Genomic DNA, 72,089 nt, shown 5'->3' on the forward strand with positions numbered 1-72,089 from the left:
CTTCCACTAGAGTCTCTTATCTTTGGAAGGGTTGGGAGAGGTAACTTTTAGTGGTCGATCAAGGTTCTTTGTCTGCTTCAGGAGGAAGCAAAAGGAGTTGGGTTCTCTGACTTGCCGGGGGTGGCAAAAAGGAGGTTTTTCTAAGGGCTTCTCCGCCTTGCTGTGGAAGCAAAAGGAGAGTCACTTTGGTAGTGCAATAATCAGAGGGCACCTCCAGGAAGTGGATGTAGATCAAGTTGACCGAACCACTATAAACCCTTGTGTTCTTTTTACTACTTTCGCATTTAATTTTTTCATACTTATTTTCTGTGGTGATTTTTGTTTGAGCTTTGTTTTCTTTGGTTTAAAGTTTTTTAAAATACCAATTCACCCCCCCCCCCCCCCCCGCGTTCCCCCCCCCCCCCTTGGTTAGCCTTAGGCTAGTTCATAAGGGCCTAACATCCCTAAAAAACTTTCAATATGGTCTGCCAGAAATGTCACTACTCACAAATATAAGTAGAATTCAAAATATTTAATGAAGAATAATAAAATTCAATCAATATTATTTGTAATCATCAAAATCTCAGAGTAGAGGTAATAGATTGTAACAATCTCTTCTTTTTTAATGATGTCAAATAATTTTATTGATAGGCATGATAATATATATATATATATATATATAAGATAAATAAAGACATGAATAGAAAAATATGAAAAGAAATATGCATTTCATTTTACGTTAGAAAATAAAATAGAAAACATGATTTGTAATAGAAAAGCATACTAACTAAGGATAAAAAAACTTCTCCCCCTTTTGACATCAACAAAAAAGAGGAGTACCAACAAAAAGTACATAAAACATATTAGATAGTGACTTAGTCAAAAGAAGGTACTTGATTAGTTGGTGGTGGAGGTGGTTGAATGCAGTGATGGATGGACGCAAACTAATGATCGATTGAAGCAAATCTTTACCCAAATAATCACATCTCCTCCTTGTGCTATTGGTGTTGTTCTTGGATATGAGAGTTAAGCCAAATTACTAGTAGGTTAAGCGATTGAATGATGTCTTTATGAGGCTATGCAGGTGCCTGTCCTCTTTGTGGAGCAGGTCTTTTAGTGGAGCAGGTTCTCCTACTGAAGTAGCCTCCCCTTCTTCATCAAAATCTTTCTCATCATGCACTTGGCCCTAGTGAAATAAGATATGGAAGGAGGCATTTATGTAGGAAATAGGGACATTATCAGGTTCACAAGGATAGGTGACTGTTATTTATTATGAAGAATGTACCCTACGAGATGTCTGAGGACTAGATTGAGTTTTCTATGGGTGCTAGGAAGTTAAATTTGGGTCATGTTCCAGATATATTAAATAATTAAATTGACTTCATAAAATCTAGTATTAGACATGATTAGATAAGTGATAACATATAGGATTAGGGTCATACATATCCTATCTCGTGCTTTGGGTATTATGGATGTCTTAAAAACGTGTTGGATGATACAAGCATTTTGGGTTAAGGACTGGACAAGAGGTTGGTGTTGGTTCAAAGGAACAATTTTAATAACCAATTGATGGAACTCCTATCAAACTCATTTGTTATGAAAGAGTGGGCTCGAGGTCCTTCAATAGAAACTCGATATATTGAGCGAGGTCTACTTTAGTGATTTTAATATTCTAATGGAAGACAATTGAAGTGAGGTTTATGTTGTCTATATTTGTCCTCAGGTTGGCAAGGAACTCATAGAGGATCTCAGAATTGAATGGAAAAGCTAGTGTGAGAAGAAATTGGAAGGAAGTGGAAGAAAAGAGGAACATCACCTCAAAGTTAAGGGCTACTTGATTTAGCATGTGAGGAATGATCCTGCATGCATCCAATTTATGGTAGGAATCTTCATCTTTTGCAGACAGAAAACATCATCACGATCATTAGAGGAAGAGGAGCTTCTTGGGATGATTCAACCTCATTTGCTAGAGCTAGCCATTGAGTAGAAATAAGTTAAGATAAGTGTAGTGAGGAGAGATTGAGTGAAATGAGCTTGTTTTCCCTCTCATTTTTAAAAATCTTTACTATTTGTATAGCACGATCGAGGATTGTACAATACGATCAAGCAATTATTTTGTCTATATGATCAGTTGAGAAAAAGTGGTCAAATCATATAGTATGATCAATATCGTACATTATGATATGAAGGAAATATATTCATCTTGAGTAGTCACTATTATGACCTTTAATGAAAAGTATCCTATAGTACGAATGGGTGTTCATATAGTATGAAGGGCAATAATATCATATCGACCGAGTTTAATTCATCCAAATTCATTCGTACACGTGGATTGTATAGTACCAAATGGAGTTATCATATAGTATGAAGGAAAATTATATCATACTAAATTATTATATCATATTAAATTATTTGAATGTTTTCCAAAGCCCTTATTCTCTTGTTCCTATGAGTATTCTTTTGAATTTGGATAGATTATGCATAGACTTTATTTGTCATAAACCAAATGGAAAAAATGCTTTATACTATGTGAATTGGGATGTTATTTATCTTCCTTATAATTTGGGTGGTAGAGGTATTCATTCTAGCGAAGATATGGTTGGTCCTTTAAGAGCTAAATTGTCTTGGAATCTTCTTAGTGGTTCGTCATCTCTTGTGTATAAAATTCTGGAAGCTAAGTATGGTTCGTGTAATTGGAATGCTCATACTAAGAAGGGCACTTTTTTGGTTTGGAAAATTATGTGTAGTGGAGCTAAAGCCATTGCTCTGGTGGTTAAGTGGAAGGTGAAAGATGGTAAAAGTATCAATATTCTTATTGATGTATGGATAATGCATAAATGCATCAACAAGTGGCCTACTTTTATTTCAGTTCAGGTGTTTGAAGATATGAATGTTGAGAAGCTAATTACATAAGGTTGCTAGAATGTACAGGTCTTAAACAATTGGTTTGGGTATGAATTTGTCAAGCTAATCAGTCAAATTCATATTTTCTCTAATCTTCCTCAAGATTAATTGTACTTTATCCATTTGCAAATGGGTAAAACTATTTCATCCATGATTTCTTACATTAATATCTCAGGAAATCCAATGATAAATGGAACTTATTGGAAGTGGATTAAGAGGCTAAAGCTTATCCCAAAGATTGAAAACATTTGGTGGAGAGTTTATAATAGAGCTATTCCTAAAGTTGATTTTCTATTGAGGAGAAGATTGGAAAAGAATAATATTTGTCCAATGGGCTGCACAGAGATAGAAGATTTAAATCATATGATGGATTCTTGTCCTAAACAGTCTCAAATTATTCAAGTTATCAATTAGTGGGGGTTCAAAATTCTAGTTTTTGAATCATTACAAGTTTATTGTAATTGGATGGAAGTAAATGCTGTGAAAAAATATTTACTGGTTAAAATTTATTGCACTATTATTTATTTAAATTGGAAGTCAAGATGTAAATATGTTTATGATGGAAAAGAAAGCTCTATTTTTTTTATAGCAACTCAAACAACCTCTTTAGCTTCATTTGCTGGGAATGCACTTCAAAATTTTGGGCAGCTGGGTGGCTAATTAGCCTCATAAGCTGTTCTTAAAGAATTGGCACCCTCCTCCACCCGATTGGCTTAAAATTAATGTTGATGCTTCTCTATTTCAATCATAAGAAGCCACTATTGAAGGGTATTCAGATATTACAAAGGAAGGTTTCTCATGGCTTTTGGTTTTAAAGGAGTGCATTGAGATGTATCTCGGTTGGAGTTTTTGTCAATACAAGCTTTAAAGGTAATTTTGCAAGAATGGATGCTAGATATTGAAGGTATTATTATTGAAGGCTATAATGCAAATATCATCAATTTTATTCGCATGTTAAAGAAAGAACCAATCAAAGGGTTAATTTCAAGTGGAGGTGATGAGATGGATTTCCTAAAGAGGTTCAAACATGTTATTTTTAGGTGTGTTAATAGAATTTGTAATAAGTTAGCAAACAAATGTGCTAACATTGCTCATTGTAATAATTTCCTTTGGGATAGTCTTTGTTGGATTCCATTCCTTCATCTTTTATTAAATTTGTGAAGAAAAAATATGATACTTTTATTAGGTTGTAATCTCTATTCTTTTTAATAATATTTCTTTAGCTTTTCCTAAAAAAAATGATTTGAATGTGTAGACACGTGTATCATACATTACAATGAGGATTGTATAGTATGATACGAAGATCAAAAATTGAATCTGGAATATTGGTTAAATAGAGGGCTGTGATATGTGCATTTATAATGATCGTATAGTATGAAGCTGAATCGTATAGTATAATGGGGACAACAAATTAGCCATTTTGGAAATTCAGTGAGATGAGTGTGTGAAGATCAGGAAACACGTTACACTAGTTTTTTTTTTTGTCCTTTTGTTTTTTTACCTTTTTTTTTTGTTTTTTAATTTTTGAGTCAAACATGAATGTCTATGACACCTAGTTTTATCCTGAAGGTGCTAAAGTTGTCATAAGCTAGTGGTTTCATGAATATATCTTCCACTTGATCTTCTATAGCTATATGGTGAAATTCTATGTTTCCATTGGCAACATGATCTCTTATGAAGTGATATCTAATGTCTATATGTTTTGTTCGAGAGTGTTGAATTAAATTTTTGGATATGCAATTTGTACTGGTGTTGTTACACATTATTGGGATGGTTCCTACAGTTAATTTAAGATCTAGAAGTTGTTGTTTCAACCATAGCACTTGTGCAACACAACTTCCTACTGCTATATATTCTTCCTAGGCCGTGGAAAGAGCTTCTGAATTTTACTTTTTACTGGACTAAAAAAGCAAGGATTATCCTATAAATTGACATGTTCCAGAGGTGCTTTTCCTATTTATCCTAAATCAAGAAAAATAAAAATTTGAATAACCTAATATTTCAAAGGAGGTGTTGTGTTTATGATACCAAATTCCTAGGTTTGTAGTGTCTAGAAGATATCTAAGGATTATCTTGATCGCAGTCAAGTCACAATTTTAAGGGTTAGCTTGGAATCGGGCTCAAAGGCATACACTAAATATTATATTCAGTCTCATGGTAGTTAAAAAGATACGAGATCTAATTATTCCTCTATATTTTTTTTGGTCTACCGATTTTCCATTTTGGTCATTATCTAGTTAAATTGTAGAGCTCATGGGAGTGTTCATGGTCTTAGCATTGCCCATTTCATATTTTTTTAGAATCTCCTAGATGTATTTAGTTTGGCTAAGGAATGTTCCATCTTGCATCTATTTTATACTAAACCCAAGAAAATAAATTTGCTCTCCCATCATACTCATTTCAAACTTGTTACTCATTATTTTTGAGAATTCATCACATAAGGTTTTATCTAAAGATCCAAATAGGATGTCATCTACATTAATCTGAATAATGAGAATTTCATATTTTACCCATTTTCAAAAGAGTGTGGTCTCTACACTACTCTTAACAAATCTTCTCACTAGTATGAATAAGTTAAGTCTTTCATACCAGGCTCTAAGTGCTTGCTTTAACCCATATAGTGACTTTTTGGGTGATGTGGTGAAACTACACTCTTGAATGGAATTGGAGAATTCAAACAAACTAAGCAAATCCTTGGAAATAAAAGTCTTTGGAGACAATACTCCATTCCAAATGATTAGTATAGAGCTAAGGAGGCAATGGGCTCAATATGATAAACTCCCTATAACTATGCTTGGTTTGGGATGGGTGCTTTATGCATTCGATGAACAAGAAGCATTAGAATTAGTCTATTCAAATGGACCATGGTATGTAAGAGATAACAAAATAAGGATGGATAGAGTGTCCCCATCATTCTCCCCATTATCATTGAAAGGCATCTAGGCACTGGTTTGGATTAAAATGCCAAATCTGCCTCTACAATGTTGGGATGAAATAAACAATTGTAGGATAACTTCTAAGGTCGGTAAACTATACATGATTGATGGAAATATGTTCCAATAGAGTAGAAGGGAATTTGCTAGAATTTGCATTCGTATACACTTAGATGAAAAGATGCCTTTGGGTGTTTGGGTTGAAGGTTGTGTGAGAAAATTCTTCCAAATGATTGAATATGAAGAAATCCCAAACTTTTGTTTCAAATTTGGTAAAATTGGGCATATGAAGAGCAATTGCCCTGACTTAAAGGTAGATTAAGCAACTAAAGAAGCTGACTCACTGTTATCAAGAGGCAACACTAGCCAAGGAAATGTTTTAGAAGTTCCAGCTAAGAAAAATAATGTTGAATATGGTCCTTGAATCCACATGAATTTTAGGAGGAAAAAATCTAACATTCAAAGATCAAGGATAATAAATAATCTACAGAAGTTAGATAAAGCTGGAAGAAGCATTATACCAATAAAGATCTACAAAAAAGTTGATAAAGAAATGACTGAATGCGATGAAAATACAGAACTAGGAGGCAATGCTAAAAATCTGGATGTCACGTCCAAAGAACCTGCAATTATCCAAGATGATTCTATTCAACAAGATGTTGAAACCAATAATACTATTATGTTACTTCAGAAAATTTTAATTCCCTGTGACACAAATAAGTTTAAAGTGCTAGATGAAGAAATTGCAGAAGAACAAAAAACCTTTTTGAAAGGAAGATCCATGTCATATCATATTCTTGTAGACCATAAAATTTTTCATAAATTCAGGTTCTCAAAATCTTCCAAAGGATTAGTTTCTTTCAAATTTGATTTGAAGCAAGCATTTGACTCAATCGATTGGCCTAGTTTGGAAAGGCATTAGAATATTTTGGATTTCCTTATACCATTTCCAAACTGATTTTGGAATGTGTAAGGCATCCTAAATTTTTAGTGGTAGTTAATGGAAATTACTCAAGATGGATTGAGGCTAAATGTGGATTCCTCCAAGGGTGTCCCCTATCTCCATTTATGTTCATCTTATGTGCCCAACTTCTATCTAGTGCATTCAAACAAGGTGGAGTAGAGTTTGGTGTTTGGCTAAGTAGAGATAGCCCAAAGATATCACACTTATTATATGTGAATGACATCATAGTGTTTTCAGAAGCAAAGGTATTCATGATAAAGAAGATTAAATGCATCATGGTGGAATTTTGTTCTTGGACTGGATAGAAAATAAATGCCAATAAATCATGTATCTTGTTTGGGAAAAAGGTAAGAGGGAGAAAGAAAAAAGTGATTTCTCATATTATGGGTTTCAAATGAGTCAATGAATTTCATTACCTTGGATCCAAAATAGCTCTAAGAAGTCTAGTTGGAGAAGATTTTCAATGTATTATTAAAAAAACTTTGAAAATGATTAACATTTGAGGATCCAAAATAATCTCATTGGTTGAAAGAATCAACTTGGTGAAGATGGAATTGCTGTCCTATATGATATTTCACTTCACTCATTCTATGGTTCCTAAAAGTATTATTAGAGATTTAGAAAAAAATTGTTGAAACTTTATTTGGAAAAAATCAAATGGGAATTTTGGTATTCACTATGTGAATTGGAAGACCATGTGTTTACCCGTTGAGCAGGGTGGGAGAGGACTTCATTCTTTCCATGAGAAAGTTGGACCACTTAGAGCTAAACTTGCTTGGAGATATAATCAAGAGGAAGACTCTCTGTTAAAAAAAGATCTATTCCCAAAATTTGGTCAGCTATATAGGATCATCTTCTCAAAGAAATCTGGATCAAAAGCCTGGAAGATAATTAATGATGGAGGGGATTTTCTAAAGCCTATTGTTTGATGGGAGATTACAAATGGTAATCTAATTAATGCAAATAGAGACATTTGGATATTGGATAAAAGCATAAACAACTGGCCTACATTTGTAAACCCTCAACACATAGATGAAATCAGTGTGGACAGATTCATTATAGGAGGAACCTGGAACATTGATGAACTTAGAAAGGATTTTGGAAATGAACTAGTGGAATTGATTTGTCAAACAACCATCAATTCAGATCTATCTACTGATAGTATGGATTTATTATCCAAATACTCAAGAAAATCAATTTCAAAGCTGGCATTTGAAGCTGCAGTTCAAAATTCAAATCAAGTTACTTATTGGAAATGGATAAAAAAGGCAAAGCTAATCCCTCAGGTTGAAGGTTTTTGGTATAGATTATTCAATAAAGCTATCCCAACGTCTGATTTCCTTTGTTATAGAGGATTGCAAATGCAAAATGGTTGTCAATGGAATTTTAATATGCAATAAGAAGTTGAGCATGTGGTAATAAAATGTGAAAAGCTGGAATGAATATTTCAATAGCTGAAAAAGTGGGGTTATGAATTTCCCATATTCAGCTCGATGGAAGATTGCTTGAATTGGATCTCTCTACAGAATTATTGGATGATCAACTTGTTTTGTAACATAATATATTTTTCGTAAAAGGAAAGAAACAAGCTATTTCATGAAGGAAAAGTTGAATCTCCTCTATTCATTGCTTCTGAAGCTCTCAGCTATGGTTCAATTTTAACAAACAAATTTTTTTATAAATCGGGTAAATGGGTTGCTAATCAGCATCACAAGTTATTGGATAATAATTGGCATCCCCCTCCACTCAACTGGATAAAGGTAAATGTTGATGAAGCATTACTTAAATCTTATAAAGGAGGATTCGATGGTGTATTCTGGGACTACAAAGGTAGATTCCTTTTGGCTTTAGGGTACTCTTGTGTACATTAGGATATATCTTGACTTGAACTACTTGGTATTCGATCAATCAAAAGTGTAGTCAAAGATTGGATGTTTAACTACAAGGGGATTATAGTCGAAAGTGATAACTTCAACATCATTAATCTCTTAAATACGGTCTTCTACAAAGGTATAAATGATTTGGAATCTCCATTCAAAGGTTTTAATAAAGTAATTTTCAACTGTATAGATAGGAAGTGCAATAAATTAGCAAATTTACTTGCAAATTATGCAATTTTTAGCTCTTTCATTTGGGAAGACTTAGTTCAAAATAAGGTTCCTCCTTTTTTTATTTCCATGTTAAAGGAGGAATCTAATGGTATTAGCTAGTTCTTTGTTTAGTTCTTCTTAATAAAATCAAATGCAATTTGTTGCATTTTTTCTATAAAAAAAAACTGGCATTGCCCTAACAGCTTCTATAAAGGTTCTATTCTTTCTCTCAACTCTCCCATTTTACTGAGGGCTTCAAGGGGCAAAGAAGTTTTTCTCTATTCCTATCTCTTAAGAAAAGGATTTAAATCTTTCATTTTGAAACTCTCCACCATAATCACTATGGATTCTTGGGATCACACATCCTAAATTTTTTTGTATCAAAGTAGAGAATGTTTTAAATTCCTCAAACAACTCATTCTTATGTGCTAGGAATCTTACCTAAGTGAATTTAGAGAAGTCATCCATAATCACAAATTCATAATTTTTTCCACCTAGTCTAGTTATACTAGCAAGACCAAATAGGTTTATGTGAAGGATTTCTAGTGGCCTAGATGTATTCACATCCTTGATTGAATGAAATAATGATTTAACTTATTTTCCTAGTTGGTAGACATCACATAGATTGTCCTTAGTGAAGACTAACTTAGGTACACCTCTAACTAGATTTTTTTTAGTGATATTCCTAAGTGTTTTCATACTAGCATGACATAGCCTCCTATGCCATATCCAAGTGTCATCCATTATTATTATCAAACACAGTGAATTTGAATTTTCAATATAGTTAAAATCTAATATATAAACATTATTTATCAGTTTTCCTTTTAGTACAAAGTTGTCATTTAAGTTAATCATGCATTTGTCAGAAAGAAATTTTATGTCAAATCCTTTATCACACAATTGACTAATACTTAACAGATTATGCCTTAAATCATAAATTAATAAAATATTTTCAATTAAAAAATTTTTAGAATTTCAAATAATATATGAACCCACCACTTTCCTGTAGGTGTTGTCTCCTAAAGTCACCTTGCCTCCAGTTCTAGTTTCTAGTGTAATGAACTTTATCATGTCTACAGTCATATGTCTTGAGTAGCCACTGTCCAAGTACCATATGCTCTCACTAGGTCTTTCATAAGAGCACCCCTACAAATTTATTCAAAGATTGTATTTGGGAACCAGAGTTTGGATTCCTCTTTATGCTTGTATGAATGAAATGGATACATGATATGCTGTGAAGAATGTACTTTAGGTCTCCACACTAGGTGTGTACGACAATGAATAGTGTAAGTGCAATTTATGTGACCTAGCATGCCATAAGAAAAGTGCCTAACACTGGCAAATGGGTTCACTAACCTATGTTGCTGGTGATGCCTTTTCTTAAAATTATGTGATGCATGCAATGCCGGGGGTTTGCTCATTTTCATAAAATTTTCCCTTTGGTGCAATGATTTTCAATCATTGCTAGAAAGATAGCTTTCCTATGCGGTGGTAGGGACACACATCACACATTGGCACCATAGGTTATCCATGTCAAAATGAAAGATTTAAATCCCCGCACAGGAAAGCTATCTTTCTATCTGTTGTGGGGTGATAAAATCCTAGGTCCACGATGTAACCAAGTTGTTGCATGTAATATTTGAGGGGCTTGAGTTCAAAACCTATTAGTTAGGGTTAATAAGCAATGGATCCAGAGTTGTTTTATTGTAATGCATGTGAGTTCGTACAACTCTTATTGAGCCGATTCTTCTTACTCAAAAATGAACTAACAATTTAAATACTAAAAATATTATGTAAAATACTTCAAATAAATTGAAATTTCAGGTGGACGATTTAGTTACACTAAAGCCCTACTCCATGAAGTTTGGGGGCTCTATGCATTAAGATCTTAAAGAGATTTTAATTTTATTTATAAACACTTTAATTTAAAAATACCTCTATCTAGTGGATGGATTATCTTTTTTTTTACACTATATGGAATCCTAGAGATGCCCTTTACAACTTCTTTGAACACCTCAAGCCTTGATTTCCATTGGACCAAATTTTATTTGAGTTTGAAAGATTTCTCTCTCTATTCTTTTCTTCCTCTCAAATGAATATTTCTAGACCTAGGGAAAGGTTGGGGATGGCTATGTTGAGGCTTAGAGAGTCTCTTGGAGCTTAAGCAAACAAAATTGAGATCTTATGAGGTTGCAAATTTAGAATCATGCTTTTATTAACTATTTTGGCTTCTTCTCCTTAGTTCAAGCCCTAGAGCCTTTACCAAGAAACGAGACTTAATTGGAGGCTTCCCCTGGTGTTTTACACATGGTTAGGGTTAATAAGTGACCACCATTTTGGTCAAGTGAAGAAAAATGTAACGATAAGTGATGCGAAAAGAGGAATCTTTGAGTTCTATGCTCTTGGAGTTGATCAAAAGAAGCTATTATATTTTATTTAAATTTTTTATAATAACAATTTTTTCCTAGGTTGACATTATATCTAAAAATTTAGGTCTTAGAGGGTTTAGGAAAGACTAACTTGTTTTTCCTAGGTTGAATAAATTTATACGTTTAAGGGGAACATGACCTCTGACCCATAGACTAAATTAATGGAGTGGATTATGTTGGAGTTCTATAAGTGTTTTGATAGGCATCACAAAGCTTCCACAACACTCTCATGCCATGGGTGTTTTTTTTTTTTTTTTTTTTTTGATATCTTGTTTTGTTTATAATTAACACATAAGATTTATTGAAGGCCTCCGTGAACCCATTAGTTAGGGGTAATAAGCATCTCCAACCATTTTCAAGGTGTCTGAAAAAAAAATATATTTTTTAGTTGACTCTATATAAACCCATTATTGGATATGATTCCGTGTAGTACGTTGAAAAATTGAATACTTTTTTTGATGAGGTTAATCCCCTCTATCCCAAGTAAAAATATTTAAATCAAAATCCAAATGATATCTTTAAATCCATCAGTTGACATTCCCTAGTAATAGTCAGTAGATTATTTGTTCAATTATTTATGATCATCCATCATTTTTAATTATATAAACATTTCAAAACTCTAAATCTTCCAAAGAAATTTACTAATTCAAATCAAAATAAAATGCATTGAATAGATCTTTTACAAACCTAAAACTCCAAAATTTTGTGTTAGATAACATCCATAATATTGAAAGCCATCATTATGTTACTCATGGGTTTAGCCCATTATTGTAAAGTAGACCAACTCAAACCCCTACAACTTAAAGAAACCTTCCCTAAACCTTCTAATTCTTACCTCACCCAACTTAGTGGATGAAGAGGGTCTAAAAGATGGTATCCCATAAATATTCCTTTTAAATGGTCTATAAATAGCTCAAAATTTCTCTAAATAAGTGTTTAGTTTAATATTTCAAAAACTTACAGTAGTGTTAAAGCTTCCCTCCCTTAGCTTCCCGATTTTATTTGTGATGTCCTTAAGTTACTTCGAAAGGGCTCCATTGATCGTTATATTATGAAAGTAAAGCTTTCGTTCCAATCTTCTATGTGTCGAGACTTTATAAGAAAAAAAGGTTCATGGAACTTTATTAATTATGCTTAAAGAAGGGAAAATGAAATTTGATCTGTGAGTTAGGTAACCCTCACATCTCGAGCAACATCTTAAATATTTTTTAACAAGTGTGAAAGAAATGTTCAGTCCACATGAATCAAGCTATTGGATTGAATATTCTTGATCCACTAATGCTCTATGTGAATTTTTATTAAATTCTTTCCAGTCTATCTTTGAAATCTAGCCAAAATTTGCATATGATCATGAAAATGAATGGAAGGTTAAAGATGAAATAAAAACCATTAATTTAAAATAATATCATGATTTCATTGTGTCCCTCTTTGTTTGAATGTCCCATTATTTTAAGAATTTAATTGGAGTCATTTGATCTTAATCTAATATTTTGGATTGAGAATATGTGGATATCGTTAGTGCGCTAATCATTTCTTACAAATCATATTGCACCAAGTGGAAAGTAATGTTTGATTGAGTAATTAACAATTAATTTCATTAGAAAATTAATGGATCTTTAAGAAATCATAACCCTTCCTCCAATTATCCAAATTACATGATTTTTGTATTTATAGATTTTGCTTAAAGAGTACTATTAAAGCCCTATGATGTTAGGTCATGACATACAATGTATTTACCATGACCATTGAAAAACTCCTAGTGGTATTTCTTGAATTATTCACAAAATATAATTCACCATGTGATACAATTATAGGGAATGTTTTTGGGAGATTCTAAGTACATATCCAAACATTTTCAAATCAATTGAAGATATTTAAGGAGTCAAAATGGATTTTTCAAATTTATGAGTCATCATTTGACTCATGAATTTGAAAATTGATAACTATAAATCCATAAGCAATTAGGTGTTTATTTTTGGTGTGATTGTAATGCTTTGTGTAAGGGTTAGATAGCCACAAATTTAACTCAAATCCCTTGAGTCTAGATCATAAAAATATTCATCAAAATTATTGATGCATTTAGGTTTAGTGATAAATACCCTTGGAGACTTTAATAAGCCTAAATTTAGTAGGTTTGAAGCACATTTATGCATATATATATTTATATTTATATTTCAATTTTCACTGCATTTAGAGGTAATTTTGTCTCTTATTTAGTGAACCCAAGAATTCATTCAGGAGGGAAAACATGTATTGGATTGAGAAAGATTTAAGGATAAAAATACTTAATTAAAATGAAGGACTCTAAGCTATCCCTCTACCATAGCTTTAGAGGATTGGTAGCATTATAAATATGAGCCTAGGATTTACTACTCAATAGCTTCTAGTACATAGAAGTTTTTGAATGCTATGTTATTTAAAACCTAAAGTTAAACAACTTCAACAATCAAATAAGTTTAAAAAGAAATTTAAAACCTCTAAATCAATAAAATGAAAACTCAAATCATCTTTTTAAAGGCCTTGAACACAAAATTTAATTTTTAAATAACTTTTAAATAACAAAGCCTAGGAACTATCTAAGCCACATAGCCTTTGACACTCTCTTAGTTGATTTGTTAAGTTATTACACAATTGCTTTGCCTAGGAACCACTATAAATCCTTATGTTCTTTCTTATTACTGCTTTTGCATTTAATTTCCACGCTTAGTTTCTTTTGTGGTAATTATTAGTTTGACTTGAGTTTGTGCTTTGATTAAAGAATTTTTTAAATATCAATTCACCCATCCCCTCTTGATTAGCCTTAGGCTAGTTCATAAGGGCTTAACATCCCTAACGAACTTTCAAGTGGTATTAGAGCACTTACAAGTGGTATCAGAGCGTGATTCATAAAATAGAGTTTTTGAAAACTTTTTGAATTTCGATCCATGACTATCTTTGGTAATCATAATACTGCATAAGGGTATTCTATTACCCGACCACCGTTGTTTGACAAAATTCCTTTTGATTTTTGGAAAACTCGCATGTCTACATTTTTTCAATCGAATTACTATCGCATGTAGATGCTTCTTAAGGATGGTTATAGACCTATGTCATGTGAAATTAATGGCATTAAAACTTAACTTCCTTTTGCAGAATGGAATTTTGATGAACGGAATTTAGCGCAACTTAATGCAAAATGCTTGAACTATTTTTTCTATGCTTTGAAATCTAAAGATCATATAAATGATTTAACTTATGCTACTAGTAAAGAAATTTGGGATAGATTGCGTATTACTTATGAAGGAACAAATGAGGTTAAGGAAAATAGATTGAATATTCTATTGCATGACTACAAATTTTTTTGTATGAAATCTAATGAATCATATTCTGACATGCATACTAGGTTTACTCAAATTTTTACTTCATTGTATGCTTTAGAAAGAGAGCTAACTAATTATAAAATAGTGAATAAAATTTTGAGATGCTTGCCTACTTCCTTTTGATACTAAGATTTTTGCAATTACTGAATCTAAAGATTTAAATACTTATTATGTTGATAACTTACTTGGATCACTCATTTCTTATGAGCTTGGGATGAATCAAAGAAATTTTCATGCAGGTGAGGAAAAAGGAGAATACTATGGTGCTGAAGGCTAACAACACGGATACTGATTATTCCTAGTCTGAAAGAGATGATGTTGCCTTCATAACTAGGTAATTCAAAAGCTTTCTAAAGAAAAATAACAAGTATCATCATAAGTGGAAAAAAGATAAGGATAGAAACATTTATAAAATGTCTTATGATGTTGTTTATTTTGAATGTAAGAAGCCTGGACATATCGAAGGTGATTTTCCTACACTTAAGGATCACTCAAGAAAAGAGAAGGGTGAGGAAAAACCTAAATACAAGAAGGATAAGAAGCAATACCAAAAGGCTTTCTGGGCAGATTCTTCATCTAACTCATCTGAGATTGAAGTAGAAGAGGAGATAACAAACTTATGTTTGATGGCTGATTAACTTGTTCAGTCTGATTAAGAAGAGGTATGTAAACCACCCTATGATTAATTACTTAAAAATTGTAAGAAAATTCATGCATCATATAAGAAACTTAAAAAATCATATGTTTGTTTGAAATTAGAGTTTTTGAATTTGAAGAAAAGAGCATGAAGTTTTATTGAAATATCACTTCCAAATTGATAGCATCCACATATCTTTATTTGATGAGTTTGATGATTTCAATAAAAAGCATTCTGATTTAATAATTGAGCATGATTCACTAAAAATAAATCTTAAAGCATTTGAAAATAATAAACTAATATTGCATGCATCATATAATGTTAAAAGGAAGCAACACCACCCAAGTAGATTAGTAAATCCTTTTCTTGGTGTTATATATTTTTAATGTGGCATGCTGAGGTACATTTCACACACTTACACTATTCACCATAATACACATTAGGTGTGGTGACCCAAATTGCTTGATCCACATCATAATATACAGGCATTGCATTCTTCTTTTTATAAGTCGGGACCAAAACTTGTTGGTTTCCTAAATCTGACATTTGATATTTTGTAGGAAAACTCTTATAAAAGGCCTTATGAGAGTATGTGGTACCTGGATAGTGGATGCTCATGAGATGCTAACCAATTCATTATCTGGAGACTAGGATAGGGGCAAGGTTACTCTTGGAGACTATACCACTAGGAAAGTGGTGGGCTCTGGTATAATCAGAAATTCCAAGAATCTTTTGATTAAAAATGTTTTGCTTCTAGATAGAATAAAACACAACTTGCTCAACATCTATCTGCTTTGTGATAAGGGCTTTATCATAAAATTCTTGGAAAATACCTATTTTATCAGCTTAAATAACAACACTATTTTACAAGAAAAGCATATCAACAATGTTTACATGCTTAACTTAAATAATATTGAATGTGCTACTTCATTTTGCTTAAAAACTATTACTGATGATTCTTAGTTGTGGTACAGGAGATTATGTCACACTAGTATGAAAAACCTTAGAGGAGTAACCCAAAAAGATGTAGTTAGAGGTGTCCCAATTTTAAATTCTCTAAGGACTACCTTCGTGATGCCAGCCAACTAGGGAAGCAAGTCCAATCCTCTTTTCACTCCATTAAGGAGATTAGCACCTTTAGACCTTTAGGAGTCTTTAACATGGATTTATTTGGACCCATCAGCACTAACAGTATAGGGGGAAAAGTCTATGGTTTTTTGATTATTGATGATTACTCGAGGTTCACTTGGATTAAATTTCTGTCACATAAGAGTGAAAATTTTGATGAGTTTAGATCCTTCTCTACTTGGATTCAGAAAAAGTTATGTTGTGAGATCTTGACCATACATAGTCAGCATGTGGGAGAGTTTGGAAATGAAAGATTTCGAGACTTCTATGAGGGTAAAGGGATAAGTCACAACTTCTCAGCTCTTAGGACCCCTCAGCAAAATGGGGTAGCTAAAAGGAAGAACATGACCTTAGTTGAGGCCACTAGAGCCATGTTTGATAAGTATTCACTTCCAAAATACTTTTGGGCTGAAGTGGTAAACACAGCTTGTTATGTATTGAATAGGGTGAGTGTTAGATCTAAACAAGATAAGACACCCTATGAGATCCTTAAGGGTAGGACAACCAATATTTCCCACCCCCAAGTCTTTAGTTGTAAGGTTTTCATTCATAATAATGGGAAGTTACATTTAGAGAAATTTGACCCTAAATATGATGAAGGAGTGTTTTTATGATATTCAATTGTTGGAAAATCCTTTAGGGTGTTTAATAAAAGGACTTTAGTGGTGAAGGAGACTACTTATGTAGTGTTTAATGATTTTGATCCTAAGGAGTCTAGAATTGAGGATGAAGATGGTGTTAGGGAGATTTCTAAAAGAGTTAAAAATTTGGAGAAGAGGGTAGAGTCCCAAATCACTGAAGCACTAGGTGAGATTACCAAAGGAGTAGAAAATTCAAATTTAGAAGAAAGGGTTGATCTTATACACACTTTGCTTATGTATTGGAGATATTCTTTGAGTCATCCTAAAGAACTGATCTTAGGAGACCCTTCTAAAGGCGTTAGGACTAGTAATGGACTTAGGAAGGAAGTGAACCACTCTGCCTTTATCTCAATGATTGAACCCACCAACATTAATCAAGCCTTGTCTGATGAGTTTGGGATCTTATCCATGCAAGAAGAATTAAACCAATTTATTTGGAATGATGTTTGGGAGCTTATACAAAGAACAAAGGGACAAAGTGTAGTTGCAACCAAAGGAGTCTTTAGGAATAAGATGAATGATTCTGGTGTTGTGGTTAGGAATATGGTGAGAGTGGTAGCTAAGGGATGCAACCAAATAGAAGGGATTAATTTTAAGGAGACCTTTGCCCCTATAGCTAGATTGGAAGCCATTAGAGTGCTACTAATCTTTATCTATTATAAGAGATTTAAGCTTTACCAAATGGATGTGAAGAGTGTCATTTTAAATGGGGTAATAAAAGAGTATGCATTTGTAGAGCAACCCCCAGGTTTTGAGAGTTTCAAAATTCCAAATTATGTTTTCAAATTAAAAAAATAACTTATAAGGATTAAAATAGGCACCAAGAGCTTGGTATAAGAGGTTTAGCACATTTTTATTTAAGAGGGATTTTGTTAAGGGAAGTGTAGACACCACCCTTTTTCTAAGGAAAGTAGGAGATGAGTTACTCATTATTCAGATATATATTGATGATATATTTTTTAGATCTTCTAATAAAAAGCTATTCGATGATTTTTCTAAAATAATGAATAAGGAATATGAGATGAGTATGATGCGAGAGTTGTCATACTTTTTGGGATTTAGCATAAGTTAATTGGATGAGGAAATCTTCATAAGTCAATCAAAGTACAATAAGGATATATTGAAGAAATATGAAATAGATAAAGCCAAGCCAATAAATACTCTCTTGACTGCTAATATTTAGATGGATAAGGACTCAAATAAAAAATCTATTAATCAAAAGATGTATAGAAGGATGATTAGATCTTTATTTTACCTGACTTCTAGTTGACCTGATATAATGTTTAGTATTTGTCTCTATGCTAGATTTCAAGATGATCCTAAAGAATCCTGCTTGACTATTGTTAAGAGAATTTCTAAATATTTTTTGGGGACTAAAAACTTAGGAATCTGGTATCCTAGGCACAGCACATCTTTTAAGATTATTAAATATTCTGATTCTTATTTTATAGGATGTAGGGTGGATAGAAAGAGCACTTTTGTAACTTGTCAATCCAAAGGAAATTCTTTAGTCTCCTGGTCTAGTATAAAACAAAACTTTATTAGACATTCCACTATTGAAGCTGAGTATATTATCATAGAAAGTTATGAGGCCCAAGTACTTTGGTTGAAGCAATAAATTCTGGATTTATGATTACCTATAGGCACAATTCCAATCCTTTATGACAATAATAGTTCCATCTGCATCTCTAAGAATCCTATCCAACATTCAAGGGCCAAACAGATTGACATAAGGCATCACTTTATTAGAGACCATATGACCAAAGGAGACAATGAGTTACACCATTTGATAACCGAGAATCAATTGGCTGACATCTTTACTAAACCACTAGCTTTTGACATTTTTAGCATCTTAAGGACCATATTGGGTGTGACTAATATAAATGTATAAACTTGTTGTTTACTGAATTCTGAATTTTTTGTTGCTTTTTATGTTTTGTTTCACTTTGCTTGTTTTACTTTTTACTAGTTTTTGTTTTACTTCTTTATTTATGTTATTTTAGTTTTTTTTGTGGTCACTGCTGAAATGATATTTTATGCATGTTTATATTTTTTGAAAATTTATAGTTCATATTTTACATCTCTTAATCTGCTAAAGAGAGAAAACACCGTTGAGTGTTTCTTATCCTCTGACCTCTTTTAGTGGTGTAATTTTCTTTTCTAAATAAAATTCTATCTCAGATTAACAACTGGACGTTGCAATTGAGATCTTTTATATATTGCTACACTAATCTATTTTATATTTATAATGTTTAAAGTCTTTATATACTTTCAAGTTTTCTCATCTTCCTATCATTCCATTTATCATATGATTTTAATTATATTTTATGTTTTGATCTTCCTTATATTAGAGAGTGAGTTTTTATTCTCTAATATCTGTAAGATATACTCACAACTGAGAGTATTTAAGAGTTTTTAAAATAAATTTAGTTTGCAAAAAAAAAAAAGTTGCCAATGATGCCAAATCAAAAGATGTACAATGATGCCGAATTGAGAATTATACACAAAGTGTATCAAAAATTAAAAAATGCACAAAGTGTGCCATTCAATTAATAAGAGGCATAAAATGAGCCCATCAAAAGCAAGTTCTCTTCTCTTTCAAACTTTTAAAACTTAAAAGAATTCATGTGTCACTTGATATTTTCAAAGGCTAGATTTTGAATTTTGAGATTGTGACAAATTACTTTGTTATATTATTCTATAAGATATTTTTTTAAAACTAAGTCTTGAACATCTCTCTTTTTCTTATCCAATTAGTTTATCTAAGTTAGGTCTTTTATTTTAAAAAGAAGATTTTGCCTTGAGAGAAGTATAAGCTAGGGTTAAAAGGATTGGATATTCTACCGGTTTCAAATTTTGATGATGTTAACTCACTGGTCATATAAGTCTTTAAAATCAATCACATGGAGACATTATCACATTTATGCTTTGATTAAAAAAAACTTTGCTTTCATTCTTGTTTTCCCTACTTTTTCTTTTCTATTTTTTTTTTATTCTCCTTTTTGTGTTGTCAAAATGGGGAGTATTGTTTGAGTTGTTTCTCATTAGTTTTGCTTTTCTAATTATTTACCATCATAAAACAGAGAAATATGGTTATGAATTTTATTTCAGGGAATAGAATTTTGATGATAGCAAACAATTCTTTTTCTCTACGACTACCTTGCCTACTAATATTTCAGGTCCACAAGATCAAACTACAATTTGAACCAGCTCAAGTTTGGTAGACTAGGTCTGAATCAGTTTTTAATATTTTCCTTTACTTAATCTAATTATAAATAATGTTGTTACTGATGCTAAGTAACCATGCACAGACACACTTGTGAAATTTTTTTTTACTGTTTTAGAGTTTTCTGTTTTTTCTCAAATCATCCAGGAAGATCCAAAAATCATTCTGGATGATTGGTTAAAACAAAACACTAATTAGGGCATCTTGGTTAAGGCAATCATCATTAAGCACATCATCCTGGATGATATTCATTTCGGCCGAGATAATAGGCTTAAATAAGCAAGAATCAACCGGCAGCTCTACTTAAGTATCTTTTATTTTTTGACATCATTCAGGACATCATCCTTGATGATGCAATACAATTATGCCTAAATTGATCTAGTAATTAAGGAAAGCAATTAAGGATTAATTGCTTAATCATATCATCCTGGTTGATCGCAGGATCAGCTAGCACTATCAATTCAAAAACTTAGTTGTTCCTAGATGATCAAACATCAGCCAACTTTTATTTAGGGCGATGCTCTGGGCGATTTGGGATGATCGTGAGATCAGCCTGGATGATTAAGTTAATTTTTCATCATCCAGACATCCATTCAGGGCAATGTTCTGTATGATATATAATGACGTGTACTAATCGTATAGGAAGATATCCTATTATCCTGGACGATATGAACAAAAACCTTCTTATCATCCCAAATTTTCCTGGCTGATTGAGCTTAATTTATACTGATCGAACAGGATCATATTTATATCATTTTTTTCGACAAAGTTAGTTTGTTGAAATTAAGAGCTATTCTGAAGCTTTTCTATATAAGACCTCTTATTCTACCCAGGTGAGTATCTTTTGTTGTTATCCTGACCTGAGAAAGAAAAGAGGAGAGGGAGAGAAAGGGAGAGAGAGAGAGAGAGCATCTTGTGAGGGAGAGTTTGTGAGGGGTTTCATAAACTTTTCTCTAAGTAAGGATCCATCATCGTCTTCTGTGAATGTCATCCCTAGTTCCTTGGGGGTTCTAGAGAGGTCTACTTTAGTTCATAATCAAGGTTCTCTACCTACTTCAGGAAGAAGCAAAAGGAGTTTAGGTTCTCTTCTTGCTTCAGGAGGAAGCAAAAGGAGTTGGATTCTCGGCCTCACCTATTTTTGTGAAAAGGAGGTCTGTAAAGGCTTCTCTTCCTGCCTTACTGTGGGGGAAAAAGGAGAGTCATTGAGTTTAGCACAATACTCGGAGGGCGCCTCCAGGGAGTGGAAATAGGTCAAGTTGACCAAACGACTTTAAATCTTTGTGTTATTTCTTATTATTACTTCTGCATTTAATTTCTACACTTAGTTTCTTTTGTGGTGATTATTGGTTTGGCTTGAGTTTGTGTTTTGATAAAAGAATTTTGTAAATACTAATTCACCCACCCCCCACTCTTTGTTAGCCTTTGGCTAGTTCATAAGGGCTTAACTTCTCTGACCAACTTTCAAGTGGTATCTGAGAACTTTCAAACACATCTAGTGTGGAGAACTAAGACACATAAATCACAGCATATCAAATATAAATCTATATAATCATTGCCAAGAGGTGAACCCAAATTTGTTTGGGCTCCTAAGTCTAATGTTTGATAAATTTTTAGAAATGCTCTCATATAAGTCCTCTTGAAAGCATTTGGTACTTGGACAATGGGTGTTCAAAGGATATGACTAGAGATACAACTCAATTCATATTGCTGGAAGATAGGAATGGAGGTAAAGTGACAGTGGTAAACAATACCACTAGGAAAGTTGTAGGTAAATTTATGATTGGCAATAAGTACAATTTTTTATTGAGAATATATTATTGGTTGAAGGCTTAAAATATAACTTCCTAAGTATTAGTCAGCTTTGAGATAAGGGTTTTAGGATTAAATTTTTAGCTATATACTAAATTATAAGCTAAAATGGAATTGATGTGCTGCATGAAAATAAGGTAAATAATATATACATACTTTATTTAAACTTTGTTAAATCTTCTAATATTTTTTATCTCAAAACAGTCACTAATGGATCATGGTTATGACATAGAAGAAATTCATACAAAAATGAAAATCATAGAAAGATTACCTAAAAAAATTGGTTAGAGGGGTACCCAAATTAAAAATCATTAAGAATTACCTGTGTGATGCATGTCACTTATGAAAATAAGTGAAGTCCTCTTTTCATTCAATTAAAGATCTTAGAACTAGCAAACCACTAGAAGTCATACATATGGATCTTTTTAGACTGGTTAGCACTGTTAGTGTAGGATATAAAGTTTTTGGGTATGTAATCATTGATGATTATTCAAGATTCACTTAGGTCAAATTTTTATCACCTAAGAGTGAATCATTTATTGAATTTCAAAAATTTTCTATTTAGATTCAGAGGAAGCTAGGGTGAGAAATTATTTCAATTTAAAGTGATCATGGAGGAGAATTTGAAAATAAAAATTTAAAAGATTTTTATAAAAAATAAGGAATTAATCACAGCTTTTCAGCACTTAGGACCCCTTAGTAGAATGAGATTGTTTAAATAAAGAATAAAACTTTGATAGAAGCTGCTAGAGCCATATGAGCTGAATATTCACTTCTAAAATTTTTTGGACTGAAGTTGTTAGTACATATTGTTATGTTTGGAATAGGGAGAATATTAGATCAAAGTTGAATACGACACCCTATGAACTTCTTAAGGGGAGAACACCTAATCTTTCATATTTAAATTTCTTTAGATGTAAGGTGTTCATTCATAATAATGGAAAAACTCTTTTAGAAAAAAGTTGATCCTAAATTTGATGATGGAATTTTTCTAGAATATTTTAGAATTTGCAAATCCTATAGATTTTTAACAAGAGGACATTGGTTGCTGAGGAGACCAAACATATACATTTTTAATGAATGCCAAGCTCGGAGGAAGAATATATTGAAGAGATCTCCCAAGGAATTTGAAAAACAAATCTTGAAGAGAATGTTGGAATGGAAAATACATTGCCTAGAGAATGAAAATTTTCTAAAAGTCATCCTAAAGAATTGATTTTAGGTGAACTAAGTAAAAGTGTTAGAACTAGGCATGGACTTAACAAAGAAGTGAACCACTCTAGCTTTATTCAAATGATTGAGCACACTAATATAAATCAAGCACTTTCTAGTGAATTTTGGATTTTAGCCATGCAAAAATAGTTCAATCAATTTGCTAGAAAAGATGTTTAAGAATTAATCAAAATGCCTAAAGATCAAAGTGATGTTACAACTAAGTGGGTGTTCAAAAATAAAATGAATGATTTAGTTGTAGTGGTTAGAGATAAGGTAAGATTGGTAGCTAAGGGGTATAATTAAATAGAAGAAATTTATTTTGAAGAAACCTTTTCCCTTGTAGCCAAACTTAAAGCGATAAGAGTGTTTCTAGGTTATGTCTATTTTAAAGGTATTAAATTATTTCAAAAGGATGATAAGAATGACTTTCTTAATGGGGTGATATAAGAGAATGTTTATGTTGAATAACCTTAAGGTTTTGAGAATTCAAAATTCTTTAATCATGTGTTTAAATTCAAAGGGAAATTGAATGGACTTAAACAAGCACCTAGAGCTTAGTATGAGAGGCTAAGCACATTCCTACTAGAAACATCATTTGTTAAAGGAAGTGTGGACACCACTCTCTTCTTAAAAAATATAGGAGATGATATACTCATTGTTCAAATATATGTTGATGATATCTTCTGGATCCACCAATAAAAAAACTTTGTGATGATTTTTCAAAAATAATGATTTGCGAATTTGAAATGAGTTTCGTGGGAGATTTGAGTTACTTTTTTTTTGTTTTAGCATAAAGTAGAAAGATGATGGAATATTTCTTAGCTAGTTAAAGTATATTAAATACATCCTTAAGAAATATAAAAAGGATAAAGCTTAACTAATATGTACACCAATGTGTTCCTTGGTGCAGTTAGATAAGGATTCTAAAGGAAATTTTATTGATAAAATTAAATTTAGAGAAAAAATTAGATCATTACTTTACGTAATTATTAGCAAACCAGATATTCTGTTTAGCATTTGTTTATATGCTAGATTTCAACCTGATCCAAAGGAATCACATTTAACTGTAGTTAAAAGAATTCTAAGACATCTTTTGGGTACTCAAAACTTAGGGATATGGTATCCAAGGCATAGATCTTCTTTTGAAATCATTGGATATTCTAATTCAAATTTTATAAGAAGTAGAGTTGATAAAAAATTACTTCTGAAACTTGTCAATTTGTTGGAAACACTTTAGTTTCCTGATCTAGAAAAAAAAAATTTAATAGCCCTTTATACTACAATAGCAGAATATATTGCCTTATGTAGTTGAGTGGCATAGGTTCTTTGGTTAAAATAACAACTTAATTATTTAGAATTTTCTATTGGTACCATTCTAAATTATTTTTATAATACAAGTGTTATATACCTTTCAAAAAATCCCATTCAACATTCTAGATCCAAGCATATAGTTATAAGGTATCACATCATTAGAGATCATGTGTTTAAAAGAGAAATTGAGCTACATCATGTAGCTATAGAAAATTAAATTGCAGAGATTTTCACAAAACCACTTGCTTTTGAAATATTTAGAATCTTAAGAACATAATTAGATGTAATTGATATTCAAGCTTAAGAATTGAAATTCATCAAAATTCATTTGTGAAGTAACTTATTATTGGTGTTTATATTTTGTTGTTATTTGTTTTTTTTTCTTTTTGAGTTTGATTTATCTTTTGTTTCTTATGGGTCTTGTTTGACTTAGTTTTTGAAAAGAGTCATGATTATCATGTGCAAATCTAAAAATTCCATTTTTTAGTTGTACTATACGAACCACTTTCGTACTATACAGTATCACTAGATTTTGCAAGATAATTTTTCTAATTCTATAAGATAAAAAATATGTTTTTATAAATAGATCATACTGTACGAACATGTAATCATATTGTATGAATATTACATTTTTCATTGAAATGAATAAGGAGGTTATTCAAAGGGTAATTGTTTTTGAAGATCATCCTGGACGAAAACCTATTTGTCTATATGACCCTATTGTCAATTTATTTATGGATGAACCTAACTGCCACAATACTATTATTATTATATGATCATTCAGGAAATGAACATGTTCATCTGTATGATAATTTTTGTCAATAACCTTTATAAAACCGCTCTTGAGGAATGGCAATTTATGAAAATTCATTTCATTTTTGATAGTTTCCATTTGTATATACTAAAGGATTTCATCTAGTATGAACCGAAGGTCATATGTGCGAACCTTATTTTGTACTATACGATCATGTCATTTTCTTTAAATTAGAAGGCTTTGTTGAGTTTTCTTCACAAATCACTTTAAATCTCAAATCATCTTATGTCTTAAAACTTTCCAAAAGGCAAGCAATAATAAGAGGGCTCAAATCTCAAAATGCTCAGCTTCTTGTTCTTGTCAATGAGATAAAAACTTCCTATTCAAAGAGAATATAGAAGCCTATCTCTGCTACTTTGAGATGAAAATGACTCCTTCTTGTCTCCTCATCCAAAAAAACATTAACTTTTCCATAATGCCTCTTTTTGACTCTACCCAATTCTTGTTCATTCTCACCTTAATCTATGCTTTGCATCATGACACATCATTGTTTCCTTGTCATCCTTAGAATGAAAGAAAACCATACAAAGATGTCATCTATGTTTTTAAATAGAGACTTGCGATCACCAATGAAGACTTAAGCACCGAGTTATACATTAGAACTACATGGGTAAGGGCACACACAATTACTTTTAGGTTTTTTTTTTTGTCTGGTATACTATCAATTAAACCCTTAGAGGTGTCTCTTTAGTCAATCACCTTTTTTTTGTGTACACCTTAAATCAAAATGCTAGGATCATCCAGCAAGTATTATAACTTCCATCATTCCTAAAACTGGAAATTGTATAAACCTAACTCCTTTGCTATCAATAGTCACATATCTTATTTTGATAAACACTCCAATTGATGAAGCTCAATTGATTATGGAATACATCTATAAACTTACAAGCATTGGTCTTCCTAACAATAGAAGAATGAAAAATGTGGCTTTAGGACACCTGATCGTCTATATTCTTGAGAAGAAGTATAACATGATTCATCCAAATCCACTTACTCAGCTTCCAATCTATTTCATTGATGCTTCCTTTCATTCTCTTTTTAGCCTAGACCAAGGGGATAAGGAAGAGAGTTTGATGAAGGAGGACCTGCTCTAGCAAGTGCACCTTCTTGGGGACTTGATCATCATTTCTATCAAGAAATGGTCCAACATTTTGATAGACTTGAATCTCATTTTAATCAATGGTTTGATCAAATTGAGACTCATTTAAACCAGCAGGATACAAGATATAATGAAAACATAGGTTGGATCAGAGGAAAGTTTAACATGGTAGACACTCAAGTAGTTACCATCAATAGTTTCTTTATGATGTTCATCCCTCCCCAGTTGCCTCTAGATCAATATCCTCTAACATATTAGATTTTCATTTTTTTATTGTAGATGTTGTATGTTATTGATTTTTAGTTCATGTCTGATCGCATTTGATTGTTTATGTATTTGTTTTTGTTGTATTTGCATTTTGCATTTATATCCTTAGTTTGTTAAAAAAAATTAATTGAATGTTAATTATCATATGTTGAGGTTAATCTTCTTGAATAGTTGTTAGTTTTTATAGACAAATCAAATGTAGTTGATCTATGGAATGAAATTTTAAAATACTTTGCTCTTCAAATTAAATTCCTTGCAAAATTTAATTTCTCAAATATTAAAATTAAATTATGGTTAGATGTAGAATAGAAGATCATATTCATATTCTTAAAGATAAATATTATTTAGCTATAATTGTTGCAAAAAAGATATCTTATTTTTATTTTTTCCTTCTTCAAAGTGTTTATTTTTGTAAATTATTGAATTTTGTTTCAAGATTTATTTATATTGTAAAGACAAAAAATATATAATGATGCACAAAGTGTGCCAGGCTTGAAAAGATGTAAAAAAATATGGCACAAGTTTAAAAGATGTGTATTGTTCACCAAAAATTAAAAGAGGAACAAAATTAACCCAAACAAAAAAAAATGCACAAAGCGTGCCAAAGTCTGAAAAGAGTCACAATGTTAGCAATCATACAATGTAGGGAAATCATACTCTAGACTGTGGAGGACTTCAGGATATAGTAGATTAGGGTTTTTTTGTAATGAAGTTTGTAAATTTTCTATCTTTCTTAAGTTAGAGAGAGTCTAGTTATAATTGGGTAACTATTCACACACACATTAGGCGAGTGAGTCAAATCTTAAGAATTTTGAAACTATCATTCTATATGATTTCTAATCATACTAGATGATTTGTCAAGTTTCATTTCCCCAAAATGAAATTAATCTAATCATGTCTTTAAATTTTTATTTAACTAATCATACAATGTAATATTTTTTCATACAAATGATTTACAGAGTATGAAATAGGTGCATACCAGTTTCTCCTAAATGAACTCATCCTTTTTGAACTATTCGTACTGTATGATGTTGGTTCATACAGATGCTTCATGGAGTACAAAATTGGTGTGGACCAATTCATCCCAAATAAACTAATCATTTTAAATAGTTCATACTTTACAATGTTGATTCATATAGAAGACTCAAAATGTATGAAATGGGGTCATCCATATTCATACCAAATGAAGCTTGATTTGTTTTAACTGTTCATATTATATGATTTTAGTTCATACAAATGACTGACAGAGTATGAAATGAGGTTCATACAAGATCATACCAGATGAATTCATTAAATTTTTTGAAAGTTCATTAGGGATGTTAAGCCATATGAACTTAGTCCCAAGCTAACCAAGAGGGGGGGTGAATTGGTATTTTAAAAACTCTTTTCACAAAGAATAAAAATTGCGTAAACCAAATCACACCACAGAAATAAATGCAGAATTAAAAAGTGTGGAAGCAAGAAAAGGAACACATAAATTTATAGTGGTTCGGTAAACTCGACCTACATCCACTCCTTGGAGGCAACCTTCAAGTATTGCACTACAAAACGTGACTCTCCTTTAGCCCCCACGACTAGGCGGAGAAGCCCTCACAAGAACCTCCTTTTTGCCACCCTGGCAAGGCAGAGAACCTACCTCCTTTTGCTTCCTCCTGAAGCTGGCAGAGAACCTCAACCAAAAGAAAACTCCTTACCTCTACTGACCCTTCCACGGACGAGAAACTCCTGATGAAAGACAAGCAGAGCGATCCTTGAAGCAACCCTTGTGAATCCCCTCACAAGCTCCCCCTCATAAGATCCTCTCTCTCTCCCTCTCTCTCTTTCTCTCCTTAAGGTCTTCTCAGGTCGAGGCAGCAGCCAAAGGCCTTTAAAAAAATTGAACAAGAGCTCTTAAATAGAAGAGCTCAAGAGGAGCTCATTAATTGCAAGTAGCCGACTTTATCGTCCAGGCCGATATGGGCATCGGCCTGGCCGATCAGTACAAACTCAGAAGATCGGCCAGAGCATCGCCTTGGGAAAAGTCCTGGTTGATTAAAATTTGGCTTGATCATCCCGGCCGATCTCACGATCGTCCTGGCCGATCAGTTCAAATCAGTGGCAAATCATCCTGAGCATCGCCCTGTTTTTGAGCTGGCCGATATTTATCATCCTGAAGTAACTTAAGCATTTTGAATGGATTGTCCTGGCCGATCCTGCGATCTTCCAGGACGATATGATCGTATCAATCATCCTTAATTACTCCTATGATTTCCTGATCAATTAAGGCATAATTTGGTAATTTCGTCCAGGCCGATCGGGGGATCGTCCTGGCCGATAATTTAAAAATACAGTATACCTTAATTGTCTAAGGCGGCTACTTCTTTCTTTTTTGAGCTTATCGTCCTGGATGATACACGTATCGTCCAGGCCGATATGTTAATGACGGCTGCCTTACTTAAGAATCCTTATTTAGACTTTATGTTTTAAGCTGATCGTCCAGGACGATATAAATATCGGCCTGGACGATATGGGAAAAAATAGAAATTCTAAGTCTCTCAAGTGTGTGTGTGTGTAGGGTTACTTAGCATCAGTCTTTTTGACCATTACAAGTGGACTCAAAAGGTGAAAAACAAAAGTACAGACTGACTCAACCCTAAACCTACGCAATCCTGAACTGGCTTCTTCTTGATCGTCCGATCTTCGATTCCTGAAAAGTTAGAAGCAACAAGTAGTCCAAGAGAAATAGTGTTTGTCAATCATCAAAACATAAGTCATGAAAAAATAGATTTGCAACATTTTTAGCTATTCATACAGTACGATGTCAGTTTGTACAGATGACTTATAGATTACAATATAAATGATGCAACCTAAATTTCAAGATTAACTTTTTTATCACGTTATTTTTTTATGATACCAAAATATTATTTTTATGATACCAAAATATTATTTTTATGATTACTATTTCTCTTAAAATATATTAGAGATATTTTTTAATATATATTTTCATCAATTTTCTTTCGCATAACTGCTATCTGGTTCCTTTTCTCTTAGTGATTCCAAGGCTATTTAGGGTTTCCTCCTTTGATAACATTTTTGACCCATATTACTTGTGTTCCTTCCTAATTTTCACTATTCTTGTCATTTTTATTTTGTAAGCTTTCTTTTCTATTGTTTTCTCTTCATCTTTTCATGGTGTTTTGAGCATGGGTTCTAGGACCTGTGGCTCTTTCGAGAGATGACGACGTAGTCATCATCTATCCCTCCTCCACTTCCTAATGGAAATCTCATTCTTTTAAAGAAGTTTTAGCTAGATCTTCATCCTCTCCTGCTAAGATTCACTTTGTTCATTCCTCCTTCAAGTGATGTTCGGCATTATTATTTGAGGATTCTATTATTTCCTTACTTGTAACTCCCTTTACTCTTACTCTTATGGGGAAATTTATGCTTAAAAAGCCTAATCTAGATGTTATTTCGAATTTCTTCATGAGTCTTAAGTTGTCTTGATCTTTTAATTCAGCTGAGTCATGATTTGGACTATAGCCGTATTTTTTCCAGGAGGGCTTATTACAAACAGGGTTGTCAAATGTGGTTGCTTAAATGGTCTCTAGACTTTGATGTGCAAGAAGAATCACCTATTACCCCGGTTTGGATTTCTTTTCCTAACCTTAGTTTACATTTTTTCAATTCTCAAATTCTATTTGGTTTGGCTTCTATTTTTAGTAAACCCTTGCAAATGGATTAGGCTATTACATCCATTTTGAGACCGTCTGTAGCACGGGTTTTAGTTGATCAAGATATATCTAAGAAACATCCTTCAGAGTTATGAATTGGTTCAAAACTTAATGGTTACTTTCAAAATTTTGAATTGGAAAACTTATCTATTTTTTATTCTCATTGTAAGATGCATGGACATGGTTTATTTTCTTGCTATAAATTACATCCTCATCTTCGTAAGCCTAAATAAACTACTACTTTTATAACATTGATTTAAATTCTATTGAATTTATTTTGGTTCTCCCTAATCCTATTAGTAATGTGGCCAATGAATCTCTTGGGCTTGAGAATATTACTCATGTTATAAATTTTGCAGCTATTTTGGTTGAACCAATCCCTCTTCCTGTGGAAGATCTGGGGAAAGGTCTGGAAGTTAATCCTAACTCTATATTTCATTTAGCTATTGATTCTACTAAAGTGGTTGAACAAAATATTGACGGTCGGATGGAAAACGTTGTTTCTCCTGTGGTTCCTCTTTTGGATGATGATTTGATTAATCATATGGTGGTGGATGATACTATGCAAGATATTATTAGTAATCATGGGAAAGGTCAGGAAGTTATTTCTAACCCTATCTTCCTTTTAGCTATTGTTTCTAGTAAAGTGGTTAAACAAAATATTGAGGCTCAGCTTAATTATGTTGCTTATCCAATGGTCCCTCTTTTGGAGGATGATATGATTAATAATTTGTTGCAAGCGAATGTTACTCATCACGATTTGTCAAAAATTGAGGTTGAGAAGATAACGGATGTTGAGGTTCACAATGAAACCTATATGGCAAGTGATGTATTATATGAAGAAAGAGAAATGATGCTTACTAAGGAGCACTCAGGTATGGGTAATGATAATAATTTTCTTTTGAATACTAATTATAATAGTGATGCTTTTACTGATATTGAGGACATGGATATTTTGGCTAAATGTTATGCTAGAGATGATAATGATACTTATTCTTTCTAAGGGTCATGTTAGGAGAGGAAGGAAGCCTAATGCTATTGTTAACCAAACTCATACTTCTAGAAATACCTATTCTCTCACTTTGAAATAATTTTATTTTTATGCTTAATGCTATTATTTGGAATGTTTGGGGTATTGGCTAGAGTTAAAAACTTATGCGTATTCATAATATTTCTATTCTTCTTTTACTTAAGCCTCCTATACCTTTTGATAAGTTACTGAGTATTGTTAAATTATTGGGCTTTAAACATGCTTTCTTTAATGTGTCTAATAAAAATTGGTTTTTTTGGAAAGATTTTATCAGGGTTGACGTTATTGGTGATTTTAATGAAGTTATTCATTATAATATTAAGATTTCTAATCTATAATCCTGTGCTTCCTTTATTTATCTGCTTCTTTTAGGTATACTAAAAAGATTTTATGGGATCAAATTGTTCAATTTAACACTATGTGTTCTCTTCCTTGGCTTATTGGAGGAGACTTTAATATCATTGCTAACCCGTCAGAATGTATAGGGGGCTCTCTCCTTATCCGTCAATCTATGGAAGATTTTAAAAACTTGATTATGGAATATAATCTTATTGATATTGGTTTTACTAGTGAAAATTTTACTTGGCATCGTGGTCATTTATGAAAAAGATTAGATTGTGTTCTTTTTAATGATACTATGTTGCATTCTTTTGATTCTACTAATGTTGAACATCTGAGTAGGACCATCTCGGATCATTCTCCTCTTCATTAAAATTAAGCTGAGAGTGAGAGATCTGCCTTCATAATTTAGGTTACAAAATATGTGGCTTTTGCATGATTTTTTATGAATGTGGCAAAAGATAATTGGTTTGCTCCTTTACACCCTGACAACTCTATATATGGTATGCATAGACTGTGGTACAAGCTGAAAGGCTTAAGTTTGTTTTGAACTTGTGGAATCATAATGTGCTTAAGAATCTTTTTGCTAACATTTTAATTACAGAGGATAAAGTTACTTTCCAGGAATCTCAATGCCAATTATTTCCTTCTAAGGCTATTTTTTGTGTTTTGAGGGAAGCTAAAGATGGGCTTTTCAAGTTACAAGCTCAAGAAGAAATGTTTTGGAAGCAGAAGGTGGCTTTTAAACATCTTGTTGAAGGGGAAAATAATACTAAATATTTCCATGCTTTAGTTAAGAGGAAGCATAATATTAATTGAATTCATAAAATTCAAAGGGCTGATGGCACTATTACTAAAGAGGATTCTGAAATTGCTAGCCTTGCGGTTCATCATTTTCAGATTCATCTGAATAAAATTTCATTCCTTCCACTATTCATAATCCTAATATTATTCCTACTCTTATTACTCATGAGAATAATGTTTTCCTACCTAAGCTCCTTTATTGGAAGAAGTTAAAGATACTATTTTTGGTATGAATTTAGAGTCGGTTGATGGGCAAATGGTTTCACCTTTAAGTTCTTCCTGAAAACTTGGCATATCATTTATAATGATTTGTTCTCTGCGGTTTTGGATTTTTATTAGGGTAATGTTATCCTAAAATTTTTACTTCTACTTTTACTTTCCTTATTCCTAAACTTAATTTTGCTTCTACTTGGACTGATTATAGGCCAAAAGTCTTTGCACCTTTTTTTTATAAGTTGATCTCTAAAATTCTGATGAATTGTTTATCTATTTTCTTACTGGATCTTATTTATCCTTTCCAAATGGGTTTTGTTAAAGGTCGTGCCATTGCTGATAACATTCTTTTTTATCAAGAGTTCTGCCACGATTTAGATGCCAATGTGAGTGGTGAAAATTTGATTTTGAATCTTGATATTGCTAAGGCTTACGATAATATTGATTGAATTTTCTTTATGATTTTATGAAGTTATTTGGTTTTGATTTTAAGTTTATCATTCCCATTAAGCTTTGTATTGAATGTCCAAATTTCTCTATCATTGTTAATGGTAAATCTAATGGATTTTTGAAAGCTTATAATGCTTTGAGACAAGGTGGTCCCATTTCTTCGGTCATTTTTATTATTGCTACAGATTACCTTTCTAGAGGCCTGCCTGATCTAATTGGTAAATCTCCTAGCTTGTATTTTAAAACTTTAGGTAGTTTCCGTATTTCATACTTAAGTTTTGCGGATGACTTTATTATTTTTACTAATTTTTCTTTAAATCAGATTAGAAAATTGTTGAAATTCTTTAAATGTTTTGAATTGGTGAGTAGTTTGGCCCTTAATTATCATAAAAGTGGTTTTATTTTGGCTAAGATAGTGACCTTAGATCATATTTTGGCTATTAAAAAATTAACTGGTTTCAATCATGTTGGTTTTACCTTAAAGTATTTTCGTGTGCCCTTTATAAGGGTTGGAAAAAATCATTTCTTTTTGATGATTTAATTTCGGCTATGCAAAACAAGATTCTTTCAACATTGGATTCCAGTTTTCTTAATTTTGCTCGTAGACTTACTCTTATTAAAAGTGTCCACTGCTTTATTCCTGTTTATAGCTTTCAAACTATATTTCCTACTCAGGCTGTGTGTGATAGGCTTGAGAAAATTATTAATAAATTCTTTTGGAAAGGGAATTGTAGTAGTTCTAAAATCATTGGTCTTCTTGGAATAAATTCTGTGGTATTTTGAATGAAGTGCTTTGGGGTGTATGTCTTTGAAGGATTTGGCTTTGTCTTTTTCTTTTAAATTGGTGTATAGTTTTCACGCTAACATGAGCCTTTGGGCTAATTTTATGAATGTTATGTATTGTGGGAATAAGCATCCCACTATGTGTTGTTTTACTAAAGGGAACTTTAAAGGTTGGCTATTCCTTTACAATGTTAAATGGCTGGTTGAGCTGTTTATCGGGTGGGGTTTGGGTGGTGGTAATATTTTCTTTTGGTAGGATCGTTGGTTGGATGGCTACTCCCTTGACTCTATTCTTAATAGTTCTTTCAATGTTTTGGTGAAGGTTAATTATTTTTTCACGAATAATGGTTGTGATATTGAGAAACTCTCTAATGTGCTGCTTAATTTCTTGATTCAACAAATTTTATAGATTCCTTTAAATTTGGACTCTCTTGATGCTCAGATTTGTGCGTTCAATATAGATGGTAAATATTTTTTAAAGGGTGCCTGGAATTCCTTTAGAACTATGAAAGAAGCTTCTAGTATTTATAAAATGCTTTGGCACCATAGTATTTCTTCTAAGGTTTCTATTTGTATTTGGTTGATTCTTTAAGATTTTATTCCTACTGATGATAATTTGATTAAATGTGGTTTCATTCTGGCTTCTAAATGTTAATGTTGCTTTCACTTAGAGAATATGCACGATGTTTTTGTCTCTGGCACTTGTGTTGTTGAGGCCTGGACTTATTTTGAGAATATATTCCATTTAAATTGTTTCAATGCTAAGGCCTCTATTTTATTTTATTGAATTACTGGTCTGTTAATTCTAAAGGTAATATAAGGAGTGTTATCACTTCTCTCATCCTTTGGTTTTTATGGTTGGATAGGAATAATTCCTATTATAATAGTGAGCCTATGAATCATCTTAGTATCATTCAAAACTTGAAAGATAAAATTTGGAACCTCTTTGCTGCCAAGTTAATTTCTTCCAAGAATTTCACTAAGTACCACACTGCTGCTGCTAATTTTGGGATTAAGTTCGAAGGTGATAACATTCATAAAATTTTTAGAAATATTTTTTTGGCTTAAACCTCCTGATAATTTCCTTAAGTTAAATGTGGATGGTTATTTTAATAAGGCTTTGGTTAGTTGTGGTGGTGTCTTAAGGGATTCCACTAATAATTACATTATTGGTTTTGTGGGGCCTATTTATAATGATGATGTGTTTATTGATATCTCTTTTGCTATCCTTTATGGTGTTAGATAGTTACAGGCTTGTTAAAGCTGGATAAACATAATAATCCTTATGTTAATTTTTTAGGTTTTGGTGGCTACTATTTTCTAGTGGTCTTTATGCATTTTCATTAGGGTTTCTTCTGTGTGGTTGGAGTTTTGCACTCCTTACTGGTTTTCCTGGGTTTGTTGTCTCTCTGCCTTGGTGGAGGCAATTTGCTGCTAATTTTTCTTTATTTTATTGTTCCTGGATGTGACCTTACGGTTTTCCTTTTACCAGTTTTTGGTTTGGAAGAGGGTATGTATGGACTGGTGTCCTGGGTTATTTTCTCTGGTTTTCTCATGTGGTGTGCTATTAGAAACCATTTTTTCTGGTGAGGATTTGTGTTGTTTTGTTGTGTTGATGGATATTCTTGGTGTTTTGAGGTTGCTGCTGGTGTTGGTGAGATCAGTTGGTCTTCAGAGTATTGGCTGTTATTTTGACCCTCTGGTTGCTTCTTACTACTTGTTGTGTTAGTGCAGATGGTGGGAGTTTTTGGTTTGGTTTCGCATAATCATATTGGTTTGCATTTTTTGTAGTTTTTTTATTCAAATATCTTGGACCCTCTACCCTGTTATCAATATTCATGGAACTTTGGTTATTATTTTCACCCAATATTTTCTTTTGGCTACTTGCTGTGTTGGTGCAGGTGGTGGGATTTTTGTGGTTTGGTTTGGCCTAATCTTCTTGGTTGGAATTTGTGGAGGTCTTTTGATTCTAAGATCTGGAATCCTTTGGCTTATTCGCGATATACTTCTGCTATTGGTATTATTCATTTGAGGTATAATGGCTTGATCAATTGGTGTCCTTACAGACTGGATAACTGTAGTCTATTTTGTCTTAGTCTTGGTTGTAATTGTGACAATTATATTTACTATAAAAGGTCTTTGGCCTATGTTTTCTAAGAATTGTGTTTTTCTATCTTTTTTTTTGTTTTGTAGAGTTTTTGCCTTGCAGGTGTCCATGATGTCGAGTGGAACATAAGATATATGGAAATGGTTACTTATTTTTGTACCTTTACGACTTTTTGGGTGCTTGTCCCTGTGCACCGTAGAATGTACCTAAGTTTCTATGTTATTTTGCTTAGTAGGGAACTTGAGCTCATAGGTTTTTTTTTTGTACTTTAAATTTTGTAGCTCTACGGAGCAGTAGTGAGCTTGAGTTCCCTTTAAGGACTTTGTAATCATTATTTTTTGTTAACGCGTAGGACCCTTCGTGGGTTTTCCCTTATATATATATATATATATATATATATATATATATATCTATCTTCTTTATGTTATTTGTATGTACTAGTATTTCAAAAAAATTATACTCTAGACTGTCGAAGACTTCAAAAATTATTAGATTAGGGTTTCTTGTTATGAAGTCTATATTTTTTCTTATATTCTTTAGTCTAAGAGAGTGTGATTATAATTAGGTAACACAGTGCACACATACACTGGGAGTGAGTCAAAACTTTAAATTTTAATACTAGTCGTACTGTATGATTTCACTTAGTATTGGATGGTTAATCATGGTAGTTTCTCCAAAATAAAGTTAATTAAATCACTCTTGGGAAAGTTTTTATACTATTCATACTGTATAAAGTGGAGTTCATACATATGACTCATTGAGTATAAAATTGGTACTTACCAATTTATCCCAAATGAACACATTATTTTTTGAACTTTGTGTACTATACAAAGAGGAGTTTGAACAGATGACCCACAAAGTACAAAATGGGTGCATACTAATTTGCCCCAAATGATCCCATAAATTTTTGAATTGTTTGTACTATATAATGCTAGTTTGGTACATACGACTTATAGAGTATGAAATAGGGTTGTTCACATTCTTACCAAATGAAACATGATTTGTTAAAATAGTTCAAATTGTATGATGTATGGTTTCGTACATCATATCGAATAAACTTGTTTAGTTTTAAATTATTTATATAGTATGATGTCAGTTCAAATAAACGACAAACAAAGTATGAAATAAGGTTCATACAAGATTATAATGGGTTTTTAAATTGTTCGTATAGATGGAGAGGAAGTTAGTGAGAGAAACTCTGAGAATTTTGAAGCATTCTAGATTTCAAATTTGCAAATCACAGGATTTCAGGTAATCAATGGCAGTGGATGGTCGCCGGCTCCTTATGGCCGGCGGGCCATTTGATGATCACCATTCATCTTCACGAGTTCAGATTCATACAGCTCGTAGGTTTTCATCTTCTAGTCCAACTTTCAGCGATGACAAAACCTTTCACAACTAAGGAGTTATGGCTAAAGCTAAAGTAGGTAAGACATTAATCATAAATGAAGGTGGGTTGTTGATTAATAAAAAAGAAATCGAAGTTCTTGGCAAAGAAAAGAAAATTTTGTTTGAAGACAATGTAAAGGGTTCTGTCAAATCCGGATTGCTGTAGGTTGCAAGGGGAGATTAAGTGGCATCTCCTTCATCAATGTCTGTTTGGAGTTTGAGAACTGATGGAATTAATAGTTCAGAAGCTAAGGGACTGAACTCTTTTAGCATTGGACAGGAAGGATCAACCTTAAGGGGGGAACAAGTCACTTAGGATTCAATTGTTATTGTACTGGTTAAGGATCCTATGACTGTTGAAAATCTACATTCCGACCTGTTTGAGGTACACAATTGAAAATATGGTAAATTAGGCAGATGTGGAGATAGAAATTCTAATTTACTTAATCATTTTACTTTAGGAATCATCAAAATATTTGGACCAGGAAAGGAAATATTAAAGTCTATGATTTGGATTTTGATAACTGCTTATCAGAGGATGGCACTACTGTTATGCTTCATGAACAAAATGTTCTGGACATCTCTAAAAACCTTAAAAATTCCTTGGTGATATAAATTTTTGGTGGAGAGGTCTTATTTTCTTTAATTAGCTCTAAATTAAGGAAACAATGGTCTCAATATGGGAAGTTCCATCTCACTATGCTTGGCTTGGGATGGGTATTTTGCTCTTTCAATGATCATGAGCATTTGGAAGCTATTTTGACAAATGGGACTTGGTTTGTTAACGGTCATGTATTTGGAATTGAAATATGGTGTCAAATAATTTCTCCTAATTTACTCAAAGGTTTAAAAACTCCAATTTGGTTCACGTTGCCTAACCTACCACTTCATTATTGGGATGAGATTAACATCTTTCATATAGCATCCATGGTTGGAAAGCCATATTTAATCGATGGAAATATGTTTCAGTGGGCCAAAAGAGAATATGGAAGGGTTTGTGTTCGAATTAAATTGGATGTGAAGCTTCCTTTAGGTGTTTGGTGGAGTGAGTTGGAGAGAAAGTCTTTCAAAAGATTGAGTATGAAAGGATTCCTAACTTTTTATTTGAGTGTGGGAAAATTGGTCATGTCAAAAAGGAGTGTGCTAAGATCATTATGGATAACAGGATAGAGTCTATAAGACATGGAAACACAAACTTTAAAATATAAACTAAAACAAACATTCCTGTTGGCAGTCAGGATCCAGTTGAAGAAGGTTTTAAAGACAATATTGGTTATAGGCCATGAATGTTAGTTAATTATGGGAAGAAGAGATTTAATAACAATGTTAACAGAAATTTGGTTTCACATCCTATGTTGACTAAAGGGAGGAAAAATTATGTTGCTGCAAAAAATAATGACAAAAGAAATGAAGTTAGTACTGTTATCAAACTAGCTGATGTTTTGGAGCCAGTTCAGTTAGCTTCGATATGCAATAATTTTCAAATTTTGGTGATTCATAATAGCCATATTCAAATACTGGAACCTGAAATCAGTAAGGCCATTCTTCCAAATGATGATAACTATTTCAAAGTCCTCAAGGATTTTGTAGAAGAAGGTGAGATTATTCAATCAAACCTAGATGGAGTAGCAGCTGAAATGGGGGACAAAGCTAGTGATCCTCAAAATGGAGTGGTTGCTAGTGAAGGAATATAAGTTATAGAAAAATCAACAGTTGTTCCTCTACATATTGAAGTTGATGAAAGTGGTGGTAAAGAAGTTAGTGCTTAGCTAATTATGAAGAAAAAAATCAAAACAACTCAAAGACTTGGGGTTGATCAATCCTTCATCTAGGAGCAGAAAACTAGAGCTGGAAATCGAGGTATATTGGGGTCCACTTCCCCTAATCTACATTAAATGTCTTCTATTGCATTTTGGAATTATAGAGGATCAAGAAAGAAAAGCACTTATCTATATCTCAGGGAATTTGTTAAACTTCTTGGTGTGTTATTCTTGGGTTTGATAGAAAACAAGTTGTATTCAATTGATAGAAGTGAAGTCAACTTAATGATTGGGGATGGATGGGACTTTTTTTATGTTCCGTCAGTTGGGCTTTCTGGAGGCATTCTTATTTTATGGAATTAAAAATTTGCTAATTTTTTAGTTCTTGATTCTTCTTCTCAAGTTGTCATTAGTGATCTTAAAATGTATAATAAAGGAATGTAGAGAGTAGCTTCGATTTATGGAAGCAAAGATGTGAACAAAAGAAGAGATCCTTGGGAATTGTTGGATAAATATTCCACTGTAGATATACCTATGACAATAGGTGGTGATTTCAATTGCATACTTTCAAGGAGGATAAAAGAGGGTGAAGAAGACTTTTGTTTTCCCAAGGTTCAAAGGAGATGAACGAATTTTTTGCTAAAGAATGATCTGCATGAGCTGGGTTTCATTGGGCCCAAACATACTTGGTGTAATAACAAAAGTGTTGGAGCAAGGATTCTTGAAAGATTGGACAGATTCTTAATTAATTCAATTGCTTTGAGCTCTTCACATCGTATGGTTGTGAGACATTTGGCAAGAGTAGCATCAGACCACTATCTAATCCTTGTAAATATTCTTGATTTTAAACTGGTCTCTAGAAGAAATAATAAGTTTGAAGACATTTGGGCATCATATCCAGCTTTTTTTGCTGTGGTGGTCAAGGAGTGGAGTAAAGCGTATTAGGGAAGCAGTTCACAGATTATCAACATTAAATTTAGAAGATCATTGAAGTCATTGTTTTTTTGGAGCAAAGCAAAGTTAAAGAATCTTAATCAACTTAAAGAAAACATTTTGAAAGATATATTGGACCTTCACACTAAGGAATAAATCTATGGTTCACTCTCGTATATAGAGTGTTTGAGCCTAAAGGCTAAAATTAGTGAATTGAATTTAACCATGGCTCGCTTGAATTCAAGGTGGAAACAAAGAGCAAAAGTCAAATGGTTAGTAGAGGGAGATTATAATTCAAAAATTTTCAACTCCTATGCTAGTGCTGGGAGGAACTCCAACAGCATTGCTAAAGTGAAGGATGCGAATGGTTTTTTTGTGGAAGATCCAAATCTAATTCAAGATGTTTTCTTTCATTTTTTTGAGAAGAAATGGGAATTCAGGAATTTTAATCTGGATGGTTGGTCGGCTACACTGAATTGCCTAAACAATGATGATAGTTATTTTCTAGATAGAGACTTTTCCATTGAGGAGGTGGAATTGGCGTTGAAGCAAATGGGTGGAAACATTTATCCTGACAAGGATGGTGTTTCCTATTTGTTTATCAAAGCTTATTGGTACATTATCAAATTTGATTTTTGGAAAGAAATAAATCAATTCTTATGCAATGGGTAGTTGAACAAAGGTTGGAAGGAAACACTCATTATACTTATTCCAAAGGTATCCAATCCTCTCTTCCCATATAATTATAGACCAACCAGTTTATGTAATTCTGTGTACAAGGTGGTGGCAAAGGTGATTAAGAAAAGATTAATTGTGGTTGTTCAAAAGCTGATCTCTAAGGAGCTAGTGGCTTTTATTAAAGGAAGATCTTTGTCAAATCATGTGATGGTTGCTCAAGAATTATTTCACAAATTTAGATACTCTAGATCTGCTAAAGGGCATGTTTCCTTCAAGGAAGACATGGAACAAGCATATGATTCCATGTCTAGGTCTACTCTTAGGAAAGTCTTGGAGTATTTGGACTTTCCTCTAAAGTTCTCCAATTTTGACTTTCCTATGATACTTTCTCATTGACTATCAATGGTAATTGCTTAAACATGATTCAAGCTAAGTGTGGATTTCATCAAGGTTTTCTAATAGCAGCATGATTGATCTTATAATACATCATTGTGTTATAAATGAGGGAGAAGAAGATAGTTTGGAATTGCTCTATCAACTATCTGGTTAATCCATTACTTCCTTTACTTATTCCGAAAGTATCAAATTTCAGAATTTTCATGATGATGTGGGTTTTACTAAGTGGCTGTGGAAATTGAAGCTCAAGCCTAGTGTTGAGCTTTTTTGGTGGAGGCTTAGTAGGTTTGCTAAACCTACTAATGAATTTTAAAAATTTAGAAAACTCAGCAATTGTGACAAATGCACTTGTGGATGCCTTGAAGTGGAAGATGGGTCTCATGTTGTAGTCCACTGTAAATTTCTCATTGAAATTATTAATATGCTAAGATTTTGGGGGTTCTGTATTCCAGCCTTTTGTTCGCTTGATGACTGTCTTCATCAGCTTCGCAGCCTCTCCACCTCCAATGTGAATATTGTCAAGATTTATTGTACTACATTTTTTATTTCTTGGAACTACAGGAATGACATAAAGCATGGTAAAAATTGCATGCCTGTTTCGGTGGCAGCTACCTCTACTCTATATTCTGCTACAAGTAATAATCCTCTGCTAGTCAACTTGGATGCTTCCCTCCATTGTGAGTTTTAAAATTATTGGACTCCCCCACCTCTAGATTGGATAAAAATAAATGTGGACGCATCTTTACTAGACTCTAATCTAGCTAGTGTTGGCGGTGTTGCTCAGGATTATAAAGGCAGAATGTTATTTTCCTTCAGAAATCAGAGGATTCATTGGGACATCAACCAACTAGAGCTTGAAGCTATTTTTTTCTTTAAAAGACTTCATCAAGGATTTGATGTTTGATTACAAAGGGCTAATAATTGAAGGAGATAACTATAATGTCATCAAATTTCTACACGATTCTGTGACGAATTCCAAGAGCAACTGGATTTTCGAGAAGATTTTATTCATTCAAGACTTCAATAAGGTCATCTTTAACCATACCTCTAGGAATTGTAATAAAGTTGCAGACCTTTGTGCTTCTATTGCTTTAAAAAATAGTTTTTGTTTTGATTCTCTTATTTCCTCTAATTTTCCTTCTTCTTTATATCTTTTATTGAAGAAGGAATATGAGAGTTGCATTTAGCTTGTAATAGTTCCTTTTCTTTTCCGTTAATGCATTTTCTGCAATTGTCACAATTGTCAAAAAAAAAAAAAACAAATAGGAATTTGCATGGAGCTTTGGTGATTAAAGATGTTTCTGATGTTGCTCCTAAGAAGGTCTTACCTGTCGAAGGAAAGGTAAAGGTATTGTTAAAAACATGGAAATAGTTTTTCCTCGTGTGGTTAAAAGTTCCATAGTTTTGAATTCAAATGATCCATCTGCTTCGTCCTCTAGAATGAATTTTTTTTAATAGATTTGGGAATTCAAATGCAATCTCTAGACACAGTGTGATAAATACAAATTCTCCTACTTTGATTAACAATAGTCTTCATGAGAATAAGATTAGTGTGGGAGGAAAGATGGACATTAATGTGGATAAGGTGATTTATGAATTGCCTACTAGAGCTTTTAAGGAAGTAGATGGTGTTGACCTCATTTTCGTCCTTCGGGGTGATATAATTTTTCTAACGGGATGATTCGATTTTAGAATTAGAATTAAATCTCAATTTTAAAGCTCCCAAAGAAAACTAATCTTTTCGAAACATGTTTTCAAAATTCCACCAACAGATGGTAATACTTATAGTAAGAAACCTTATATCAAGTTGGATTTTAAAGAAGAAGATATAGTATTATCAGAGGATGAAATTGCAGTTAGATTGTGTGAAGAGAAGGAAATTTTGAATTCAAACAAGTTGTTGAATTCATTGGTAATTTAGGTGTTTGGGAAGGAATTACCATCGCATATGGTGGCATGGGAAGTTAGAAGGCAATGGAGTCAATTTGGGCATTTTCATTTTACTTCACTTGGAAGGGGCTAGTTTTTATGTTCATTTAATTCTCAGAAGATGGCTGAATTGGTTCTTTCAGGAGGGCCGTGGTTCATGAATGGGCATATAGTTGGTATGGATAAGTGGCCTACTGATTTTTCTCCATCATCCATGAAGGGGCTGACATCCTCAATATGGATCAGTTTGCCTCATTTACCGTTGCAATGTTGGGATGAGGTGAATGTGGCAAGAATTGCTTCAATGATTCACAAACTATTAATGTTGGATGGGAACATGTTACAATGGGGAAGGAGGGAGTTTGCAAGGGTATGTGTACGGATGAAGCTTGACCAATGCCTTCCTTTAGGAGTATGGGTGGAAAGTATTTCAGGAAGATTTTTTCAAAAAGTTGAGTATGAAAAAATCACAACTTTTAGTTTTGATTGTGGAATGATTGGGCATGTAAAGAATGATTGTAAACATGGAATTCCTGTCATCAAGGAACTGACTGGAGTTGCTAGTAATGGAGGATTGGGTTTAAATGGTGAAATGAGGCAGGATGTAGTTATTGATTCTTCCTATGGTCCATGGGTCCTTGTTAATCATAAGAGGAACATAAGGTTGATCGAGGGAAACAATAATGTTAAGACAATGAACATGAAATATGTAAAGAAGCAAGAAAAAACTATTTTCGAGAAAAAGGAGGACAGGATTATAGTGAGTTCAGTAGAATGGAGAGGCACAATTAAGCTGGAACAGAGCATTTTGAATGCTACTAGCAATCAAATTGAAGAGGGTGAAATTACTGAAGGTCTTGAGCAAGGTATGGAAGATTTGATAGCTGCTGGAACTGAGGAGGTTTGTGTGCAGATTAATGAAGATATTCAGAAATCTGTTGGTGATATTGGTATGGTTCTTAATCCTGATAGTTCTATTTTGCAAATGGATGTGAATAAATTTGGTATTTTGATTATGCTGAATTAGAACATAGAGGGAGATGATTTTAATGAATTAAGGGATAAAGTAAATGTTGATGATGGAAATATTGTTTTGGTTGAAGGTGACGGGTTGGGGAAGGAAGATGGTTGTAATGGGAGAACTTACAGTGACAAATATTATTTTTGTGAGGTTAAGGAGATTGGTAACATTGGGGAGTTGTCCAAAGTTAAGCTTATTAAAGAACTGAAATCTGTAGGTCCAATCAGTAATGCTGCTTGTGGAAGGAATTTGGAGACTGGTAGTAAGAGATGGGAAGGGGGTTCATCCTATAGGGTGTTCAAATGAATTCCATCATTTTTTGGAATTATAGAGGGGCAAAGACGAAAGAAGCCTCTCTATATCGTAAGGAATATATTAATGATTTTAGTATTTTATTTGTGGGATTGGTGGAGACCAAAATCAGTTCTTTTGATACAGTAGCTTTGGAGAAGATTATGTGACCGAACTGGAATTTTTTTCATCTGCCGTTAGTTAGGCTATCAGGTGGTATTATTATCTTATGGAGATCAGATTTGGCTTCCTTTTCAGTACTGAATACGTTAGATTAATTTTTGATTGGGGATCTAAACGTCTTCAATAAAGGTGTGGGGATAATCTAAACGGTACATGGGCATAAGGAGGTACATAAAAGAAGGTTGTTATGAGATTGCATTCAAGAGGTTTCGCATAGGAAAGTTTCTTCCATTGTTAGTGGGGATTTTAATTATATATTAGCTCAAGGAGATTTGAAGGGTGGAAGGAAGTTTGTGTTCCCTCAAGGTCCAAAGGAAATGCTTAATTTCATGGATGAAAATGACCTCCATGAGGTAGGGATTGTTGGACCAAGGTACACTTGGTGCAATAAAAAGATTGGGGGAGGAAGGATTCTTTAGGGGTTGGATAGGTGCTTGCTCAACACTTTGGTCATCAATTCTATCCAAGTGGCAGTGGTTAGAAATATTGCTAGGGTGGCTTCGGATCACTGTTTGATTGTATTCAAGATTTTTGATTCTACTAGGAAATCTATGGGGTCCTCAAGTTTGAAGAAGTGTAAACTTCTTTCAAAGCATCTGCACACATTATTGCTAAAGTGTGGAAGAAGGATTTTAGAGGTGATGAAATGCAAATTCTTAACAAAAAATGTAATAGAGCTTTGAAAAACTTGTTCTATTGGAGCAAGGCTAAATTCAAGGATTTTTCTAAAGAAAAGGATATATTGAAATTGCAAAGTTTTAAGCTACAAGAGGAGGAAGCAAGACAAGGATGGTTAGATGATGAGAAGTTATGGTTGATTAGAGTAAAGATTAAAGAGTTGAATGTTAATCTTTTCCAGTTGAATATTTGGCAGAAACAAAGACCCAAAGTGAAATGGATTGATGAAGGAGATTCAAATACAAAAATTTTCCATGCTTTTTCTAATGCTAAGAAAAATAGCAGTTGAGTTACTCAAATTAAGAACTTGGACGGTATCCTAACAGAGGAGCCTAAAGAGGTGGAGGAGGTTTTTTTTTTCAGTTTTTTCAAAAGCAAATTGAAGGAAAGGGTGTGTTGGAAGGAGAATTTGCCTTATCATAAGAAGGTTTAGAAGTTGAAGAAAGGAAATGGTTGGATGCTGACCTCTCCGATTCAGAGATTGTGAATGTTGTGAGGATGTTGGGCAACAACAAGGCTCCTGGTTGTGACGGAATGACTTATTCTTTTATCAATTTTATTGGAATGTTATTGGTGAGGATGACTGTAGAGCAGTGAAGAGGTTCTTTCTTTCGGGTAAGATGTGTAGGGTATGAAAGGATACTTTTGTTGTTCTTATTCCTAAATCTAATAATCCAGTGACTCCTTCAGGCTTCCGTCCAATTAGCCTTTGTAATTCCATTTACAAAATTATGGCTAAAGTGCTATTGAATAGATTGACTCTGATTATTCCTAAATTAACTCTTAAGAATAGGTAGCTTTGTGAGATGAAGAACTATCTCAGATCATTTGTTGCTAGCCCAGGAAGTCTTCAACAAAATCAGGATTTCTAAAGTAAGTAATAGATTGATGGCTGTTAAGTCAGACATGGAGCAAGCCTATGACAGTATGTGTTGGACTACTCTTGGGAAGATGATGGTTGTCTTGGGTTTTCGGAGAAGTTTGCTAGCTTGGTGATGGAGTATGTTTTGGAACCAAGGTTTGCTATATTGATTAATGGAGGTATGTCTAGATGGATTGTGGGAAAAAGTGGCTTCCATCAAGGGTGTCCTCTATGTCCTTTCTTATTTATTATATGCTCATAATTGCTTTCTAATGCTTTCTATTATAAAGGCATGCATTTTGGTATTAAGATTTCTCCAAAGGGGAAAAAAATTTATCATTTTATTTATGTAGATGATGTGTTAGTTTCTTCAGTTGCTAAAGTGAAGAATATCAAGAAGCTGAAGAGCATTATAGAGGACTATTGGAAATGCTGGTCAAAACATTTTTTTTTGAGAAAATGCATAATTTGCATTAAAATGAAAAAGAAGGTAACCTATTACAAACTAGGCAAAAGAAGTAAATGATCCCTTTTTCAACAAGAAAAAAGGACCTTATTAAGCTGGTCAAATAATTAATCTCCAAAAATCTACTATGATTTGTGGCAAATCGGTTATGAGAAGCAGGAAGAAAAAAATTGGAAAGTTATTGGGGATTAAGCTTGTTGATGTGATGGATTACTTGGGAACTAAAATTTTATTAAGGAGGTTGAGAAAATCTGATTTCTAGATTTTATTGGATAAGTCCTTGAATAAGTTAAATGCTTGGGGCAAGAGGTACATTTCTATGGCTGGAAGATTAGTGTTGGTGAAAACAGCTTTTATTAACCTTCCGTTGTTCCATATGGCTCACTCTATTGTTCCTTTGAGTATATTAAAGGAATTGATAAGTTGTGTAGAAATTTTATCTGGCATAAGCATGATGGAAGTCATGGACTACACTATATGGCTTGGGATGTCCTGTGTAAACCGAAAGCTTTGGGAGGATGGGGAGTTCATTCGGCTGGACCTAGGATGGGGATGTTGAGGGCTAAATTTGCATGGAATTTATTGGAGAACCCTTCTACTTTGTTGAATAGGAATTTGTTGGCCAAATATGGTGAAAATTGGTGGAGCAATGAGGCAATAAAGGGTGGCTCTGCAACTTGGAAGATCATAATAAGTGGATGGAAGACTCTTAAGAGTTTTGTAAGATGGAATGTACTTGTGGGTTCAAATATAAATGTTTTAAAAGATGTATGGATTTTGGACAAGATTTTTCTTAAATGGCCTACATTCATTGCTATATTTGAGGTTGATAATGTAACTCTTGATTTTTTCATTTAAGAGAGAAGGTGGGATCATGACAAGCTGTTTCTGTACTTTGGAGAAGATCTTATCCATTTGATAAGTAGTATAAAGATTTTTCATAATCATGATGAAGACTTTATGGAATTAAAGAAGAAATTGAGTGGTAGATCTATCTCTTCAATGCTGATTGAAGATGGCTTAAAGGAAGAAATTAATTTGGATCCAGTTTCATGGATTCAAAAGCTGAGGCTGAACTCTCGAGTTAAATTTTTTTTGTGGTGCATATGTAAGAAGGCTATTTCTACAGAATATTTTCTTGTGAAAAAAGGCTAGCTTACAGCAATTTGTGCCCAAGAGGTTGTGGAGAGGTTCAATACAATGACCATGTAACGTCTACTTGCTCTAAGCTAGTTAACGTGATAGACTTATTGAGGATATGGGGATTCAGATTACTGAAGTTTACCAGTTTTAAAGATTGTATAGATGAGTTAGATGTTTTATTTGGGAAAAGTACAATGGTGGTTAGATTATATGTTACTCTTTTATGGTTCTCTTGGATTGAAAGGAACAAGGTAAAGCATGGAAAAATAAGAGATAGTGCAGTCTTGATTGCTGCTAAAGTTCTTTATTTTGTGAGTAAATCAAACAAGGATATCCTCTCACATCACTGGGATGTCAATCAGTCACCTGGACTGTTTTCAGAAACTTGGCATCCTCCTCCTCTTGAGTGGTATAAAGTAAATATTGATGCTTCACTTAAAGAGAATTATGGAGCTGCTATTGTAGGGATTGTTCTAGATAGCAGAGGTAGATTTGTTTTAGCCATTGGTTGAAGTGGTGTTCATTGTGACATATCACTGATAGAGTTCCTGGCATTCATAGCTTTATAGGATGTATTAAAAGGAAATCTACAAGATGCTAAAGGTATTATCATTGAGGGAGACAATAAGAATGTGTTCCAGTTGCTTCACAAGTTGTACAGCAAACCGAAGGAACTTGGTGGGAGCATTGAAGATAAAGATTCATTGGTTTTAAGTGCATGGAATAATGTTATTTTTCATTTAGTAGGCCCAAGTGTGTCCCTTTTATTGTATGCAGATGAGGTTATAATATTTTTAGAACCTAATAGGAGGGTTTTAAAGGAAGTAAAAGTTATCCTAAATGATTTTGTGGATGGACGGGACAACATATAAATATGGGTAAATCAGCCATTTTATTTGCTAAATTTGTGGGTAGAAAGAAGAAGAAAATCATTTCTCATATTATGGGATTTAAACCTTTGAAGGAATTCTATTACATTGGGGTGAAAATTGCCTTAAGGAAACTTGTTAGTGATGAATTTCAAGTCATCATTGACAAAGCTTTGAGGATGCTTAATATATGGGGAAGCAAATTCATATTGGTTGCAGACAAATTTACATTGGTCAAATCAGTAATACTATCATGTCCTACTTTTCATGCTACGCATTCTCTAGTTCTAAAACGAGTGCTTGAGGAACTTGACAAGTTATGTAGGAGTTCCATTCGGAACAAATCAAATGGAATACTTGGATTACATTATGTAAGCTAGTATGACCTTCACAAACCTTTGAGTTTTGGAGGTCATGGAATGTATTCTAGTGTTTCTAAAACTCTTGCATTAAGATCTAGGATGGCATGGAGAATAATCCAAGATAAAGAGTTCCTTTTGCACAAGATATTGGCTCCTAAATATGGTGATCGCCTGGACATGGGAAATATAAGAAAAAGCTATTCAACTAAATGGAGAATATTGAATGATGGAGAAAGGACGCTGAAACCTATTATCAGGTGGATAATTGCTAATGGAGGTTTGGTTGATGCCTTTAAAGATATTTGGTTGAATGTATCAATAAGTGGCCTACATTTGTTGTTCCACATGAGGATGATGTAGTCTTAGTCAAGGATTTCACTATAGAGGGCTACTAAAATGAAGATGAACTATTGAAACACTTCAGTTTAGAGTTGGTAAAACTAATTGAGTAGGTGAAACTAGTCACATATTTTGATGAAGACTGTATGGAATTGATACAACAAAAATCAGGAATTTTTATTGCTGGATTGGATTTTAAAGCCTCGGTTCACGATTGTATTTATTTTCTTCTATGTAAGTGGGCCAAGAAAGCTAAGTTAAAATCTCGGGTTGAAGTATTCTGGTGGAGGCTAAGTAGAAATGCTATTTCATAATTTCATTTTTGATCCTATAGAAGATTAATTTGTGATGGAAATTGTCCTAGAGGGTGTAATGCAATTGAAGATGTAGATCACATTGTCTGCAAATGCCTCAAGCTTAAGTAAGTATTTCTACACTTAAACCATTAGGGATTTGGTATTCATTTGTTTCACATGTTTGAAGAATGTCTTAAATGGATAGATTTACTTGCTCTGAAGGATGGAATGTAAAGATCATCCAGTTAAAAGGATTTTTGGTTGAAATCATGTGGTTGATCATTTCCAATAATCATAATGTTTCTGATAAATGTGATTATTTGGAAGCTAAATTAATTAAGAAAGTTGATTGTCAAATTGAATAGATTTTAGATATTAATCCAAATTATCAATTTGATTCAGTTAGATAAAGTTTAGATCAGCCCGTTCAAAATTCTACCAGCATTTGAGTTGCTGATCTGTTGGGAGCTAATTTTTCAGTTGCTGGTCCGTTGGGAGTAGATTCAGCAAATTTTATTTTTGATCAACAAGTTCAAAATTCTAAATTCAAATATGCTAAAAATGTGGATGAAGTTAAGGAAACAGTTTTTAACGAAGCTAATCTATTGGATACAGTTTGTTCTGAACCTGTTATAGCTGCTGATCCATTGGGAACTCTTAAGCCAGATATTGAATTCAAAAATTGGTGCATTCAGGAGGTAGAAAGGATGTAGTTATTGTTGAATCCAATCCACATGATACATGTGATAACTATCATTTTGAATTTAATCAAATGCTGGAAGATGCTATTAATTCTGAAACTGAATTAGTTGCTGAATAGCCTTCAATAGATATTGTGACTTTGTCAGTTTGTTGATGGTCATAATTCGGTTTCTCCTTCAATTAATGCATTAAGGGATTTTGAGATGGAAGATATTATTAATGAAAAATGAGGTGTTTCTGATAAAATAGTTTCTCCTCTTTCTACGATCAAATTAAATTTTTAAAAAACTATTTTAAAGAAGGATAAAACTATTTTTACTAAGGAAATTAGTTCTTTCGGTTCTAAGCATATATTGTTCAAAGAAATTCAAGCCTTAGGACCGGTGAAAGATGTACCTAGAAGAAGAATGTCTGATCTCAAAATGAAGAATGTTATGAGAGGTTCTTCTCAATCATCTCAATAATATGCATGCCGGTTTTCTCTTTGAAATAATCAAAGTGGAAAAATACTTGAGGAATGAGCAATTGAACAAAGAATTTGTCATAGTACTAGCTTTGAATTACAACTTTGGTAGTTGGAAAAGGCATATAAAATACCTATTGATATTATTCTTAGGTGTTTTGCGAATATCCTTGATAATTTGTAATTTCCTTTTATTTATCTTTTGTAGCTTCTTTTTTTCATTTAGTTTTTTATTTTTTTTAAAACTTATTATAATTGCTTATGGGATCGTTACTAGATCCTATTTTTTAAACAGATGGGAACTCTGGGATACTAACCAACCCTCGGGTTGTTTAATATTTTGGTATCCCCTTCATCTCATCGGGTTTAAAATGGGAAACAGTGGATTTCATTTCAAAGATAATAAGTTTATTTTAAATAAATATGCTTTCAATAAGGTTCCTTTTTTCTTTTGGATTAAGGAACCATTAGTTTGTTCTTTCTAGTTTGTATTAGGTTGTTATCTTTTTCATTTTAATGCAATTTTTGCATTTCTTCTAAAAAAAAAGTATGGAATGCTCTTTAAACTCTATTTTAATGGATTGAAGCAAGCTTATGACAGTATGAGTTGGTCAACACTCACTCAAGTCTTGAAGAATTTGGGGTTCCTAGATAAGTTTGCTAATTTCCTCATCCAATGTGTTTCAAATACTAAATTCTCTATCATTATTAATGGAAATTATTCGGAATGGATTGAAGCAAAAAGGGGATTTAGACAAGGTTGTCCTCTTTCTCCCTTTCTCTTCATTTTATGCTCTCAACTACTCTCAAATGAAGTTAAGCAAAATGGAAAATAATTGGGGATTAAGTTAGCTCCAAATGTTGAGAATATTTCACATCTTCTATATGCCGATGACATAATTTTCTTCTTGAAAGCTGAAGGGAGTTGTTTGAAGAAAACTAAAGAAATTTTAAATCGGTACTGTAAATGGACTGGGCAAAAAATCAATTTCCAGAAATCTTCCATTCTCTTTGGTAAGTTGGTTAAGAGAAAAAGAAAGAAGAAATTGTCCAAAATCCTCAAATTTAAAGACGTTCAAGAACTGAAATATCTTGGGATCAATATTATGCTAAGGAGGTCGGCTAGGATGGATTTCTCTCATCTTAACAAAGCCAATAAGTATTTGAATGTTTGGGGCAACAAATACATTTCTTTAGCAGGGAAGATTCTTCTTATCAAATCTATTCTGTCATCATTTCCAATCTACCACATTACTCATTCCTTAGTTCCTTTGAGTTTACTCAAAGAACTAGATAAAAAGTGTAGAGATTTTCTTTGGAATAAACAGGATGGTAGTAAAGGTCTTCATTACATTTCTTTGGAGGTTCTATGCAAGCCTCTTGTTTTGGGAGGTCAAGGAATTCAATCCTTGATTTCTAAAGTGAAACCTTTAAGAGCAAAGTTCGCTTGGAAACTAATTTTAGGAGATTCTTCCATTCTCTACAGTGTTCTTGCGGCCAAGTATGGTACTTTTCCTTGGAACATTCAACTTAAAGCCCAAAGTTCTCCTACTATTAAAATTATAGTTAGTGGCTCTCAAGCTCTTCAAGATGTATTGAGATGGAGAGTATATAAGGGGAACAACATCAATATAATTCAAGATGTTTGGATTTATGACAAACCAATTTCAAGATGGCCAACTTTTATAGCATATTTGAGCCAGCCCAACCAGCATTTGGATTTCTTAATATAAGAAGGAAAATGGAATGAAGAAAAATTAAAATTCTTTTTTGGGCCTGACTTGGTTGATATTATTAAGAATATCAAGATTTATTCTGATTACACCCAAGATCAACCGGAGCTAATTTTTAGACTCTCAGGTAAAACTATCTCTTCTTTAATTTCTGATAGCTCAGGTTCAAACAAAGATGAAGATCTGACATGGAAATGGAGGAAAAAGCTGAAGTTGAATCCCCGTGTAAATATTTTCTGGTGGAGGCTTAGTTTAAATGCTATTCCTACTTATTTTTTCCTTAATTCCAGAAATCTATCTAGAGTAATAAACTGTCCAAGAGGGTGTAATACAGAAGAGAACAACTTACACATAGCAATCAATTGCCTAAAATTGGATCAGATTTTCAATATTTTAAGAAATTGGGGAATCACTATTCCTGGTTTTAACTCCATGGAAGAATGCTTTACAGCTTTGTCCTTAATGGCTTCTAACGATCCTTTTACTTGTAACATTTACTTCTCAGTAGTTTATTTAAACTGGATCAATAGAAATAAAATGACTCATGGAAGTTCTGAAGACTGCTCTTCTTTCATTGCTGCCAATGCTTTCAGTATGGCTATAGCCTCCTTCAATTATAATTCGGCTTACTGGGAAACTAACCAGCTTTCACAGCTGTTAAGCCATTGGTTTCCTCCTCCAATCGAATGGATTAAATTAAATATAGATGCTGCAGTTAAGTGTAACTACAAAGCTGGGATAGGCGGAGTTCTAAGAGATCATAAAGGTAGATTTCTATGTGCTTTTGGTGTTAAACACAAGCATTGGGATTCAGCACAAATGAAAATGAAAGCTATATTATCTATAAAGGATTTTATGCTTCATGAGAGATATAATTTCAAAGGAATAATAATAGAAGGGGACAATAAAAATATTATAGATTTTGTCAATAAAATCTATAATAAACAAGCAGGATTTGAAGAAGTTCCCGACTACTTGGACTTCTCCTTTATCTCCGAATTCCATCAGGTATATTTCAACTTTGTTCATAGAAATAACAATAAATTAGCTGATTATTGTGCTATTTATGCTTGCTCTTTAGATTTTTTTTGGGATTCTCTCAATTGTAATAATGTTCCTCCTAGATTTTCCTTGTTACTCAAGGAGGACTGTGATTGTAGTACAATCACTTAGTTTCTTTTGTATTTCTTTTTTAATAAAATCTTGCTATATGCATTTCCTCAAAAAAAAAAACTCTCTATTTTAATGTAGTATTCCTCTCTTGGAAAGCCAGGTATAGGTGCATTCATGTAGGTGTGGAAGAAAGCTCAATTTTTATTGCTTCCTACGCTATCTGTGATTCCTCGATCTCATACAACTTTTGTCATTTCAACTTGGGCCACTGGGATTCTAACCAATCCTTTAGATTGTCTAATATTTGGCATCCTCCTCCCCGCAAATGGCTAAAGGTAAATGTCGATGCCTCTCTAGTCTCTTCATATAGAGTAAGAGTTGGTGGGGTTTTTTGTGATTGTAAAGGTAGATTTTTGCTAGCATTTGGGAAGTCTTGTGTACACTGGATATTGCACAATTGGAGCTTTCAACAATATAATCCTTGAAGGATGTGATTAAAGATTGGATGTTCAAATACAAAGATATAATCATTGAAGGTTACAATTTGAACATTATCTCTTCTCTTCAAGGTTCTTGGAAAAATGGCAATTACAAGGAGCAGGATCTTGATTTTCTAAAGGATTTCAACTTTGTATTTTCAATTGTATAGGAAGGAAAAGTAATAAATTAGCAAATTTGTGTGCTAACTATGCTCTTTTTTGTAGTTTTATTTGGGATGAGTGTCGTTTGAATAAGGTTCCTTCTTCCCTTTTTAATTTGTTAAAGGAGGAATCCAATTTGTAGTTTCTTGTTTTGTTCTTTTATTTTAAAGCAATCTTTTGCTTCTTCAAAAAAAAAAATTTCGTATAGAAGATCCATGACCATACTATATGATCTAAGTACATTCAAGTTGAATTTTTTAGTTATTTGGATGGTTTTCTTTTCTTTCATATATAAGTTTCCTAAAAATTGATGCTCCAACATCTTGCTGCGAAATTCTTTTGACAGTGGAAAAGGAGACTGTTTGGGAGAGAGTTTTAGGAGTGGAGTGTGAGAGAAATTTTGAGAGTAAATTGTGAAGGGATTCATAAGGTTGATCAAAGGTAAGGATCTTTTATTTATTATTCAAGGTTCTCCCTACCTCCTTGAAGTCTCATGAGAAAAGAATTTCAAAGAAGATCACTGTACTCTACCATCACGAGGAGAGTAAGAAAGGAGGCTGGTAATCTGCCAACACCAGCAGGGTGAGAAAGGATGTTGGGTACTCTTCCATCACCAGGAGGGTGAGAAAGGGTGATGGAAATCTATTGCATCAGGTTTGTGGAAGAGAGGTTTTCTAAGGGCTTCTCCACCATACTCTGAGAGCAAAAGAAGAGTCGCTTTTGATTAAGAGTAATACCTTATGAAAGATTCTTCATGGAGTGTACGTAGGTCTAGTTGGACCAAACCACTATAAAATTTGGTATTTTTCTATTCCTTTAGTTTTTACTGCATTTTTATTTTCCACACTTTAAATTATTAGGGTTGAAAAATCTTTTGTGAAAATCAATCGTTTTGTCAAATATCTTAAATCAATTTTGTAAAATATAAGAAAATTGCTAAATTATTAATTCCCCCCCCCCCTTTTTCTTAGCCTTGGGATAGTTTTATTAGGACTAATTATCTACTTTTGCTTTTAAGTGTTTTTAGAGCCTATTTCAAAAATTAAGGTTTAGACAAGTTTTTGAAAAAATGCCATGGCTACTTTTGGAAACCATAACACTCCCGAAGGATATTCGATCACTAGGCTACCGCAATTTGATAACACTCCTTTCAATTTTTGAAAAACTTGTATGTCTACTTTTCTATAATCATTTGACTATCACATGTGGATTTTAGTACAAGAAGGTTTCACTAGATCGACTAGACTTATTGATGGAAATATGATTGAAACACCATTTATTGATTGGACATTAGAGGAAAAAGAACTAACTTTCGTAAATGCGAATTATTTAAATAGTTTTTCTATGCCCTGAAATAGGAGAACTATATGCATGTTTCAACCTATAAAACTAGAAAAGAAATTTGGGATAGAATTTACATAACATATGAAGGAACTAAAAAGGTGAAATAATTAAGATTGAACAATCTATTACACAGCTACAAACTTTTTCACATGAAATCGAATGAATCTATCTCTGACATGTATACTCATTTTACATAGAAAGTCATCATATTGCATGCTTTAAGTAAGGAACTAACGAATTCTAAAAAAGTTAATAAAATCCTATGTTGTTTACCTACTCTTATGATACAAGGATAACTGCCATAATTGAGTCAAAAGACCTACATGTTTATTCTATTGATAATTTCTTGGATCACTGATTGCTTACAAGCAAGGAGTGACACAAAGATAAATTGATGTTAGTAACAAGTAGAAGGAGAAAAATATCATGCTGAAAGTGGATGACTTAGAAAGTGATCAGTCATAGCCTGAGGATGAAGAAGATATTGCACTCATGACAAGGTAATTTAAAAAGTTAAGTTCCACAAGAATGTAAAAATTTCTGGGAAGTGGAGATGTCAGCAGTGGAACAAAGGTAAGTTTCATAAGAATGCACCATTTTCTAATGATATAATTTGTTATGAATGCAGGAAGCCATGACATACTAAATCTGACTGCTTAAATCTCAAAGCTAATCTTGGTAAGGGAAAGTTGAAGAGAAAACCAATGTTAGGAAAGAAAAAAAAAAAAGACTACAATGAGCTTTTTTTGCTAACTCAGCTTCAGAGTCCTCATAAATAAAAGCATAAGAGGAAGTAACCAACTTGTGCTTAATAGAAGATATATTTGATTAGTCTGATCAAGATGAGGTATGTGATTGATCCAATGACAAATTATTTAAAGTTTCTAAAAAAATATATATTGGATATTAGAAACACATGAAACTACATACTAAACTAAATATGGATATTATAAATTTACAAAATGAGCTTGAAATTCTTAGGAACGATGACACGTCTGTTGATAACAACATTATGACATTATTGGATGAATTTAATGATTTGAATAGGAAACATGATTTATTAAAAACACCCTCTACTATTTTTGAGAATAAATATATTGTGTTTATAGATTAATCAAATCAAAGAGAATATGAGTTAAAAGATGACAATGCTATTTTAGAAAGAGCAAACTCATATCTTAACGAGAAATTGAAAGCTTTTAAGGAAAATAGGATACCCCCTACACTTGAACAATTTTTCGATCCTGATTAGAAGCATAAAATTTTAAAAACAAAGAAACCATATTATAACTCACATATATTAACAAGTCCTTTCATAGTGTTAAATTCTTTTCATGTTGAATGATAGCACATATCTCTCACACATAAGCAATTTATAATAGAAAACATGTAGTATGGAGACCTAAGATGCAGAAATCACAGCATATCAAACAAAAATCTAGATTATCATTGCCAAAAGAAGAACCCAAATTCATTTGGGTTCCCAAGTCGAACATTTGATAATTTTATATAAATGCTCTCATATAAGTCCTCGTGAGAGCATTTGGTACCTAGATAGTGGATGTTTGAAGCTTTCCACTGGAGATACAACTCAATTCATATCGCTGGAAGCCAGGATTGGAGGTAAAGTGAAACTGGGAGATAATACCATTAGGAAATTAGTAGGTACATATAAGATTGGCAATAAGAATAATTTCTTTATTGAGAATTAGTTATTGGTCGATGGCTTAAAACATATCTTGTTAAGTATTAATTAGCTTTGTGATAAGGGTTATAGTGTTAAATTCTTTCCTACAATCGACATTATAAGACAAAATGGAATTAATGTGTTGCATGAAAATAGGGTAAATAATTTATACATGCTTAATTTAAACTTTATAAAACATTATAATGCTTTTTGTCTTAAAAGAATAACTGATGAATTAGGGTTATGGCATAGAAGACTATGTCATGTAAGCATGCAAAATCTTAGGAAGATTTAACAGAATGAGATGGTTAGAGGAATACCCAAGTTAGACTTCACTAAGAATCACCTGTGTTATGTATGTTAATTAAGAAAATTGGTGAAGTCCTCCTATCATTCAATTAATGATCTTAGAACTAGCAAACCACTAGAAGTTATACACATGGATCTTTTTGGATCGGTAAGCATGAAAATTTTTAAAGTTCGGTTGAGTCTAGTAAATAGTTTGTTAGACCTAAATTAATGTCCCAAAGCTATCAAGAGGGGGGTGAATTGGTATTTAAAAATTTTCCCTCTTTTGATAAGTTTAACCGAAATTGAAATTTAATGAATTTTTATAAAAGGTTTCACTTGGTGTTCAAAAGTAAGAATCTCTACACTTTCACTAGTATGAGATCGTACAGGACAAAATTAATTTTCATCCCTGAACGAAACTCTCTGTATGCGATCGTACAGGACGAAATTAATTTTCGTCCCTGGACAAAACTCACTATTTAAAATCGTCCCAGGACGAAACCTGTTCGTCCCAGGACGAATTGAATCGACTTAAGTCAGTTGGTTACGTCCTGTAGAATTTTTGGGAATTGACCTATGTAATAACCATTTCGTGCAGGACGAACATAGTTCGTACAGGACCATGAGCGTGTACAAACACAATTCGTACCAATATATAATAGGTTTATTTCTGACACTTTAAGTAAAATCGTCCAGGACAATCCACGATCGTACGGGACGATCCACTGCATATGCCAAAAATTAATTTCATCCTGTACCATCGCATACAGAGAGTTTCGTCCTGGTACGAACCTTATTTTTTGTCTGGACGAACAGTGCAAGAGAGAATCAAGAGAAGTTCATCCCGGGACGAATATTAAATTCGTCCTGGACAATTAGGACTTAGAAAATTTTCTCCTTGCATGTTCAATCCATTATTCTCCTGAGGGGTTGATTGACATGATCGTCCCGTACGATCAGTTCACAAAAATTATCCCTTAAGAGTGTGTGTTGTGATTTTTCACTCAATTACAATCACTCCTTTTCATTTAAAAAACTTATGATTTACAAATGAATAGTTTGAAGTCTTCATCACTTGGAGTTGATTTTCCTAAAATGTTAGTACACAGTAGAGCAAAAATAAAACTTCCAAAAAGTGTTAGGAGATATATAAAAACAATAATATTTGAAATCATCAAAATAATATAAGTTGCAAGAATATAAAACATGCAAATAGCAACTCTCTCTACAATATCCCCCTTTTTGATGATGGCAAAACAATTATTGTTTGTAGGGTTTCAAATTCTAAGTATCTCCTAAACTCCTCCTAAATTGATGAACTCATGAAAATAAGGATGCATTTGAATTACTTAAAAAAAGTTTTGTTTTTCAAAAATTTTTTATACAACCCTAAAAAATAAAACAAAAGAATACTACGAAAACATACGTACGAAAACTACAAAAACATACATTTGAAAATCAAACAATTAAAACATACATACAAAAATATAATAAATTCTCCCCCTTTTTGACAACATCAAAAAGTGAAGAAGAAAGGAATGCTAGAAATGTAAGCAGAAGTATGAAATTTATTTGATATTTTAATCTTGAAAGTGATTGAGATACGATATGCAAATAAAATAAAAAACATTAGAAAAACATAAAATTTCATGTAATTTAAGAAGTGATATAACTAAGAGAATAAAAAGAATTTTGAAAGGGCATGTGTCAATTTAGACATGAAGATAAAGAGAATCATTGCACTAAGGATGAATAAAAAAAATTTATATTTCAAATTTCAATATAAATTATAAATGAACATTAGATCAATTTGAATTAAGAGATTAAAAGAGTCTCGAAAGAAGTAATACCACATATGACGCTTTGCGCATCTTTTTCAAATTTTATGGCACACTTTTGTGCATCTTTTTACTTTGAGCTTATTTTGTGACTCTTTTTGTCGTTGCAAATCTTTTTGCACAATCCTTTTGATTTTTGTACTTTTGTACAATTTTCAAGAGTATTTGAATTCTTTCCAAAATTAATAATCTAGAATTTCAAATTTTTCTAAGTGCATAAATACTAATTGAAAAGAGAAATACAAAATAAGAAAACATGTAAATTGAAATAATAATATTAAAGATTTATGTAATCTAAATAAGAGACATGAAATTGAAAATTCTAATAATATCAAGTTATAAGCATGTCTTAAATTTAGAAAAATTATATTTTCTAATGAAATTAATTTAATTTTACAAGTTAAATAAAGCACTATTAAGATTAAAAAAAAATGAATGTCATAAAATCTAACACACATTGCTAAAACATTTAACAACAAAACTTTGAAATAAATATTGATATCGGGTAAAGCTATTACAATTTGTAAGTCAAGATATCAATACTATCATAATTAAGACAAGAACAAAATAACAAACTAAAGACAATCACAAACACAAGAACTACAACGAAACACAGAACAAACACTAAACAAATCATTCTGAAGGACCCTGATCTGGAGGAGGAGGTGGTTCTGCACCAAAGAGGTTGAAGTAACTATTGATTGTGAACATGTTGGAATTAATGGCATTTATTTGTTCACGTATAAATCCCATATCCTGATTGTGCTGAAAATCTTGCTGTTGCAGGTGAGTTTCAATTTGATCAAACCTTTGATCAAAATGAGTTTCCAAATTTTCAATCTTTGAACCAAATCCTCATAATTTTGTCCAGCAGCATGTGAAGGTCCAGCTTCTTCTTCTGTTTCACTTATAACTACATGAGTTATGCTGGGCTCATCCTTATTGAAGATAGCCCTAATGGATGCGTCGTTGTAGTAGAGAGGTTCTTCAAAGTCTTGTTCAGGATGAATTAAATTATACTTCTTTTTCAAAATATAAGCAATTAGATGTCCTAAGGCTATGTTCTTCTTCCTTTTATGATCAACATGACAAATTTCAAAGAGACCATAAATGTAGTCAATTAGGAGTTGGGCCTCATCTATAGGTTGTCTAGTCATAATCAGGTAGGTAATAGTAGAAAGAAGAGGAGTGATGTTGATTCTATCACCAGCTTTAAGGATAATGGAAGTTCTTAGAACGTGCTGGATGATACGGGCTTCACGCAATAAAGTTGAAACTTTAGGTTGATGATTCTTAACTCTTATTCCTCTAATCACCCTATTAACTTCAATCCTGTCAAAATTTATGGTGGTTAAGGTATGTGCTCTTAAGCCTTCAGTCCTTAGGTTTAGGAAGATACCAAAATCATCCTTAGTGATTTCGACTTTGTTTTTGAAAACAATAGAAGTGGTGAAAGAATGGTCGGAGTTGAATGACATGTTTGCCAAGAAGCAGTGAAAGGTTTCTTTATTGTAGAAATGGACTAGAGTGAGGATCAAACCAAATTGAGTGGAGGTAAAGAAGTGCATTACCTTAAAGGTCAATTGATCCTGTAGGAGAACTCTAGATGGTAAGATTTTTGCAGAGACAAACCTAGGAAATGACTCTTTATTGGCTCTAGAAACGAAGTTATCATATGTGTTTCTTGGAGGGCCCTTAGCCAAAGTCTTTTGGCGCTTGCTAGAACTTGCCATTGAAGGATTTGAAGAGTGGAAAGGTTTGAAAGAGATGTGTGAAAGTGATTGTTCAGTAAATACTGCCGTTAATTTTAAAGAAGAATGATTGTTCGTACCAGACAAAATTTTGGTTCGTCCCGTACGAATTAAATTCGTCCCGTATGAAAATATTTCGTATGTATGAATTAATGAGTTTAAAAAATGACAGCTTTTTGTAAACACACAATTTCTGAAGTGTCCTTTCGTACAGACGAATATGTGTTCGTACAGACAATCAGAAATTTAACTCATTTTAATGACAGTTGGAAACTGTCCCCCGCCATGAACCAACATGTGTTCGTCTGGATGAACCAAAGGTTCGTATGGACGAAGTTTATAATAAAAATTGTCTTATCCATTCAACTGTTGCATTCAATCATCCCGTCGTTTGAGAAATATTTTGTCCCGGACGATCGTGATGATCGTACAGACGAACTACATTAAAAAACTGCTCTAAAGACGGTTTGAAATCACACAGTTAATTATTTTACACACATCGTCCCGTACGAAAAATTTTCGTCCCTGACGATGATGACAACAAATTTTTTATTTTCACACGCAAAACAGAAACGAATAAACATAACGAAACACACTTAAATACACATTAAAAAACAAACAAAACAACAAATCAAAAATATAATTAACACACAAACAAAAACAAAATATCAATTTTGAAGAAAAACATTTTTATCTATGCATTTAAATCAATCACTCCAAGCCTAGTTCTTAATGTACTGAAAGTATCAAAAGCTAAAGGTTTTGTAAAAATGTCTGCAAGTTAATTTTCTGTTGAAACATGGTTAAGTTCAATTTCTCCCTTGGATACATGATCCCTTATGAAATGATGTCTTATGTCCATGTGTTTGGTTCTTGAATGTTGATTAGGATTTTTTGAATTGCAAATAGCACTAGTATTATCACAATAAATTGGTATAGTGCCTATAGTTAATCCTAAATCAATCAACTGTTATTTTAACCAAAGTACTTGGGCCCCACAACTTCCTAGTGCAATGTATTTTGCTTCTACAATCGATAGGGCCACTGAATTTTGTTTTCTACTAGATCATGAAATTAATGAATTTCCAATGAATTGATATGTTCGAGAAGTGCTTTTCCTATCCACTCTACAACCTGCAAAATCAGAGTCTGAATAACCAATAATTTCAAATGAAGAGCTAAACTTTGGATACCAAATTCCTAAGTTCTGAGTTCCTAGAAAGTATCTTAAAATCCTTTTCACTACAGTCAAATGTGATTCTTTTGGATCAGATTGAAATCTAGCACGCAAGAAAACACTAAACATGATATCTGGCCGGCTAGCAGTCAAGTAAAGTAATGATCCAATAATCCCTCTAAATTTCTTTTGATCAACAGATTTTCCATTAGGGTCCTTATCCAACTGAACTGAGGAACTCATTGGTGTACTAACAGGTTTAGCATTGTCCATTTCATATTTTTTGAGGATGTCCTTAACATATTTAGATTGATTAAGAAATGTACATTCCTCAAGTTGCTTAATGCTAAAGCCTAGAAAGTAATTTAAGTCTCCCATTAAATTCATTTCAAATTAACTACTCATTATTTTAGAAAAATCATCACAAATATTTTTATTTGAAGATCCAAAAATGATATCATCCACATAAATTTGAACAATGAGTATATCCTTACCAAATTTTTTTAAAAAAGAGTTGTATCCACACTTCCTTTTTCAAAAGATCTTTCAAGTAGGAATGTGCTTAACCTCTCATACCAAGCCCTAGGTGCTTGTTTTAGTCCATATAATACCTTTTTAAATTTGAAAACATGATTTAGGTATTTAGAATTTTCAAAACCTGGAGGTTGTTCTACAAAAACATCCTCTTTAATTACCCCATTTAAAAAGGTACTTTTCACATCCATTTAAAATAATTTGAAATCTTTAAAACAAACAAAGGCTAACAAAACTCTAATTGCTTCAAGTCTAGCTACAGGGGGCAAAAGTCTTCTCAAAATCAATTCCTTCAATCTGATTATACCCTTAGCAACTAATCTAGCCTTATTTCTAATGACTTTTCCGGGTTCATTCATTTTATTTTTGAATACCCAGTTAGTTCCTACTATGTTTTGATCTTTTGGCCTTTAAGTTAATTCCCAAACTTTATTTCTTACAAATTGATTCAACTCTTCTTGCATGGACAAAATCCAAAATTCATCTAAAAGTGCTTGATCAATATTAGTGGGTTCTATAGTTGAAATAAAGGCTGAATGGTTGACTTCCTTGCTTAATCCACGCCTAGTTCTAACACCCTCATAAGGTTCACCTATAATCAATTCTCCTGGGTGGTTTTTAGAAAATCTCAAATCTCTAGGCAAAGGGTTTTCTATTTCCAAATTATCTTCCACATTTTCTTCCAAGTTTATTCTATCAATCTTTTAGGAGTTATCCTCAATCTCATCTTCAATAACATTTGGCTCTTCCAAATTTCCAAATTCATCAAATACAACATGTGTTGTCTCTTCAATAACCAAACTTCTTTTGTTGAACACCCTATAAGATTTTCCAACACTTGAATATCCAATAAAAATTCCTTAATCTGATTTTGGATCAAATTTTTCTAAGGCAGATTTTCCATTATTATGAATAAACACCTTACAACCAAAAACATGCAAATGTGACAAATTAGGGTTTCTTCCTTTTAGCAATTCATAGGGTGTTTTATTTAAATTGGATCTCACATTCACCCTATTTAGAACATAATATGCAGTGCTAACCACCTCAGCCCAAAAATATCTAGGAAGTGAGTATTCTGCCAACATAGCTCAGGCGGCTTCTATTAATGTTATGTTTTTTCTTTCAACTATCCCATTTTGCTGAGGGGTTCTTGGTGCAGAAAAATTGTGATCAATTCCTTTCTCTTTACAAAAATTTTCAAATATCTCATTTTCAAATTCTCCTCCATGATCACTTTGTATAGAAATAATTTCACACCCTAATTTCCTTTGAATCGAAGTCAAAAAATTTCTAAATTCCTCAAATGATTCACTTTTATAAAATAGAAATCTAACCCAAGTAAATCTAGAGTAATCATCCACTATAACAAATCCGTATACCTTCCTTCCTAGACCTACAGTTCCAACTAGTCCAAAAGATCCATGTGTAAGATTTCTAAAGGTTTACTAGTCCTAAGATTCTTATTGGACTGAAAAGAGGTCTTCACTTGCTTGCCTAATTAACATGCAGCACAAAGGTGATCCTTATTAAAGTCTAGTTTAGTTATACCTCTCACTAAATTCTTTTGGGTAATCTTTCTAAGGTTTTACATGCTAGAATGACAAAGTCTCCTATGCCAAAGGCATGACTCATCAGAAACAGTTTTCAAACAAAATGCAGTAGGAGTATGAATGCAATTTAAATCTAGCATATAAACATTGTTTATCCTTTTTCCATTCAGCACATCTTTACCATATATGCTTAATATGCAGCTAGTAGGAAAAAAATTTATACTATAGCCCATATCACATAGCTGACTTATACTTAGTAAATTATGCTTTAATCCTTCAACCAACAACACATTGTGAATAAAAAAGTTTTTTAAGTTTCCAATCTTACCTTATCCAACCACTTTCTTTGTGGTGTTATCTCCAAGTGTTACCTTGCCTCCACTCCTGGCTTCCAGCGTTATGAATTGAGCAGTATCTCCAGTCATATGCTTTGCATGTGTTCAGAAACTTCAAACAATTCATCATAACTTAAGTCACATACCTCTTCTTGATCTGATTGATCAACACTATCTACCATCAAGCAAAGATTGGTGACTTCTTCTTCCTTTTCAGTCTCTGATGAATCTGAAGCTTAGTCCTCCCAGAAAGCTCTTTGAAATTTGTTTTTGCCCTTCTTTACAGTTGGTTTCTCCTCTACCTTTTCCTTTCTAGGAGTGAATTTGAGTTTTGGGCAATCATTCTTGATATGACCTGGTTTCCTGCATTCATAACAAATTACTTCATTAGAAACCTTGCCATTTTTGTTACACTTACCCCAATTCCATTGTTGGCGTCTCTTATACTTCCTCTTCAGAAAGCTTCTGAATTGTCTAGTCATCAATGATATATCGTCTTTATCCTCAGGTTGTGAGTGTTCACTCTCAGACTCTTCCACTTTTAGTGCTACATTTTTCTCCTTTTGTGGTTCACCTGCATCAATCTTTCTTTGACTAACCACTTGCTCATAAGCAATGAGTGAACCAAGAAGATTGTCAATAGAATAAATGTTTAGATATTTAGACTCTGTAATTGAAGTAATTTTAGCATCATAAATAGTAGGTAAATAATGAAGAATCTTATTAACCATTTTCAGCATTCGTTAGTTCCCCTACCAAGTGCATGTAAAGAGGTGACAATTTGTGTGAATCTTGTGTACATATCAGAAATGGATATATTTGGTTTCATGCAAAACAATTCATAGTCATGTAGCAAGATATTAAGTCTTGATTGCTTAACTTCATTAGTCCTCTCATAAGTTATACAAAGTCTATCCCATATGTCCTTTCCACTTTTGCGAGTGGAAACCCGCATGTAGTCTTCAGATTTTAAAGCACAAAAGAAACTATTTGAGCATTTAGCATTTAGTTGTGCTAAGTCACGTTCTTCTATAGTCCAATCTGCAAAAAGTGTTTCAACCCTAACTCTATCAACTAATCTAGTTGGTTTTGTATAACCTTCTTGGACTTAAATTCACAAACGATAATCAAGTGACTGTAAGAAAGTAGACAAGCATGTTTTCCAAAAATTAAAAGGTATATTGTGAAATAGTGGAGGTCTAGTAATAGAGAAACCCTCAGGTGTATTTCGGTTTCCAAATGAAGCCATCTAAATTAATCAAAAAGTAGTTTAAACTTATGATTTTGAAACGGAGCTCTGATACCACTTGTTGAGTCTAGTAAATAGGTTGTTAGACCTAAATTAATGTTCCAAAGCTACCAAGAGGGGGGGGGTTGTGAATTGGTTTTTCAAAATTTTTCCTCTTTTGATAAGTTTAACCGAAATTGAAATTTAATGAATCTTTATAAAAAGTTTTTCAACCACAATTTTAAAATACTAAATTAAATGCGAAAAATAAAAAAATAGTAAAATAAAAGAACACACGATCTAAACCAGACCTACATCCACTCCCTCTGAGGCACCCTCTAAGTATTGTACTAATACCAATTGTGTGTCTCCTTTTGCACCCACGGTAAGGCGGAGAAGCCTTTACAATCACTCTTTTCACCACTACCCGGTGCGGCAGAGAACCTTCATCCTTTTACACTTTCACTAGTGTTGGCAGAGAACCGTCGTCCTTTTACACTTTCACTAGTGAGGGTAGAGAAACCTTCATACTTTCACACTCTCCTTGTGTGGGTAGAGAACCCTTCATCCTTTCACACTCTCCAAGTGTCGGCAGAGAATCGAATCTCCTTGACAGATCTTCTCACAGGAAATCTAGAAGTAAGAAAGAAAAGAGTGAACAAATCCCAAATAACAAGTAGAGATTCTTACCTTTGAACGCCAAGTGAAACTTGCATGCTCCAGTGGTAAGAATCCTCCTTTGAATGCTCTCTCACACTCTCTGCTTGACTTTTCTTTCAATAGGCACGAAGATCAAATGAAAAAAAAATTGGGTGGCAGTCTAATTTGAACTATATATATAAAAGACAAGAAAAACAGCTCAAAAACTACAAGTTTTCAATTCTGTATGCAGTGGATCGTCTCGTACGACCGTGGATCGTCCTAGACGATTTTACTTAAAGTGTCGGAAACGAACCTAATGTATATTGGTATGAATTATGTTCGTACACGCTCATCGTCCCATACGAACTATGTTCGTCCAGTATGAAATGGTTATACATAGGTCGATTCCCAAAAATTCTACAGGACATAACCAACTGACGTAATTCGGTTCAGTTCGTCCTGGGACGAACAGGTTTCGTCCTGGGATGATTTTAAACAGAGAGTTTCATCCAGAGACGAAAATTAATTTTGTCCTGTACAATCGCATATAGAGAGTTTCATCCAGGGATGAAAAATAATTTCATCCTATACGATCTCATACATAGAGTTTCATCCTAGTACGAAGGTTCATTTCATCTTGTACGATCTCATGCAGAGAGTTTCGTCTCGGTACGAACCTTATTTTTTGTCTGGACGAACAGTGCAAGAGAGAATCCCGAGAAGTTTGTCCCGAGATGAATATTAAATTCATCCTGGATTATTAGGACTTAAAAAATTTTCTCCTTGCACGTTCAATCCATTGCTCTCCTGAGGGGTTGATTGACTTGATCGTCCCGTACTAACCAGGTTCATCCCGTACGAACCAGGTTCGTCCCGTACAATCAGTTCACAAAAATTTTCCCCTAAGAGTGTGTGTTTTGATTTTTCACTCAATTACAATCACTCCCTTTCATTTAAAAACTTATGATTTACAAATGAATAGTTTGAAGTCTTCATCGCTTGGAGTTGATTTTCCTGAAATGTTAGTACACACTAGAACAAAAATAGACTTTCAAAAAATGTTATGAGATATATAAAAACAATAATATTTGAAATCATAAAAATAATATAAGTTACAAGAGTATAAAACATGCAAATAGCAACTCTCTTTACAGACTCAAGACTGGGTAGAATAGGATGTGAAGGAGTATGTATTTTTTATTTTCCTTATTTTTTTATTTCTTGTGTCTGGCCACAAATAGTGTATGTAGATTGAGTGACCAAGCACATACACTTGGAGAGAGTTTTTTTGAAAGAAATAAATTATTTTTTTAAAATAAATTATGATGTACAATTTTAAATCGTATTGTACGATATATTATCAAGAGGGTGGCTTAACAACTAACTAGAAATTAGCCTCTATGTGTGTTCAAGGTTACTTAGTAGTAGGACCCACAATATTATAAACTAAAATAGAAATAATATTATAAAATCAAACTAAAACAGTAAAAAAAAAATTTTAAAAGTGTGTGTGTTTAAGGTTACTTAGCGTCAGGACCCACAATATTACAATGGACTCATGAAAGGTAAAAAGATACATTTTTGTATATTACAAACTGTCTCAGTCCTAATCTACCCAATCTTGAGCTGGTTTAACTTACAGTTTGATCTTGTGGAGTTGAAATGTTAGTAGGAAAGGCAGTCGCAGAGAAACAGAAGTGTTTGTTATCATCAAAATTCTATTTCCTGAATTCAGATTCGTAATAACCTCTTCCTTTTTTATGATGGCAAACACAAAAATAATTAAAGAAGTTGAAAGTAGTTTAATAGAAACTGTTTGAAGAAATAAACATAGTTCAACTATCCAACATAAAACGCAACAGAACAAATAGTATAATAACTCCCCCTTTTGACATCACAAAAAGGAGGGAAACAAAAAAAGAAACAAAGCAGAGACTACCAAATAGAATCAAAATACAACAAGAAAAAAGAAACAACATTATAAAATCAAAGTAAAAGAGACTACCAAATAGAATCAAACAGCACTAGTGATGGCAACCAGGCATCATAAAGTCCCTATAAAACTTTGAAACATGATAAAAAATTTCCGTATAAAATGAGTGAGGATTTTTGGGATAAGTCGCATCATTCACCTAATATACCTTATGAACTTTTAATAAGGAATATCCTAAACTCTCTCAACAAGCATAAATTTTCAGAGCCTACAATCTTGCACACGAGTTAAAATGTAGTTTGGCCTATTGTAAATCTCTAAATTGGTAAAAATATGCAAAATAAAATTTATTCTAAATTGCTTTGAAATCCCTTAGTTGCATTAATATTTATACTTGAATTGATAAAATATTAGGTAATTCTAACAAATAATCAAATTTAAAAAATTAAGAAAATAAAATCTTATAGTCATATAAATTATCTTATGATACAATTAGAAATTTCATTTGTTATGAAACTTGTATTATAAAAGGCTTGATAGAGTAGTTATTGTTGTATTAGACTTTTATTATGCAAGGAATAGTTTTTATATTTTTTATGTAAAAGAATAAAAATAAATTTATAAAATTATAATAAAGTACATATATGAAATGACATAATACTTTATTATTTTTCATTATTCTTTTAAGATTAAACAAAAATGAGGGTCCAAATTGGCCCTTGAGGAGCTTCCAGAAGGCATGGAAGACCTTTTGCCACCAGCCAGGATCAATAAGGCAAAGAAACTAGGAGTGAGTATGAAGGTAGAAGGCTTGGTTTGGAAAAAAATAATGTGAGAGTCTTAGTTTTTAATGAAATTATCCGATCATCTAAGACAATCTCAGGATCATCCAGGATCATCGAGTATAACAATTGCATACGGGATGATTGGTCAAAAAGGTGGAAAAATCATCCAGGATGATCAGGCATCATCCGAGAAGATAAGATACAAGCGATCATCCTGAAGAGTCAAGCCGGATGACCATTGAAAAAGAAGATTATCCTGGCTGATTAGGTGGATTGTCTAGGAAGACGCATAATAATGGATTACTCCGATGAAACTTAAAATGTTTAATGTATTGCTACTTGTATCATCAAGGATGAATAGGTGGATCGTCTGAGACGATCCTTAATATATGATTGTACCTACCAAATTTAATGGGTTTAAACATATTGCCATGTGTATCATCTAAGACGAACAGGTGGATCGAACGGTCCGATTACTAATAATTGATCAAAGATTTAAGAACATCATCCAAGCCGAAGAGGATCATCTTGGTCGATCCCAGTAAGCAAAGAAGAATACGATCATATCATCTAAGATTATAAAGTTTTGTCTAGGACGATGATTAATAGAGAAAACATATCAGCCGTCATATGAAAAGTTAGGAGTGGATTGAATTCATCATCCAAGATGATAGAAAAATAGTCCAGGATGATGGGACAAAAAATGAAATTCAAGAAGTGGATGTAGATGATAAGAGAAGGCCCAAAAAAAACAAAAATAATAGTAAAAGTTAAAATTAAAATACCAAAAAAATAGTAAAAAAGAGACAAAAAGAAACTAAAATAAGGAATTTTTTTATTTTTTTTATTTTTTATTATTATTTTGTTTTTTAAATAAATAAGGCTTGAAAATGATAAATTCTCGAAGTGATTGAATTTAAAGACTTATAAGACCAATGAGTTAACATCATCGAGATTCGAAAATGGTAGAATATCGGATCCTGTTAACCCTAGCTCAGACTTCTCTTAGGGAAAAATTTTCTTTTGAAAACAAAAGACCTAACTCAGAATAAACTAATTGGATAAGAAAAAAAGATTCGTTCAAAACTTAGTTCCAGAAAGAAAATATCTTATAGAATAATATACTTAAGTAATTGTCATTATCAAGAAATTTGAAATCAAGCCTTTGGAAATATAAAGTGACACATGAATTCTTCTATGATTTAAATGTTTCAAAGAGAAAAAAGCTTGCTTTTTGTGGCTCATTTTATGTCTCTTGTCAATTGATTTGTGCACTTTGCGTATCTTTTGATTTTTGATACACTTTATGCATTTTTTAATTTTTTGGCGATAATTATGCATCTTTTCACTTTTGTTTTCTTTTTAGGGCTAGTTTTATGCATGCTTGACCCCTTTGAAATTAAAAACTCTCAATTATGAGTATATCTTCTAGATATTAGAGAAGAAAAATTCACACTCAAATAAAGGGAAGAATAAACAACAAAATAGAATTAATTTCATATAATAAATACAATAATAATATTTCAAAGAATTTGAAAGTAATATAAAGACTTTGAACATTATATATATAAGATAGATTAGTATACAAGTTAGAAAAGATTTCAATTATAAAGTCTAGTTATTAGTTTGAGATAGACTTTTATTTTTTAAAAAAAATGACAATGATAAAAGAGGTTAGAGGGAGGAAAATAATCAACGGTGTTTCTCCCTTCAACTGATTAAAAATAAAGTTAGGGCGTAAAAATATTAACTTCAAATTATCAAAAATAAAGATAGGGCGTAAAATATCATTTCAACTATGACCAAAAATAAGAAAAACTAATAAACAAAAAGAAAAATAAAAAAGATTAAACAACTACAAAATAATAGTAGAAATAAAAAAGAACTAACTCAAAATTAGAATGAAAAGAATAGAAAATAATAACAATCAACAGAGTAGTAAACATGCAAATCAGAATTTATTAAGCAGTAAGTTTATACAATTAAGAGCTGCAAGACTCCATTGTCCAAGTAACACATTCTCTCATCAAGTCTTTGGTGAGAACACATTTATAAATAAATCATCAAATGTCAAATTTAGGAACCCAAACAGGTTTAGGTCCCTTCTTATGAAAGAAAAATGCAATGCATATGTGTTATGCTGTGAATAATGCAATTTGGGTCTCCACACCAAATGTGTACTATGATGAATAGAGCAAGTGTGTGAAATGTGTCATGGCATGCCACATGAATGAAAGTTCGTTAGGGATTTTAAGCCCTTATGAACTTAGTCCCAAGCTAACCAAGAGGGGGGTGAATTGGTATTTTAATATTTCTTTTCACAAAGAATGAAAATCACATAAACCAAAATCACACTAGAAAAATAAATGCAGAACAAATACGGAAGCAAAAATAAGAACACAGATATTTATAGTGGTTCGGTCAACTCGACCAACATCCACTCCTTGGAGGCACCCTCCAAGTATTGCACTACACAAAAAGTGACTCTCCTTTAGCCCCCACG

The sequence above is a fragment of the Dendrobium catenatum genome, unplaced genomic scaffold, assembly GCF_001605985.2.
Source record: "Dendrobium catenatum unplaced genomic scaffold, ASM160598v2 fragScaff_scaffold_1022, whole genome shotgun sequence".
In the NCBI taxonomy this organism is placed as follows: Eukaryota; Viridiplantae; Streptophyta; class Magnoliopsida; order Asparagales; family Orchidaceae; genus Dendrobium; species Dendrobium catenatum.